This window comes from Rana temporaria, chromosome 10, assembly GCF_905171775.1.
Source record: "Rana temporaria chromosome 10, aRanTem1.1, whole genome shotgun sequence".
Classification (NCBI taxonomy): domain Eukaryota; kingdom Metazoa; phylum Chordata; class Amphibia; order Anura; family Ranidae; genus Rana; species Rana temporaria.
In genome coordinates, this window is record NC_053498.1 from 59182312 (window position 1) to 59254400 (window position 72089).

At 43.5% G+C, this 72089-nt stretch overlaps 1 protein-coding gene and 1 long non-coding RNA gene across 2 annotated transcripts; one reads left to right on the forward strand and one right to left on the reverse strand.

Moving 5' to 3' along the window:
• The first annotated feature begins 23220 nt into the window (after positions 1 to 23220).
• Positions 23221 to 45292, forward strand: LOC120915109 (apolipoprotein A-I-like). Its single transcript, XM_040325356.1, has 4 exons — positions 23221 to 23328; positions 26142 to 26205; positions 34957 to 35086; positions 44457 to 45292. The coding sequence occupies exons 2-4, from the start codon at positions 26166 to 26168 to the stop codon at positions 45037 to 45039; spliced, it is 753 nt and encodes a 250-aa protein (XP_040181290.1). The 5' UTR covers positions 23221 to 23328; positions 26142 to 26165; the 3' UTR covers positions 45040 to 45292.
• On the reverse strand, positions 24633 to 25002 carry LOC120915110. Its single transcript, XR_005743841.1, has 2 exons — positions 24901 to 25002; positions 24633 to 24813 (listed from the first exon to the last, which is right to left on the reverse strand). It is a non-coding gene; the product is annotated as an uncharacterized LOC120915110 (long non-coding RNA).
• Positions 45293 to 72089: the final 26797 nt, after the last annotated feature.

The window sequence follows — 72089 nt, forward strand, 5'->3', positions numbered from 1 at the left end:
GGGTTCAAGCATCTGGTCGTTGAAGTCGACCCCCCCCATAAACAAATTATAGTCCTGGATGCAAGTGGGCTTTCGGATGGTGGTGCCACGCCTTCTGCGGGTTTCAACGACGGTATCATTATGGATGGAAGATAGCATGTACACGTCTCTTCTGTCCTTCCACTTCACCGCCAGAACCGCATTGTTACGCAGACTTGCTGATTCTCCTCTTTTCAGCGTTGTGTTCACCAGGCTTTGAGGAAAGCCTTTCCTATTGTTTCTGACGGTGCCACAAGCCGGGGTCTGCTTCCGGTGCAGGTTGTGGAACAGGGGAAGAGAGGTGTAGAAATTATCTACGTATAGATGATAGCCTTTTTCCAATAGGGGGTTAATGAGTTCCCAAACAATTTTGCCACTTGATCCCAAGTAGTCTGGGCAATTAGGGGGATTGAGCTGGGTGTCCTTGCCTTCGTATACTCTGTAGGCATACAGGTATCCTGTGACTCGGTCACACAATTTGTAGACCTTCACGCCATAGCGGGCTCTTTTGCTGGGCATGAATTGTTTTATTTGGAGTCTGCCACTAAATTTAACAAGCGATTCATCCACACAGATGTGTTGGTCCGGGGTATATAATTGGGGGAATTTTTCTGAAAAATAATTCAGTAAGGGCCGAATTTTGAAAAGTCTGTCATGTTCTGGATGATTTCGGGGATGGCTCTGGGTATTGTCGTTGAAATGTAAGAATCTCATTATGGCAAAGTATCGGGATCTGGGCATTACGCTGGAGAAGATGGGCATGTGGTAGATCGGGTTTTTGGACCAAAAGGCACGGTAAGTGTTTTTTGGGTTGAGTCCCATACAAAATGTTAGGCCTAAAAAAATTTTAAACTCCTCCACCGTAAGGTCTCTCCACTGGAAGGGACGGGCATGGTATGACGTGGGATTATTTGCAATAAATTGCTGTGCAAATCGGTTGCACTGGGCCACAATTTCGGATAGCATGTCTTCTGTGAACATTAGATTGAAATAATCAATTCCTGGCTGGGCCGTGAAAGGGGGAATGTTGGCTTCTCCTGAAGTAGGAGGAAGCCACAAGGGGTTCTGAAGGGCATAGGGAAGGCTGGCATGGGTCCTGGAAGTTTGTTGCCGAGGCACTGCGGTGCTGGCGGATGGCCCTGCAGTGCTGGCGGATGGCCCTGCAGTGCTGGCGGATGGCCCTGCAGTGCTGGCGGATGGCACTGCGGTGCTGGTGGATGGCACTGCCTCCTCACTAGAACGCCTTCGTTTAGCCGGCCGGCTATCTTCCTCCTCTGAGTCACTCAGTGTTCCGCTACTGAGGGCGGGCTCATAATTGACGTCCAACTCAGAATTTGAATTTGAAAGGGACTCTGAAAGAGAGAGCTCCCCGTTGCTCTCGTCGGGGGCAGAAATGATTTGGAATGCCTCCTGAAGGGAATAGGACCTTTTGGACCTTTTGGACATGGTTGCTGATGCAACTGCACAGGTGTGTGCTAAGCCTTCACTGATGGGCACTGATGAGGTGGAGAAGATCGGCACTGATGAGGTGGAGCAGATGGGCACTGATTGGCGGAGCAGATGGGCACTGATGAGACGGCACAGATGTGCACTGATAATGCTGCACAGATGTGCACTTATAATGCTACACAGATGGGCACTGATTGGCACAGGTGGGCACTGAGGTGGCACTGATGTGGCGGCACAGGTGGGCACTGATGTGGCGGCACAGGTGGGCACTGATGTGGCGGAACAGGTGGGCACTGATTGGCAGCACAGGTAGGCACTGATAATGCTGCACAGATGTGCACTAATAATGCTGAACAGATGTGCACTGATAATGCTGCACAAATGGGCACTGATTGGCACAGGTGGGCACTGATGTGGCGGCACAGGTGGGCACTGATGTGGCGGCACAGGTGGGCACTGATGTGGCGGCACAGGTGGGCACTGATGTGGCGGCACAGATGTGCACTAATTGGCAGCACAGATGTGCACTGATTGGCGGCACAGGTAGGAACTGATTTGGCGGCACAGGTGGGCACTGATGTGGCGGCACAGGTGGGCACTGATGTGGCGGCACAGGTGGGCACTGATGTGGCGGCACAGGTGGGCACTGATGTGGCGGCACAGATGTGCACTGATTGGCGGCACAGGTAGGAACTGATTGGCGGCACAGGTAGAAACTGATTGGCGGCACAGGTGGGCACTGATGTGGCGGCACAGGTGGGCACTGTTGTGGCGGCACAGGTGGGCACTGATGTGGCGGCACAGGTGGGCACTGATGTGGCGGCACAGGTGGGCACTGATGTGGCGGCACAGGTAGGAACTGATTGGCGGCACAGGTGGGCACTGATGTGGCGGCACAGGTGGGCACTGATGTGGCGGCACAGGTGGGCACTGATGTGGCGGCACAGGTGGGCACTGATGTGGCGGCACAGGTGGGCACTGATGTGGCGGCACAGATGGGAACTGATTGGCGGCACAGGTGGGAACTGATTGGCGGCACAGGTAGCAACTGATTGGCGGCACAGGTAGCAACTGATTGGCGGCACAGGTGGGCACTGATTGGCACTGATGAGGTGGCAAAGGGATGGCACTGTATGTTCAACACGGATGGCACTGGGATGGCACTGGGATGGCACTGGGATGGGCACTGGGATGGGCACTGGGATGGCACTGGGATGGGCACTGGGATGGGCACTGGGATGGGCACTGTAAACGGGCACTTTTTTTCACAGTAATTGACAGTAATCAGACCTTCTCTCTCCTCACACGCGCTGTCTGTGTGAGGAGGGAGAGGCGGCAATGAGAGATGATCTCATATGTTTACATTTGAGATCATCTCTCATTGGCCACACAGATCGCATCGCAAACGGCCACTCTGATTGGCCGTTTGCGGCGATCTGTAATTGGCTGTGTCCAGGGGACACGGCCAACACAGAATTTCCCCGCAGCGCGCTCGGGAGCGCGCGCGGGGAACGAACAAACAGGAGGATGTCAAATGACGTCCTCTTGGATTTTGAGGTCCGCGCTGAAGCCGTCATTCGGCTATAGCGCGGGCCGGAAGAGGTTAAAAGACTGGTAAAGGAAAGTCTCAAACACTGAACGAATATTATCCAAAGTGCAATGTTGCAAGTGAGAAGTAAGGGAACATTCGTCCTAGTATCACAAGAGTGAAGACACCGGATAAGAGGGTTGTGACACCCCAGTTGAGGTCCAATATGCATAGGGTGCTATATACCTGCTGCTCATACCGCGCCTATTGTTTTTTGTGATCACCACCTGTGCATTCATCACTGGATGTTTTGTATTTTATCCATTTTTATCATTACATTTCTTTTGGTCATTGCTGATCTATGCTATGTGGAGGCCTTTTTTTCTTTTTCTTCAGTGGTTTATCCATGGCATCCATCTGTAATCCTTTTTCCCTGGAAGGGGAACTGCTGATGTGTGTGGATGCCATCAAATCTTCTGTGACTGGGAAGTGTGTGTCACCAGCTCAGCAATTACTGGAAGAAAGATTCATGCCAGCCCATGATGAACACCTGAGGAAGTTGTATATGTCGGATGAGCCGCTTTTGGCTTTGGGTAAAAGAAGCTAAATTTTAGAATATAGCAGAGTTAAAAATAGTCACGTACTGTACAATGTCCAAGGATTAAATAGCCCAAATAAGCGATATCAGATATTGCAGGAGGTGAAGAGACTGTCGGCTTATATAGTGTTTCTACAAGAAACCCTTTTAAAGGTAACTACTAAGTCCAGACTGAACTCAAAGGATTTCCCTATATGGATCCATAGCTATTTCCCTAATAAAAAATCAAAAGGGATTGCGATAGGGTTTGATAGGAACACACGGTTTACGTTGGAAGCTATAGAAATGGACCCTGAAGGGAGATATCTATTTGTCAAGGGCTTACTATTTAATATGAAATACACATTGGTTAATAGACATGTGCAATTTGTTTAGTTTCTAATTAGTTTTTTAATGAAAATTCGGAAATTCGTTAATTCTGAATTTTCGTATTAACAAATTTTTTATTTCCGAATTTTCGGGCTTCCGAAAATTTCGAATTTCCGAATATCCGAATTTTCGTATTTCCGAATTTTTCAATTTCCGAATTTTCGGACTTCCGAAATTTCGAAAATTCGGATTTTCAGAAATTCGATAATACGAAAATGTTTCGCTTTTTTTTAATCTTCAAATTTTAGAATTTTAGAAATTCCAAATTCTCAAAATTTTTCATTTTTCATTTTTTATTTTCGAATTTCGAATTATTTTTCAAATTTCGAATATTCGAATTTTCGAATATTCAAATTTTTCATTTTCGAATTTTCAAATTTTTCAATTATCGAATATTCGAATTTTCGAATATTCGAATTTTCGAATATTCGAATTTTCGAATTTTCGAATTTTCGAATATTCGAATTTTCGAATATTCGAATTTACGAATTTTTCATTTTCGATTTTCAAAATTTCGAATTTTAAAATTTTCGAATATATCGAATTTTTAAATTTTCGAATATATCGAATTTTTAAATTTTCGAATATATCGAATTTTTAAATTTTCGAAAATTCGAATTTTCGAAATTTTTCTTTTTTCGAATTTTCAAATTTCGAATATTCAAATTTTCGAATTTTTCAATTTCGAATTTTCGATTTTCGAAATTTCGAATTTTCAAATGTTTCATTTTCGAATTTTCAAATTTTTCATTTTCGAATTTTCGTATTTCCAAATTTCTGAAATTCGGATTTTCGGAAATTCGGAAATACGATTTTTTTTATTTATTTTTTATTTTCAAATTTTAGAAATTTAGAATTTTGAAATTTTCAAATTTCGAATATTCGAATTTTTTAGAAGTCTATGGGAGAAATCAAAAGTGTTATTATTAAAGGCTAATCTGCAAGTTTTGTCCTTAAAAGTGTTTGCCCCAGGGGACATGTATCAATGTTTTTATTTTTTTTAAAACGGCCGTTTTTTCGGGAGCAGTGAAATTAATAATAAGTGAAACAATAAAAGTGAAATATTCCTTTAAATTTCGTACCTAGGGGGGGTGTAATGTCAGCATGTGAAATAGCGCATTTTTCCCGCACTTAGAACTGCCCCTGCACAAAGTGACATTCAGAAGGAAAAAAAGCCATTTAAAATTCACACGTGGCTATAATGAATTGTCGGCTCTGATAATTCTGACAGGATTAATTCATAAAACAAAAAAAAACATGTGTAGGGGTTCCCCCAAATTAAATTACCAGGCCCTTCAGGTCTGATATGGATATTAAGGGGAACCCCGCCGTAAAAAAAAAAAAAAAAAGACGTGCGGTTCCCGGCAAATATCCATACCAGGCCCTTCAGGTCTGGTGTGGATTTTAAGGGGAACTCCACCCCAAATAAAAAAAAAAATGGCGTGGAGTCCCCCTAAAAATCCACACCAGACCCTTATCCGAGCACGTTAACCTGGCCGGCCGCAGAAAAGAGGGGGGGACAGAGTGCGCCCCCCCTCTCCTGAACCGCACCAGGCCACATGCCCTCAACATGGGGAGGATGTCCCCATGTTGATGGGGACAAGGGCCTCATCCCCACAACCCTTGCCCGGTGGTTGTGGGGGTCTGCGGGTGGGGGGCTTATCAGAATCTGGAAGACCCTTTAACAAAGGGGACCCCCAGATCCTGGCCCCCCCTATGTGAAACGGTAATGGGGTACATTGTACCTCTACCATTTCACCCCCAAAAAATGTCAAAAGTGTTAAAAATGACAGTAGCCGGTTTTTGACAAATCTTTTATTAAAATCTTCTTTTCTTCTTCCATTCGGGTTTCTTCCGCTGCTTCTTTCTTTGGTCTTCTCGTCCACATCTTGCCCGAGTCCGACGTGTTCTTCTATCTTCTCCGTCCGTCCTTCAGCCTTCTCGTCCACATCTTGCCCGCTGTCGTCTCCCATCTTCTTCTCCGTCCTTCCGCCAGCCTTCTCATCCACATCTTTTTCTTCCCCGGACCCAGCGCTTGAATTTGAATTGGCCGCCGTGTTCCGCTCCTGGGACCCGCCCCCCTCTGACGCCACAAGTAAACTCCTTAGAAGGTCATGTGCGTCAGAGGGGGGCGGGGTCACAGAGCGTCACATGACGGGGGAATTCAATTTCAAGCGCGCCGTCCGGAGAAGAAGCCGCAGCTTCCAATTGAAGTTCCCGCCGTGTCACACTCATGTGACCCCGCCCCCCTCTGACGCACATATGCCACACGCGGACTTTCAGATGAGTTAACCTGTGGCGTCAGAGGGGGGCGGGTCCCAGGAGCGGGAACACGGCGGGATCTACAATTTCAAGCGCAGCGCCCAGAAGATGAAGAAGATGCGGGATGAGAAGGTCGACGGACAGAGAAGAAGATGGGAGAAGACGGCAAGATGTGGACGAGAAGACCCAAGAAAGAATCAGAGGAAGAAACCCGAATGAAAGAAGAAGAAGGAACCGCGGAAAGAAGATTTTATTAAAGGAATTGTCAAAAACCGGCTACTGTAATTTTTCACACTTTTGTCACTTTTTTTTTGTAAAATGGTAGGGGTACAATGTACCCCATTACCATTTCACACGGGGGGGGCCAGGATCTGGGGGTCCCCTTGGTTAAAGGGGTCTTCCAGATTCTGATAAGCCCCCCGCCCGCAGACCCCCACAACCACCGGGCAAGGGTTGTGGGGATGAGGCCCTTGTCCCCATCAACATGGGGACATCCTCCCCATGTTGAGGGCATGTGGCCTGGTACGGTTCAGGAGAGGGGGGGGCCGCACTCTGTCCCCCCCTCTTTTCTGCGGCCGGCCAGGTTAACGTGCTCGGATAAGGGTCTGGTGTGGATTTTTAGGGGGACTCCACGCCATTTTTTTTTTAATTTGGGGTGGAGTTCCCCTTAAAATCCACACCAGACCTGAAGGGCCTGGTATGGATATTTGGGGGGACCCCACGCCATTTTTTTTGGGGTTTTTACGGCGGGGTTCCCCTTAATATCCATTCCAGACCTGAAGGGCCTGGTAATTTAATTTGGGGGGACCCCCATACATTTTTTTTTTTTTTTAGTTTTAATGAGCAATGACTGTATTCTTTATAGCCATGAGTACTTTAAACTTACTTTTTTTTCACTTCAGAAATTACATCTTGTACAGGGACAGTTCTAAGCACGGGAAACATGCGTGTAAACCCCCTCCCCCCTGTATGAAATTTAAAGGAATATTTCACTTTTATTATTTCACTTTAACCACTTCCATACCGCGCCTATTCTGGCACTTCTCTCCTTCATGTAAAAATTATATTTTGTTCCTGGGAAATTACTCAGGACCCCCAAACATTATATATAATTTTTAAGCAGACACCCTAGGGAATAAAGTGGCGGACATTTTTTATTTGATTTCCAACGGCATTTGCGCAATAATTATTCTAACGCCTTTTTTTTTGCCCAAAAAAAACACACGGTCCATGAATTTAAAAATAACCAAACAGTAAAGTTAGCCCAATTTTTATGGATAATGTGAAAGATGATGTTACACCGAGTAAATAGATACCGACTTGTCACACAATCATGGAATGGCGCCAAACTTCGGGACATAAAAATATCCATAGGCGATGCTTGTTTTTTTACAGGTGACCAGTTCAGAGTTACAGAGGAGGTCTAGGGCTAGAATTATTGCTCTCGCTCTAACGCATGCGTCAATACCTCACATGTGTGGTTTGAATGGTGTTTACATATGTGGGGACTTACATGCATATTCGCTTCTGAGTGCGAGCTTCTAGGGACAGGGACGTTTATTTTTTTGTGTTTTTTAGCTCATATTTTTCTTCTTTCACTTTTTTGTCACTTTTTTTTATTTCGGATCACTTTTCTTCCTATTACAAGGAATGTAAACATCCCTTGTAATAGGACTAGTGTTTTTCTCTCACTTCCTGTTTGGCTATGGGGCAGGAAGTGAAGGCAAATCTCCCCAATTGGACACAGATAATACAAAATAAACTAACAGGGCCTATAACCCTCCCTCACTCTATCCAAAATTAAAGAAAATAAAAAGTGTTGATTATAGTTCTAGTCAGGGGCGGACTGACTCCTCTTCCCCTCCCTCACCCAACACACCTCATACAAAACCCCCCCCCCTCCCCCTTCCTTTTTTTTAGGCACATCTTGCATCACTTCACCAGCCATCACCCATCCCCCCTTTTTTCCCTCACCCTTTTTTCCCTCCCCCATTCTTCCCCTCTTACTGCATTGTTATTCTGCATGTTCCTCCTTCCTTCAAACCCCCCCCCCCTGTTTTCCCCTCCCCCCTTTTTCCCCCCCTCCCCTCTCACTTAAATTCCAACCTCACTTCCTTTTAAGGTTAATCCAAATCTATCTCCCTTTCCTCTCCTCCCCCCTCCCCCCCTTTTTCTTGCCATTTAATTTTCCCCCCTTCCCCCCTCCTAATTTTTCTTTCCCCACCCCTCCCCGGTTCTAACTCACGCCTACCCTTAATTGTTTTATCCACTCCCTTTTAATACCCCTTAGGTTTGTCCGGTCCCCCTCCCCATTTCCCTTATCCTGCCCTCCCCTTCCATCCCTTTTTCCCCTTCCCCCCCCACCTCCGCCATCCGCTTTCCTTTTCCCTCCCCTCCCCTAATTCTCCCTTTCCCCTCTTTTCCCCCACTCAACCTTTTTCTGCACATTGTACTCGATATTCACCCCCCCTTTTCTTCTCCCTCTCTCCCCCCTTCCAACCCTTCCTCTTCTTCCCCCAACCCCCCCCCTTCACACCTTTCTCCCTCCTTTTCCCCCTTCCCCTCTCTCTACTTCCCGTCACTTACACACACTTCCCCTCACCCACTGGTGACCCACACCTCAATAATTAATGGATCATTCCCTGCATATTTTATTGACTTTACTCCTCACCCTAATAGAGCCCGTCTAAATAAAAAATCCCCCTCCATGCGCCAAAGAAGGCTTGAACCAGGCTCCGCGCTTGATCATATGACCAACCTGGGTGAGTGCTCTGCTCCATTACATAACGCGTTGTATTGATTTTTACACAATGTATACACATATTGTATATTTTGCTTGTTTATTTATATGTTTATGCATACTTTTTAGAAAATCTCCTCCTGAAGAAGCGGTAAATCACAGCGAAACCGGTCGAGGTCATCGATTCCTTACATTAAGACACAGTTTGTTTTTTGCTTTCTGATGTGCAATGTGGGGCTTGTTCTTAAACTGTCTTTGTATTGTACCTATTTTTTGTTAAATAAATATTGTTATCTTTTATCAGACCGTCTCCTATCAGTGCCGCGAAAAGTCCCTACCAAAATCCCTTCCCTTTTCCCTCGACCTAAATACTGACGTTCATTGGCCACAAGCAGCCAAATGTTGTCAAATAATTTTGGTCTCATTATTTTTCATATTAAATGGGATGTAGGCACCTTTTTACTTCTTGTACCCTTATTCTAAAAGAGGCGACACTCTCCTCGTGTTTCAACATTTGTGAGGTGTCTTCACCCTTTCTAATTCATTCACTTCCTGTCACATAGCCAAACAGGAAGTGAGGGTAAAACCTTACTAATATCTTTTCTTGGGGACACAGAGATCAATCTAAATAGTTTCCCATTATGTAAATTGCACTCTAGCATTTTGCTGTGTACACCCCAAATTATTAGGGATCTTGGACTTTGGGGTCCATTTACTAAAGGCAAATCCACTTTGCACTACAAGTGCAAAGCAAGGAAGAAAACAAAACAACTTTGCTTCTACAGGATTGGATGTTAAAACCATCAGTGCTTCCTCTCTGATTTTCAGCAACTATGCTTGTACTGCAGAGTGGCTTTGCCTTTACTAAACCCCAAACTAAATAATCATTTGGGGCAGGGATCCTCAAACTACGGCCCTCCAGCTGTTGTAGAACTACACATCCCATGAGGCCTTGTAATGCACTGACATTCACAGACATGACTAGGCATGATGGGAATTGTAGTTCCTGAACAACTGGAGGGCCGTAGTTTGAAGACCCATGATTTGGGGTGTACACAGCAGTGCTGGAGTGCAATTTGCTTAATGGGGACACTAGTTAGATTGACCTGTGTCCCCAAGAAAAGACACTGGTAGGGTTTTAACCTCACTTCCTGTTCAGCTGTGTGACAGGAAGTGAAGCCAATTTTAAGAAAAGGGACACAAAGCTCAACCCAAAAAAAAGACACAAAGCAGGGGTTCTAACACTCACTTGGCTTCCCTCAAACACCCACAATTAGAATAGGATTGCCTTGCGCTAGATTTAAGCACAGTGCTGTAAATCAGCTTGTCAAGCCTGTCCACCAATAGCAACCCCCCCCCCACAGGCCATGTTTGCAGGTTTTACTTCATCTTGCACATGTGTAAAAGACAGTCTGGACAGCAATTCTTGATAAGAGAAATCCACAAAACATGTCCTGTCGGGGGTACTTGAGGGCTGAGGACCACTGCAGAAAAAAGAAAATACTTACCAGTTTGTCTTTAATTTCCTCGAGATTAAACATGGCAAACATTTCATGCCTACACACCAGGAAAGAAGCTTAGACAAAAATCACACATAATTTGTTAGGCCCAAACCTATTTCAGCTGCAGCTGTCAAAATATAGCATGAAAAAGTAACAAAAAACAAACTTCCAAATTTTAAAGTAATTTTTATTGGTCAACAAAACAAGGAAAGCAAAAAAAGACAAACAAACACACAAACAAAAATACATTTCAAAAATCAAAATAAACATAGTTTTAACCTCACAACATCTTGACAAATTTTTCATAAAATAAGGCCGCATAGACAAATACATCAAAGTGAACATCATTTAAAAATAAACAAAAACCATTGGCAAAATAAAAAAAACATGCAACAAACCACATTTGTGTTTAGCAACAGCATTTCTGCCAGCCTGCCCCTTCTGAGGGCAGCTGAGGAATGATCGATTCATGCTTTTTATAACAGTGCTAGTAATGAAGCAATTGAAATCACATGAACAAATTGCAGTCTCTAGTTTGGGTGAGCTTGTAATTGCGCACACCTGGTATTAACCCAAACCACGCTCTATGAGCATCAAAGTGATTTTCACCTTTTAAAAAGAAAGGATAATTTTTTTCTAAGTGTCTGAGCAGACTCAGTTCATCACACATGTAGGAACAAAGCTGCAATGGCATGAGAGCTTTTTTTTTTTTCCCCCTGATCTGATGCTTTCCAGCCTGAAGGGGAGGTGTTAAAGACAGAAGTGAACACGCACATTTAATAATCTATTTGTGGGAAAAAAAAGGTTGCCAATTTTGTTTGGGAGCCACGTCGCACGACTGCGCAATTGTCAGTTAAAGCGACGCCGTGCCGAATCACAAAAACTGGCCCGGTCATTGACCAGCAATATGGTCCGGGCTCAAGTGGTTAAAAATTCACAAAACACTAAAGTTAGCCCAATTTTTGGTGATAATGTGAAAGATGATGTTACACCGAGTAAATAGATACCTTACATGTCACGCTTTACTATTGAAAACACTCCTGCAATGGGGCCAAAATTCAGTACTTGAAATTCCCCATAGGCGACCTTTTTTTTTCTTCAGGTTACCAGTTTATAGTTACAAAGAAGGTCTAGTGCTAAAAGTATTGCTCTCGCTCTAACGCTTGCGTCAATACCTCACATGTGTGGTTTGAACGATGTTTATATATGTGGGCGGGACTTGCGTAAGTCCCGCCCACATATGTAAACAACGTTCCCCCCCAAGATGCAGACCAAGCCCTTATCCCAGGCACGCAGTCTGGCCGGACAGGAATGGGGGCGGGGACGAGCGAGCGCCCCCCCCCTCTTGCCCTATATAAGTCGATGCCCGCCGCTGACACGGCATGTCAGCGCGGAACCTCGTCGTGTCAACATCCAATGGAAGAGAAGGGAGAGGACAGCGCAGACAAGCCCTGTGCTCCCGGAGGAGACAGGCAGAAGAAGGAAGAGAGAAGAAAGAAGATGGAAGAAAGCCCTGGCTCCGCAGGGGAGCCAGGCAGAAGAGGGAGCAGAGAAAAGACCGGGGAGTTGGCGCACCCCCGGCAGAAGACCAGGAAGACCGGAACCCTGGCGGAAGGCACCGGAAAGACCGGGGGATAGGCGCCATCCCCCGGCAGAAGTCGCCGAAGTCCGGATGGCCCCCCCTAATGTAAAAGAGCTTAAATGGGGTGGGGGCCCCCGGCGGAAGGCTCCGGAGAGGACCGAGGGATGGCGCCCTCCCCCGGCAGAAATCACCGAAGCCCAGGGTCCCGGCAGAAGATCGGGAGAGAAGAAACCCCCCCTTGTGAAAGAGCTAAAGAAGAAAGGGGGGGCTCCGGAGCTGATTAATAAAATATTTTATTCTGTGTGGTGTTTTATTTAACTTTACATTTCCCCCAGGTGAATGGGTAGAGGTACGATGTACCCCATACTCATTCACATAGGGTGGGGGGCCGGCATCTGGGGGCCCCCTTATTAAAGGGAGCTCGCAGATTCCGATTAGCCCCGCCCGCATACCCCGACAACCAATGGCAAGGGTTGTCGGGAAGAGGCTCTTGTCCCTATCGACATGGGGGCAAGAGTGCTGTGGGGTGGGGGGACAGTGCCCCCCTCCCCCACAGCAGACACTCCCCCATGTTGAGGGCATGCGGTCTGGTACGGCTCAGGAGGGGGGGGGCGCTCGCTCGTCCCCACCCCCATTCCTGTCCGGGCCAGACTGCGTGCTTGGGATGAGGGCTTGGTTTGGATCTGGGGGGGAACCCCGCGCCGAAACGGCGCGGGTTTACCCCTCACGTTCCGGACCAAGCCTAAGAGCCTAATGTAGCCCTGGAGGGGGACCCGCGCCGATTTCAAGTTTGAAATTTGGCGCGGAGTTCCCCTTCATGGCTGAAAACAGCTCGAAAATTCCCGTGCGCCGCGTCACGCAGCGCAATCACGGGTACGCCGCTTGGTATTTACCAAGATTCTCACGGCGTACTGACAAGGCGCACGGGAATCCCTGACTTTTCTCTCTACGCATGCCCAGTATGCAAATGAACCTCCCGAGGTTCAGGCGCACTGTGCAAGCGTACGGGGATCTGTTTTCAAAAAACACTTTCACTTTCAATTCGGCCCGCCAAACACATTCAAACACATGTCACTTCACTTCCCCTGCATCCCCCCACCTCCCCCCCTAATAAACTCCCGCCCAAACCCCCGCAATTTACATTTCAATGTGCCGTGCGCCAGGTCTATCAGGTGCACAATGCACCCTCTCCTGGGCGCACGGAGCACATTAGTAACTAGGGAAATACACTGCACTAGCAGCGTATTTCTTTAGTAAATGACCAAACGGCTGCTACTCCTGCTTTTACTCCATGAGTCATGGAGTAAAGGCTTGGTAAATCAGCTCCTAAATGTCTATTATAGAAGAACTTTGAGTAAATAAAATGTATTAAAAATTCAGGTAAGAGTCCAGAGAGCATTGAGTGGTAGTCGTGAAGATTTTCTGTAGAAGACACTGTTTTGACACCACCTTCATCACAGCCACTTCAGCACTTTATTTATTTGTTTACATAAGATATTGTGGACGTTATTTCAGCACTTTACTTATCAGAGTTTTTTTGGACTATTTGTTGCTCATTTGCACAGTTTTTGATATTTTGTTCATTTTGCACAGTATGATATATTGCTTATTTTGCACATTATGATATATTGCTAATTTTGCACAGTAGAGCTCTGATATTAACACAACTATACAATATCAATGCTGTTTAACCTGTCTAGCGGTATTCCCGAGTCTGGCTTGGGGTGAATTTTACATACCAAAAGCGGTAACCCCTAGACCGACTTGGGATCGCATTGCAGGATACAGGGGAAGTTACTTACCTTGTCCCTGGATCCTGCGATGTGTCCCCATTGTGTGTGCGAGCTGTCATCTCACTCGATTCACACACTGGTGACTGCCGAGTACCGTCAAGCTACTTTCCTGAGCGGTGCGACGCACGGGGCGGAGTTCGGTGCCAAATTCAAAAAAGTCAAAACACAGTATAGATACAGTATTCCTGCAATCTGTAAGATTACAGTACTGTATCAAATAATTACACGATCCCTTTGTCCCTAGTGGTCTGTCCAGTGTCCTGCATGCAGTTTTATATTATAAAAACTGTTATTTCTGCCTGGAAACTGGAGATTGTCCATAGCAACCAAAAAGTGATTGTTTATGTCAAAAGTGGTGTTAGACCAGTTAGAAAACAGCGATAATAAATTAGAATCACTTGCAGAATTGAGCGATAGTGATTTGTGGGGAAATTCATCAATCAAACACTAAAAGTAATGACAGCGACAATTCTGCAACTGAGCAAATTTCAGTGTTTTTGATTTGATTACATTAATAAATAATTTTTATTATAATTACATCATTATTTGTTATAATTATTTATAGTTATTTATTATATTATCATTTATGATTTTATGTTTCAAACTTTATCATATCTGGGATGTCTACTAGACTCTTGATTGGACAGATTTGAGTGAGTTATTTCTAAAAATTACATACCTACAATATAAAACGCCAAATTTCCATGCAAAATTATCGTACCGCTTTCAGCACCAAAAATCTGAAAGAATCATTCCGCCAGGGAGGTTAAGCATCATTTTGCCTGCGGCCTTGGCACAAAAAAAAAGGCACCCAGTTTTTAGAAGGATTTAACTTCTACAAAATGGGTCTTCTAACTCCATGAGAGGCTGAACATGGAGGGGTAGGTTCGGCGGGGGGGATGCAGCAAACTAATTATTTACCAACTGCAATCAACATGTGGCAAAAAAAAAAAACATCTTAGTTGGGGAGGGGCTGTCTTTTATTCAGCTTGGAACATGTGGTCATGTGCTAATGGGTGGATGGGGTAGGAAAAATAGATTGTGATCAAAATAGTTCGTGAGTGATAAAGTCCAACTCCAGGTGGATCCAATGGTGCTCTTCTCCAAAAATCCCACACTGTGCAAAATCTTCATCCAGTGACAATTCAATTTGCTCACCTTAGTTACATGACCTCTAGGATAATGTGAGGTCAATACATCTTGTTTCCCTTACAGGGGTTATTAATATGTTATGGTTTCCTCCCTTAATCATCCAATGAATTTAGCTGGCATCTGGACAATACACTGTCACTCTGAGACAGCTTAGAACTTTGAGATATTAATGCAGATTTATTATCGGTTCAAATGCTGTGCTGTAGCTCTCTCAGTCCAGTCAAAGGTTGTAAGTCTTCTCAGGATGAAGGATGAAAGTCCATGACACATTGTGGTGTTGCCACATACCTTAAAAAGATGTTTTGTTTCTAAAGTTCTACAAATCATTTTTATTGTCATCTTTGACACTTGGACTATGGTTGTACTCATTCATGGTTTTAAGTCCATAATGCAGGGCCGTCTTTAATATGGTTTGGGCCCAGGGCAAACATTTTTTTTGGGCCCCCCTCCAGCTTATTTTGGGCCTGACTGGTTCACATGTATGTTTTGGCGGTCCTCATTTGTGCAGGTACAGCAGCCCATTCATTTGAATAGGCCGCCATGCCTTTGTTTCCTGCAGAAAAAAGGTGCATTCAGCATTTTAAAAATACAGTTGCCTTGAAATCCATTCTGCTTTTGCACCATGCTACTTACCTGCAGTTCTTGCACACACAAACGCACTGTGTTTTTAAAAGCGTGACCTAAACGTCTAGAAATGCAGCAAGTTTGACAGTGCGGGAACTGCAGATAAGTCACAGCAGACAGCAGAATGGACAGACAGTGCTGTATTTCAGTGCTTGATGGGCATAGGCGTGCCGTGTGCGCAGCCTATTACATGAGGCATGCGCTTTTCTTTGCAGGAAACGCAGGCATGGCGGCCCATTCAAATGAATGGGCTGCTGTGCCTGCGCAAATGTGGGCCGCCAAAACACATACATGAACCAGCCCGGCCCAAAATAAGCCCATCAAGCAGTTAAATACAGACAGTAATGTCATGTGCTCTGAGGCTTTACTCAGCCTGGACTGCAGGTCTGGTCTGTGATTTAAAGAGTTCCTCTATTTTACACATGGCATGGCATGGGTCCCATGGTGCTAAAGCAGAATGGACAGACGGTGCCTTGACCCCATGCCATGCCATGTGTAAAATAGAGGAACTTTTTAAAACACTGACCAGACCTGCAGTGAATCATCAAATATTATAAAGACTTTGGGCACACTCTACAGAAAACTTCAATTTACAATATAGATTAGCAAACAGTGACATAATACCTTGAGGAGCAGGACATGAAGAAGTCAGCCTCGGGAAGAGCAAACTGGGGATGTTATAAAATCACATTCTAATTCACTTTTATATACAAGCAGCACCCAGTGGCAGGAAGGGAGAAGTGCACGTCTAAAGGGAAGCCAGGGGTGCTGTACATTTTAAAACACTGGGAAGGGAAGCAGTACTGTCACTGGCTGCGTGCCGCTGATGATTTTCAGCCTGATTTGTGGGCAGCACAGGGGCTTAACGGGAGGCAGGGCCGCCATCAGGAATTATGGGGCCACTTACACAGCTTCAGGCATGGGCCCCCTGGAGCAGAGAACCGGGATGGGGGGTGCTGCCGCCTGAAATTGAGAAGCAGGGGGGGGGCTGCCGCGAATTTAGAAGCGGGGGGCCCTTTACAAAAAAAGAAATAAAGAAAAATATATATAAAAAAGGGGTGTAGCCATCCGGGGCCCTGGGGACCTCTGGGCCCTTTAATAAAAAGAAAAAAAGAAATAAAAAATATATATAAAAAATATATTTTAAAAGGGGGTTGCCATCTGGGGCCCTGGGGACCTCTGGGCCCTTTAATATTTTGTTTTTAATAAAAATAAATTACAAAAAAAGGGGGTTGCCATCCGGGACCTCTGGGCCCTTTAATAAAAAATATATATAAAGAAACATTTATAAAAAAAAAAGGGGGGGTTGCCATCCAGGGCCCTGGGGACCTCTGGGCCCTTAAATAAAAAAATAAAATAAAAAATATATAAACAAAAACAAAAAAATAAACATTTATAAAAAAGATAAAGGGTGTTTGCCACATGGGGCCCTGGGGACCTCTGAGCCCTTTAATAAAAATAATATTATAGTCCTATAATAATAATAATAATAATAAACATATATATATATATATATATATATATATATATATATATATATATATATATATATATATAGATTTTTTTTTTATAAAAAAAGGGGGGTTGTCATCCGGGGCCCTGGGGAACTATGGGCCCCTGGGGACCCCCAGACCTCTAAAAAAAAAATGGCCCTTTAATAAAAAATAAAATAAAAATTTATTAAATTGTCCCTTTAATAAAAATATATAATTTTTTTTAATTAAAAAAAAAAAACAAAAAAAAAGGGGGGGGTTGCCATCTGGGGCCCTGGGGTCCTCCGGGCCCCTGGGGGCCTCCGGACCCCTAAAAAAAAAAAAAAAAAAAAAAAATTTTTTTTTTTTTTTTTTTTTTTAGGGGGTTGCTTTGGGCCCCCAACAGTCACAGGGCCCAGGGCACCTGCCCCATTTGCCCTGCGGTAAAGACGGCCCTGCCATAATGTTTCACCACTCCCTGCAAACAATATATGTTTCTTATTTTTCATCAGTGACTGATCTGCCTAGACAACATGTTGCTGGGATATTTACCAAAATAATTGCAATGACTACAAATGCTCTTACATAACAAACTTTCTCCCTATAACATCATGTGTCCAGGTGGTTCCTTTGGGTGATGTTTGTAGTAAGCATCTTCAGGGAAAAAACAGGCAGTGAGGATTCATGGAATTCAGGAAGCCAGTATTACCAATGCTGCATCCGCGTGGCGTAGGTTTCGAAGGCGCAGGCCGGCGTAGGTGGAAGTGGGCTTGCCCCATGCAAACCCATGCAAATGAGGCGTGACCCCATGCAAATGATGGTTTGAGAGCCAGACAAGTACGTTTAACGAACTGCGCATGCGTCGTGGACGCATCCCCGTGCTCATGCTCACAACCACATCGGAACAACTGCCTAACATACGCCGGATCACTGTCTACGCCATAAACGTAACCTACGCCCATCCAGACACACGTCCAACGTAAAATACGCCGGCTCGGCCGGCATGTGTTCCCTGATGCAGACCTTTACATGTCTGCTGCTGAGTTACACCTCCTTTATGGGGCTTAACTTTACGCCGGACGTACAACTTACTCGCACCTCTCGTAGCCTGCGTCGGGCGCGCGCAGGTTCGTGAATCGCCGTATTTTCCTCTTTTGCATATTTGAATGGCTAATCAATGGCAGCGCCACCATGCGTCCAGCGTAAATGTGCACCCACCCTACGCTGGCGTAGGCAAGTTACGTTGGCGGGATGAAGCCTGTTTTTAGGCGTATCTGACTTTGTGGGTCCGGCGCACAGATACGACAGCGCACATTTGCACTTACGTCGGCGTAACTTGATATACGTCGGTGTAAGTGCTTTGTGAATCCAGGCCAAAGTGTTTTAGTTGATGTTACCTCTGTACAGCAGCAAGAAAAAAGGTACATTTTTCCAAACCCCCCCCAAATAAGATACCATAGCAATACCTGGTAAATTGCTAATGAGTCAAAGAGTTAATAAAGAACATAACGTGGCTGTAGAGACCAAGAGCTAAGTTGGCTAAATTCGCCAGTAAGATAATAGTGCCACAGGTTTGGGTAATTTAACCCAACTCCCATACGTATTCTAGGTAAAATAGAAAATTGTATCCTGGGTCCTCTTGAAAACAATAAGAATTTAGTCATTTTTTTTTTAAACTGAGTAAAGTGCTTTTGTTACTTGCTCTGGAAGGGCTCTGAATAGAAAAAGTGGTTTGGGAAGAATTACCATCTTTACAGCCATAGGCCTACAAAGCCATGAAATATGGTATCAGGACCACTCTTCCATCAGCCCACTGATATTAGAATATAATATATTTTGATCGTAATACAATACCTAATTGGGCAAGTGTCCCAATTGTCCAAAAATAACATTTTATTGCAAAAGAGACGTTTTAATAACAACTTTTAACCACTTTGAATAACAGAAATTGCAAAAAAAAAAACAAAAAAAAAAACGGCATGTCTAGTTTGTTTAATGCGTAATATTTTTTGTATAATATAGATTGTTCCAAATATTTTCACTGCTCACTGTTAACTATTTAAAATCACATTTGGTCCAGGTACCATTTAAAATGGCACTGGGACAATGGCTATTGGCTCAAGTGACATTTTAAAATTACACCTGGAATTAGTGGTTTTGGAAGGCATGTGCATGGGTCCAGGATAGATCCACTAGCTGTCAGCTGACATCTAGCATTAATGTATATGTAACAACCCATTCAGTTTAACATACAAATGAAAGGCAACATATTTGTGTGTGTATATTCAGTGTGTGTGTGAGTATATATATATATATATATATATATATATATATTATATGTCATTATAAATACATTGTCCCCCCCCCTTTTTTATAAGTGCTCACATACCCTCAGCTATATAAAGAGCTCCGAGAGCTGGGGGAGGAGAAACAGAAGCACACTGGTCTTCCCAGTGAATGACTATGTAGGGATATGTGACAGCATAAGTCTGATCATTGGAGGAAACTGACCATGACGTGCTCTCATGCCTAGCGTAGTCTGTTTTTAAAGGGCAAGAAGAGGGACTGACAGGAACACCAGGTATTTCACACAAAGGAAGCAATACAAAGAGAACAGGGTACTTTTTCATTCAAGTATATGGTACAGTAGGTACATACAGAATCAGGTATATGAAATGTTGGGTTTACATATTCTTAAAGCCCAGGAGCTGAATCTAACAGCTCCTGAGCATTTGATCTTATTATAAAGAGCTCTATAAGAGCACTTGCAGCAATACATTGCAAACATAATGCTTCCACATTATGCTTACATTGGGAGTGTAGTGATTTCATAAGTGACATCACAGGTCCTCCTAGAACAGAATCTGGGACAGAGTTGTTGCAGCAGTAGATCACTGCTATACTGATCTATTTCTGACTGATTGTATGATCTATTGCTGGGGGCTTAAGAAAGTTGGGGTTGGTTTAAGACTCCACTGATAGAAAAAAGTGTAATATATATATATAATGGGGGTGGGGGTGGGGCGTCAGCCTGTCAGTGCTCAGACCATACGCTGATATATATCTATAGATATATATCTATAGATATAGATATATATCTATAGATATATTTCAGCGTATGGTCTGAGCACTGACAGGCTGATCCCCCACCCCTTCAATCTCTGCCATATTTCCCAACCATGGCGAGGCCAACCATGGTGAGGCCAACCATGGCGAGGCCTGTTCTGAGTGGAACCTGTCCTGTTAAACTGCCATCTTTATGTAGAGCAACAATTCTTTTTTTCAGACCCTCAGAGAGTTCTTTGCCATGAGGTGCAATGTTGAACTTCCAGTGACCGGTATGGGAGAGTGAGAGCAATAACACCACATTTAACACACCTGCCCATTCACACCTGAGACCTTGTAACACTAACAAGTCACATGACACCAGGGAGGGAAAATGGCTAATTGGGCCCATTTTGGACATTTTCACTTAGGGGTGTACAGTAAAACCTTGGTTTGAGAGTAACTTGGTTTGAGAGCGTTTTGCAAGACAAGCTACATTTTTTAATACATTTTGACTTAATATACATGTGATGTCTTGATATATAAGTAGCGTCATGTCACAACTGAGTATAAAAGAGAAGAGAGGCGTCTCTAAGTGTAGCAATATAGTTACATTTAATGAAGGTACAACATTTAGAAACTCACATGGTTGATGATTAAAACAGGCACATCTAAGTATGCAGGCATCCAGGGTGAAGCTGTCCACATAGACCATCCTCTGCACCACCATTGATGCCGTCCCTTCCATGAGCAGTTCAAGCCTCGATTTCAGAATGCTCTACTGCAGGGTAGTCATGATTGTAGACTGACAGCGGTGAGAGCCAGTGGTGAGATACTGTGCTTGTTTGGGCCTTGTCAACCCACCTGGATCTTACCCCAATTCTGTAATATATGTTACGTTCTTTCTAAAGTAAAATGCAAACATTTACTTTCAGCATTTCCTTATTTTACATAAAAAGTACAAATTGCATAAATGTTGCATTTGGAAAAATGCAGGAAAATGTATTTCTTTTCTAACAATTTTTTTTTTTCAAAAACACCTAGGGCAGTGATGGCGAACGCGTGGCACGCGTGCCGCTCCCGGCACGGCAAGCCGTTTCGGTGGGCACGCCACACGCCATGAAAAATTGATAAACACACACTAAAATCAATTCGTCCCCACCGCACCGCAAACTACAACTCGCTGATCCAATCAAAGAAGCTGTCTCATCCACACCGCATCCACCATCAAACAAATCAGCGGTGATGTGACTGGGAGCACACGCGGCTGGAATCAGAGGAGCCTTTCGGCGGGAATGAGCTGCTGGAGCAAGGTCAGACACTGGGAGACAGGAGTTAATGTGGTTATCTTGTTAGTCCTAAGCCTGCCCCACTCTCAGATATCAGGTGCTAGCTCAAACAATCAATTGTGCAAAAAGAACAGCCTCATTGGTGTCATTGGGAAATATTGTGCCCCATCATTGGTGTTATGCAGCCTCATTGTTGGTTTCATTAGGAAACCTTGTGCCCCATCATTGTTGTCATCATTGTGCCTCATTATTGGTGTCCTTAGGGAACATTGTGCCTCATTATTGGTGTCATTGGGAAACATTGTGCCCCATTTTTTGTCATCATTGGTGTCATTGTGCCTCATTATTGGTTTCATTAGGAAACCTTGTGCCCCATCATTGTTGTCATCATTGGTGTCATTGTGCCTCATTATTGGTGTCCTTAGGTAACATTGTGCCTCATTATTGGTGTCATTGTGCCTCATTATTGGTGTCATTGCATGTGTCAAGTAGGTGAGTGTAATGGTCAGGTAGGTGAGTGTAATGGTCAGGTAAGTGAGTGTAATGGTCAGGTAGGTGAGTGTAATGGTCAGGTAGGTGAGTGTAATGGTCAGGTAAGTGAGTGTAATGGTCAGATAAGTGAGTGTAATGGTCAGGTAGGTGAGTGTAATGGTCAGGTAGGTGAGTGTAATGGTCAGGTAAGTGAGTGTAATGGTCAGATAAGTGAGTGTAATGGTCAGGTAGGTGAGTGTAATGGTCAGGTAGGTGAGTGTAATGGTCAGGTAGGTGAGTGTAATGGTCAGGTAAGTGAGTGTAATGGTCAGGTAAGTGAGTGTAATGGTCAGATAAGTGAGTGTAATGGTCAGGTAGGTGAGTGTAATGGTCAGGTAGGTGAGTGTAATGGTCAGGTAAGTGAGTGTAATGGTCAGGTAGGTGAGTGTAATGGTCAGGTAGGTGAGTGTAATGGTCAGGTAGGTGAGTGTAATGGTCAGGTAGGTGAGTGTAATGGTCAGGTAGGTGAGTGTAATAGTCAGGTAGGTGAGTGTAATGGTCAGGTAGGTGAGTGTAATGGTCAGATAAGTGAGTGTAATGGTCAGGTAGGTGAGTGTAATGGTCAGGTAAGTGAGTGTAATGGTCAGGTAAGTGAGTGTAATGGTCAGGTAGGTGAGTGTAATGGTCAGGTAGGTGAGTGTAATGGTCAGGTAAGTGAGTGTAATGGTCAGGTAAGTGAGTGTAATGGTCAGGTAAGTGAGTGTAATGGTCAGGTAAGTGAGTGTAATGGTCAGTGTATGTTGCACAATGCATTCTGAGCACAATGCATTCCTGATCCCTGCAGTCTGAGCGAATCTGGCAGAATCGTACATTTCTAGTCCCTTAGGGCTCATTTAGATCAGTCCCATCCTCTGTACAGAGACGCTGGCAGGTTTAATTCTGTGTTGGCACTTTGCACGAAATAAATTGCTCTTGTGTCGCGGTTTGGGCACTCGGGCTCAAAAAGGTTCGCCATCACTGACCTAGGGCATACAAATATGTATATGAACATTTAAGCCTTATCTGTCTAATTAAAGCCCTATATTTCCCCAAAAGGCTATTTATAATTATATGTTAGGGTAGACTACAAACACTAAGGTATAGGAAGAGGAACAGGGACATCTCCAAAAAGAAAAGTCTGAAACTCTGGAAGATTAAGCAAGAAAAAGATTCTGGGATTCAATTAGGTAAAACAACATAGTTGGCACAATTGCAAATACCAGGTGGAACAGATTTTACAAAGGTCACTCATCTATACTCATGATCTTTGTATAACACATGTCCATGTTATCTGGTTGGTGTTGTGCCCATCAAAGGGAGGTTGTAATGATACTGTATATATAGCAGCTGGAGAATCAACCCAGTGCACAGAGGGACCTGAAACTTTAATGAAATGTAAGTAATTGAAATATGTGTATGCATTTTTGTCTTTTTAATTAGCTTTAATGGGTTCATTATGTATATTATTATTAAAGACGGCAGTGTCAGTTCATATTTTTCATGAATGGAAAGAGAACATTTGACTTACAGGAAACATTTTTGAGAAAATATGTAGTCTACCATTGCTGACCTCTGTGTGTTGTAACCCTGTGATGCTGACCCAATACACAATAATACAACATTTCCTGAGTCGCTGACCCAAAACATGACTTGAGATATAGAGTTTACTCTTCTTGCATGCATGTTCCATGTCCCTGACTCAAAGTATTCAAAGTATTTCCCCTATAATTTTCTCACACAGGTTTGCTTTAAAGTGATATACTTTAATTGGAAAAATAGAGACATTTAAAATAGAATTTGGAGTTAGTTAAAAATGTTTTAAAGTGTGTTAAAATGTATGAAGAGACAATATTTTTTTTAGTATTAAATAGAGTAGGAAAGCGATAAGCTTGTATTAGATAATTTTTTCCTGCTGTCTGTGCATTTTTTCAGAATTTTTCTTTCACTTTCTTCCCTGGAGATGCAACAGGAAGTTAAAGGAAATGTCCCATAGTGAGAGCACTGGAACAAGTATCTGCTTTTTTTTTTAAATACTTACTCTCACCTATTGTTCTTGTGAGAATTCTAAAGTTTTGAATTTCTTGTCACATTCTATCTTGGTGACAATGTTCATCAGTACAAATAGAAGGGGGCGAATTTCCCTAAAGTAAAACATCAAAGACGGGATCTAACACTTCAACACTCAATGCAAAACTTTAAAAAAATTTGCCTTTACATCCATTTTAATCCGCTGCTATATATTAGGTATAACTTTATATAGGTAGGTATGGCATTATTTATTTCTATATAATTTTCCCCCATTGTTTTGGAAAATATAATTTGCTAAACATATAACATACATTTCAGAAAGTAGCATTCATAGGTAAGTTAGGCATTTCAGTAAAGAATTTTTAGACTGATAAAAGAAAACTTAAAGGAAACAAGAAAAGTACAAACACACTATATATGTTTTAAATTCATAAAGAGTAGAGTAAAAAAATAAGATAAATAAACACCTTAATTAAACACACCATTGTAGAAAGAAAAGTAAGAGCCTCTGGGTAAGGTATGTAAATACAAGCATTGGAAGTACCATCATCCTGAGAACATATGAAATGTTTTGGGTCTAAGGTCCCCAGACCAAAGAACCAAGGGGGGAGGAATGGGCCAGTTAGGACTATCGCGGTACAGGTACATAAATGAACAAATGAGGATAAGTATTTAAAACAAAAAATAAATTTTATTCAAAACATAAACAGACAAGGTCACACAATTAAAATAATGATAACCTATGACAACGCCATACTGAAGGTCCCCCGATAAGGAGAAAAACACGATGGGTTGAGGGTTATGGCAGTCTCAACTAGTTTTGCGGAAAAATCCGCTTCCTCAGGAGAAAATCTAAAAATTATTAAACAATCAATTAATAATTAAAATCCAAAAACAGAACATCATTTAAATGGGGAAATATCGGGCTGAGCTGCTCACCTAGACAGGTCCCGCCAAGATGAAAAGAGCGGGCGTAACCCTGCACGGTCCCGTGCGGTAGCCAGGGGAGACACAAGGAAGGAATGTCCTGCTAGTCTAATGTGTATGATATAAAGTTATATAAGTTAACAACTACTGAGCTGGCCTGAAGCAAAGGGGGGTGTGTGAACACGCGTGGAAAAAGGTATATGGAAATTTGAAGGTGAGGTTGTGAGTGCAGTGAAGGAGAAAGGGGGAGGGGGGAGGGTAAGAAAAGAGGAGAGGGGGGAGGGGGGGGAAGAAGGGGAGGGGTGAGGGGGGGCAAGGAAAGATGGGGAAGAGGGAAATAGGGACTGGGGGGAAGAAAAAAGGGGGAGGGAAAAAAAGGAAAAGAGTTGGGAAAGAGAGGGCGGCAAGGGAGGGGGGAAAAAGGAGGGGGTCTTGGCGGGACCTGTCTAGGTGAGCAGCTCAGCCCGATATTTCCCCATTTAAATGATGTTCTGTTTTTGGATTTGAATTATTAATTGATTGTTTAATAATTTTTAGATTTTCTCCTGAGGAAGCGGATTTTTCCGCGAAACTAGTTGAGACTGCCATAACCCTCAACCCATCGTGTTTTTCTCCTTATAGGGGGACCTTCAGTATGGCGTTGTCATAGGTTATCATTATTTTAATTGTGTGACCTTGTCTGTTTATGTTTTGAATAAAATTTATTTTTTGTTTTAAATACTTATCCTCATTTGTTCATTTATGTACCTGTACCGCGATAGTCCTAACTGGCCCATTCCTCCCCCCTTGGTTCTTTGGTCTGGGGACCTTAGACCCAAAACATTGTAGGAAGAACAAGGATATGTGAAGATGGGTATCTGATTGTAATCAATCGGGGATTATTTATTGACTTAGTCCAGCCATACACGGTGCAATTTTTTTCTTGCAACCCGTGGTTCACACGATTCCCCCATCAACACAGACAGTGCTGACAGGGGAATCAGCAATTGTTCCTCCCGGAAGAAGACAGTGATTATCGCTAGTGGCTATAGCAGCCGCTTGAGATAATTGTTGTACCCAAGTTGATCTAAATTAAGCTAAGTAAATGTTTAGTTGCTATAGCTTACTACACTTTATAAAGTGTTGTTATTAACATTGCTATGTGTGGTTAGGGATTGAATTACAAGAAATTACTGAATTGAAAGATGAACAATTACATATGTTTTAAAGTAATATATCTTTAAAGCCAAGTAAACTTGTCCCTCTTGTTGCAGATTGATTGAAGTTCTGGTGCAATCATGAAGGTGCTGCTTCTTGGTCTGGCACTGCTCTTCACAGGTACAGTGACTCATTTGTGTATATTTTTATGAATTATATTCTGAATAAATTATTCTGAGCTTTGTTTACCATTACATTTTATAGTAAATAGGCCACAAAGTTGCTATGCCCCCTGGGGTAACACCTGTTGAAATTCGCAAAATGCTTGTGAAAAAATCAAACCTCTACCCTGCTTAATTAATTTCCACCCACCTTTGCCAATATATAATGTCTAAGCTGGAATTAAAAAGCGTGGAATACCTGCTGTGCATCAATTTACCCAAACCATCTTAGTTTCACCTGGCTTTGGGCAGTGCCCAGGTGGAGACAGCAAGGCGTGTACACTCATGCCCTTGCAGGCTGCCAGAAGCATGTGCCGAAACCCAGGTATGGCATTAAGGCAGCACTCTCTGTAATGAGCAACACTTCTCCACACAGACAGTGGTTCAGCTCTGTCAATTTGAATATACTGTACACTATGAATACCAGTTCCTCCATACACTTCTCCCTACATGCAGCATTTCTGAGCCGGTGCCACGTGATGTGCACTGGACTCCACCAGCCCAGTTATCTGTTACGTCATTCCAGTGACACTGATGAGTACGGTACATTTAACTTGAATCCCAGGAAGCTTGACTTTGTACATAACCTGGGCTTGCTATTACCCAGAGGTCTCACTCATTAGTCATAAGCCCTGGTGGGCTGGGTGAAATGCATGCAAGGAGTGTGGCTTAGAAGGAGCTCCAGGCTGTTGCTGTTCACATTCTTCTGCATCTGTTGAACCAGTGGTGTGGGATGTCTCTCATCCCTTCATAATTCACTGCTTTATGGATCAAGCGCAAGACAGCCTGCACTCTTACACCGCTGTGAGACATCGGATTCTTTACACGCATTGCTCTGAGCAGCACTATAATAGGTTACACGGTTGTAAAGTGAACCATTGCTAGGTGTGCAATATAGGCCATTGGAATCCCCTATTGCAAAATGCTGGAGGATCACTAGAGCTGAAGTGACCCCAAACACAATTTTACTATGGGGTCCTTTGATTTGGAGTGCCCCTCATCTGCCACAAATTACTTTGTTCATTGATTTCTTTTTAGAGTTCATGAATGAAAACAAATAAGTTCTGACTTTTCTTCTAATGTAGTGATAGTTACAATTTCTTCTGAAATATTTCATGAACTGACTAAATACATTTCTCAGTATCATACAAAATGTTTGGTTTCCATATAAAAGCCTGCTGTCTAGGATGCTTTAAAGTTGAACCCAGACAACTTGTTTCTAGTTTTCATTGCTACCTGTTATCCAGTTTGAGAGATTCACAAATAGAATCTAAAATTGTTACAGGTGTCACCTGAACAGTAGTAGAGGAAAATAACCCAATGGAGACACCTGATCTGTTGACAGCTGTCAAAGATGTGATTTCCTTGCACTTTTCTGAGACAATAAGGTTGATTTACTAATGGCAAACAAACTGTGCACTGTGCAGTTGCTCCAGAGCTTAGTAAATGAAACAAGGCTTCACTTTGCAAAAAGTACCCAATCACATGCAAGGAAAAATAAAAATTCATTTTTTTTTCTTACACATGATTGAATGGTGGAAGTCAGCAGAGCTGTTGCTCATTTACTAAGCTCTGGAACAACTGCTCTGTAGTGAAGTTATGTATAGTGGAGTCCGGTTAGATAATTGATATTTAAGTATTAGTATGATGACTATAAGTTATGTTCCGCAGCAATACCCAAGTTCTCCAGAGAGTGCATTTTATTAGGCTTCCAACACAGAACAAAGTCCAAATTCCACAGATGATACAAATCCACAGAGTAAATATGACAACGAAAAGTAGATTTAAGCAGGCCATACACGGTCGAATTTCGAACAAATTTTCTTTTCAAAATCAGAAAGTTCGTTTTTTTTGTGATCCGATGATGCCACCATTGATTTTCGAAATTCGGCCGACAAAATATTCATGTTGCCGGGAATATTCGTTTCTCTCTGGAAATATTCTTTTCTCTCCGGGAATATTCTTTTCTTGCACATGCACATTTTTTTTCTATTACATTTCTCGCACGATTCTCCCATCATTGATCAGAAAATCGTTTGTTTTTCAAAAAATGTCCAACATGTCGGATTTCTCAAATTTGTTTGCCGCACGAAAATCGGCTGTTGCCGCAGCCCACTAACGGTGCGTATTTCGTACGAAAACTCTTTGATACGATTTTCGAAATAAAATTCTTTCGAAATTTGAACCGCGTATGGTCGCCTTTAGAGTCCCATCTTTTCCTAGATCATAGAGAATATTCTGAGAGTCTCCTAGATCAATTCTAGACCTATGCCATATTCATAGAGAATATTCTGAGAGTCTCTTAGATCAATTCTAGACCTATGCCATATTCATAGAGAATATTCTTAGAATGATTAGACTGGTCTCCAGAATTATATTGCCTATCCACTGAATAGCTGAGCAATTTGATTGGCCATCTTTGATCCACATCCTGTCTTTTAGAGTGACAGATAATGACCCCAGCTGGAGACATGCCCTAATTTGCATTCTAACAGGTCTCCCTTGAAATGTGTAATTAGATTACAGATACCAAATGTGGCCTGAGCACATCAGAGTCATTACCTGTCCCCTTTGATATATGTAGTAAATCTTGTTTGGCCTCTAACCCCTTTTGATATGTGCAATTAGATTACAGATACTAAATGTGGCCTGAGTACAGGTTTGATGTGTAAAATAGACTTATCCTGGATCTTTGCATATTCACAATTGACAAGCGTCTTTTGATATGTGCAATTATTTTAACAGGTACCAAATGTCAACTGAAATCTGGCGTGGTCAATTTTGGACTTATAATATAATATCCCACATAAATCGGCCAACATATTACAACATGCTCTTGCAGAGTGCAACTGTCCTTTGCAAAGTGCACATTGGGGTGGATTTACTAAAGGCAAGTAGGCAGTGCAGTTGCATTCTGCAAGAGGCAGTTGCTCCAGCGATTTGTAAATGAGCAGAAGCTCTGCTGACTTCCATCATCCAATCATGTGCAAGCAAAAATGCTGTTCTTTTTATTTCCTTGCACGTGATTGGGTATTCTTTGCAGATTTGAACCTTACTTAATTTACTAAGCTCTGGAGCATCTGCACTTGCAGAGTCCAATTGCACTTTGCAAAGTGCACAGTCTTTTTGCCTTTAGTAAATCAGCCCCTGTGTATTTGTCTTTAGTAAATCAACCCCAATGCATCTCCAGGACTCTCCCCAGTAAGGATACAGACAGAAAAAAAAACCTGACAGGGTTTTAACCTTTTTCAACTAAACCCAAAATTGGAAAAAAATGTCATGTATCTGTATAAAATATCTTCATAACAAGTAAAGTATTTGTCTATAGTTCGCAAACGTGGTGCTGCTTACTTTTTCAGAGTCTGTTATATTACAGGCTTCTCAAACAGGGCAGCTGGGGTCCCTAATAGCTGACACTTGTATTCTACGTTGTGGGATATCTGCTTTCCCCCCCTACTAGCTGTCTAATAAATAAGCACCGTATATTTGACAATCCTAGCTGTGTCACCCCCACACCAAAGCATCTGGAGTTCCTGTGGTGACATGGCAACTTAAAAGCCTTCAGAGCAGGTGATTAAAAGATTTTAAATAAGACAAAATGTAATAACATTGGGGAAAAGTTAAACTTATAAACACTTTTTTAAGAAAAAGTAACCGTGCTAGAGATCAAACATAAATTAAATAAAACAAAAAGCAGCAGTTTTAAGTGAGATACACAGAATAACAAATAAAAAATTAAAATAAAAAAGCCATCCAGCCTGTGTTTCTGGGTTTTCATTATTGATCATCATTGCAAGCTAAAGGCCTTGGCTGGGCTTTAGCCACATGCCCTTTGTGGTTGCCATCCAGTAAGCAGGTCTTTCTTAAGGTGGTGGGGCACATTTTCTTTGTTTGAAGTCACTGTGGTGCCATTGAGAAGAGAATTTACTTCTCTAACATGGATCATTAACATGCCATTCTCTGCATTGATTGGGACTTATAAAACACTGTCCGTTAATTCTAAAGAGAAATTCTAGATTCTGCATTATATGATTGTGGCACAAAGCCTTTTTGTTTTGCCCAGTTTTACCAATTTCTTAAAAAAGGTATTTCAAAATAAAAATTTTCAAGCTTCTCCATGGATCCCCTGGATATCAGGCGTGGCCCCCGCCTTCCCACTATCCAAGGGCATCAAGGACTCTGCTATATAATGTATTATATTGAACTTGCTTTTTCTATGCCTTATGGAATACAATAGCCCAATAAATGTCTTAGTGAGTTTTGCTACTGCAATATCTACGGTATATATTCTTAATGTGTTTACTATGCTATTATTAAGTTACATATTTGTTAAGTGTTAGGCCAAGGTTGGAGAAGTTCCCAGTTTTTCCTGAGGACTCTTAATTAAAATTCTGCATTGTTTTATTGATCTTGTACCAAACATAAGCAGGTAAACATAATTAGAGTGTACTGTATATACAGCCAAAACATTTTTATCTCTTTTGGATACAGTAGGGAAGAAGTAGAACCTGTCAGCTTTATATTGCTGTCTGTGTAGATTCACCTTTTCTATTGTCATAAAGATAAAAAATGATGGGAAATCCAACATTTTATGCCACGTACACACGATCGTTTTTCGGCATGGAAATTTTTTCCAACTTTATCATTATAAAAGATATTGCCCACACACCATCGTTTTTGAAAAATGATGAACAAAGCGCGGTGACGTACAACACGTACGACGGCACTCTAAAGGGGAAGTTCTATTCGCCTTTGGGCTGCTTTTAGCTGATTCCTTGATAGTAAAAGACCATTCGTGCTTTTTTGTCTGTTACAGCGTGATGAATGTGCTTACTCCATTATTAATGGTAGTTTTACCAGAACGAGCGCTCCCATCTCATAACTTGCTTCTGGGCATGCGCGGGTTTAAAACGTCGTTTTTGCCCACAAACGATCATTTTTAACAACATGAAAAGCGATGTGTAGCCCACACACGATAATTTTAAATGGCGTTTTTAAAAACAACCGACCCCCAGGTTGAGAACCACTGATCTAGAGGAAGGGAGAAGAGGTCTTCTCAGCTAAGCTGAGCTATATGCAGGTGGATTTAAGGAAACAAATGCTACATGAATCATCTGCCCATACCCAAGATGGCTGAAATGCTAGGGAGGTCTTTTTTAAAGTGATTTATCAACAAAATAAAGCATAGAGACATGGGTGGATGGGTGCATTTACTTTGAATATTAAAAGATTATTTTAATACTGTTTTCAGTTTGTAGTGCTCAGATACAATTTTGGCTTTAACCACTAGGGGCCCGCGATATAGTCGAATGACGGCTACAGTGCGGACCCCAGTTGCTGCGAGGACGTCAATAGACATCCTCCCCTTTGCGCGCACCCTGCGCGCCCCCTGTAGGGCGCGCGCTGTGATCACCGAGTCACTGAGACTCGGGTGATTGCGGATCCGAGTAAGGGACCGGTCCCGGACCCTTACCACGTGATCAGCTGTCAGCCAATGACAGCTGATTACGTAATCAAAACAAAGCTCGGTAATCGTTTTTTTTTCTCCTCACGTTGACAGCGTGAGGAGAAAAAAAGCCGATCACCGGCTGCCAAATGAGGGACATCGGTCCCCAGTGGAAGAGGCAATTCTGCCTCATTAGTGGACACAAGTACCGCCTGCCAATGCCCCCTACCAATGCCACCTGCCAGTGCCCACAGTGCCCACCAGTGCCACCTGTCAGTGCCAATCAGTACCACCTATCAATGCCCATCACTGCCACCTATCAATGCCCACCAGTGGTGCCAGTCAGTGCCTCATCAGTGCCACATAGCAGTGCTGCCTATCAATGTCATCTACCAGTGCTGATCAGTGCCCATCATTGCCACACATGAATGCCCATCACTGCCACCTATCAGTGCCCATCACTGCCACCTATCACTGCCAATTTTCAGTGCCACCTATCAATGCTCTTCAGTGCCACCCATCAGTGCCACCTCTCAGTGTCACCCCTCAGTGCCCACCAATGCCAATTCTCAGTGACCACCAGTGCCGCCTCTCAGTGCTGCCTATCGGTGCCCACCAGTGCCGTCTTATCGGTGCCCATCAGTGCAGCCTCATTAGCGTACATCAATGAAGGAGAAAAATTACCTGTTTGCTAAATTTTATAACAAAATATAAAACGGTTTTGTATTTTTTTATTTGGTCTTTTTTATAACGAAAAATAAATCCTTAGAGGTGATCAAACACCACCAAAAGAAAGCTCATGGTCAGAGTTCATAGCACCGTGTAAGCTTTGGATGAGCTTTCACAGTTGGCTTATTTTGCTCCCAGCAACTGAAAAGAGAAAGGCCTCGTACACACGACCGTTTTCCTCAACAGAATCCATCAAGAAACTTGGTGGCAGAGCTTTTTTGCTGAGGAAAACGGCCGTGTGTATGTTTTTCGTCGAGAAAACTGTCGTGGAACTCTCAATTTCCTCGTCGTGTTTCTCGTCGGGCTGGTTTATGACGAGAAACACGTTTGTGTGTATGCTTAGAAACCGCGCATTCTCAGAATAAAGTATGAGATGGGAGCGTGCCTTCGGTAAAAGTACAGTTTTTAATGGAGATAGCACATTTGTCACGCTGTAACAGACTGAAAAGCGCAAATTGTCTCTCACCAAACTTTTACTTAACACGCAGTAACATGAGATTAGCAAAAGCAGCCCCAAGGGTGGCGCCAGTGGAATCAAACTTCCCCTTTATAGTGCCGTTGTACGTGATGTACGTTACCGCGTTTGAGAACGACGAGATTTTGTCTTGACAGTGTGTACGCAAAGAAAGCTTGTCAAGATTCTCGACAAGCCTAACAAGGAACTCGTCGAGGAAAACGATGTTTCATTTATGACGAATTCCTCGGTCGTGTGTACGAGGCCATAAACAGGAGTGAAGGGAAAATTTGTATATGACTATTTGGGCCATCTAACAGTACGATGCAAAAATATTAATTTTGAAGGAAAGTAGCACTGAAATGCAGTGATTATACTTTCATTTGCAAACTATAGTTAGATGGGAGAAACATATAGAAGAAATATTATTGTATTAAAAGGTAATTTCACTTGAAACAGATATTTCGAATAGTGAAAGACACTGACGGGCTGATGTATTTAAAGCCCAATTGAATTTTCATTTTAAATTAGCTAAATGCATTTCAGGTACATCAAAACAAAAGGTGTGCACTGTTTACAAGTTGGAGCAGTAAAATAGGTGGTTGAGTTGTGTTTTTATTATCCCCTAACAAGGCAAAAGGCAGCCAGATGGTGGTGTACCAATACAAAAAATGAAACCCCCATCATGTTTGACAGACAGTACTGCCCCCAAACACAACCCATTCAAGTGAAGGGGACTGCACTGAAACCACCCTGCAACCACATGCAATGCAGACGGTTGCGGTGTGTGGTGTGGGCTTTATGGGGGTTAAAACAGGTAATGATTAGGTGACATATTGCCTCCTTACTGCTTGTCAAATGCCTCTGGAATCTAATGTGGATTGCTTTTCAGAGGGCCCTGTTTGTAAAAGTAGCCTTATGCCGCGTACACACGATCAGGCTTTTGCCCGGCAAAATCACATCGGAATTCCGACGGAATTCCATCGGAAAAAGTAGAACATGTTCTATATCTAAACTCAGATGAAATTCATAAGAATTTCCGATGAAAAAACTCAGATGGGGCTACACACGTTCGTAAAATCCGATAAATCCGAAAAAATTGTGTGTACACGGCATTGCAGTGTGTTTTTTTTAGAAAGTAACCAAAGCAGAAAAGCTTGTCCCCTGCCAGCATGATGAAGTGTGGGAACTTTGCGCTTTGTGGAGAGTTCTCCAGTTAGCAGGGGGCATGGGCTTTGGTGGTTGCAGACATGGGGGCATGTCAGACATCTACAGTGAGACCACTGCTTCCCCACAATAAGCACAATCCCATTCTGCAATTACTACTATTCAGACTGTATTCTGAAAAAAACAGAAGAAACCATTGAGCACATTTTGTTTTCATGTACCTGAAATATATTTAGCTAATTTTAAACTGAAAGTTCAATTGGGCGATAAATAAGCCAGTGGTCATTATAACCCACTAATATAATAAAATCTCTCTACATGCCTCTGCTTTAGGTGGCTTTTAGCCCCCCGGTCACACCTATGCGACCTGTCGGAGTCGCACTGATTTTGAAAGTAGTTCCTGCACTACTTTTTGCAAGTTTAGGTGCGACTTGCATAGACATCTGTGCACCAAGTCACGGATGTCTTCCGAGTAGCACCTGAAGTAGTACTACTTTGAAATTTTGCTACTTCAAGTGAAGTAGCATGATTTCAGCTTCGTAATCGGTGTGACCAGGGGGGCTTAATATAATAATATTTCTCTATATGCCTCTGCTTTAGGTGAAATTACTCATAATATATTAATATTTCTCTATATACCTGTGACAGTTATCATTCACAGCATGCAATGAATATAACTATTGTAGGAAAAAGGTTAATCAATGAGTTTAGTCCTGCTTTAATTCTGGTGGACATAAAACACAGCTGCAAAAATGTTCTCACTAGAGTTAAAATATTACATACCAGATTTATCTCACAAGCGTCCTTTCAAAATTGAAAAAAAAACAAGGTTTTTATAGGAATGTTTATTGTGCATAATATGTAAAAATCCATTGTTTTATACAGGCACTTACAATATCTTCTTGGTTTTTCAGGGGCACATGGAAAACATTTCTGGCAACAGGATAAACCACATGAATCCAACCTATGGAGCATTATAGAAAATGGTATTGCAATTGCAGCAGATACATTAAAAAATCTGGAACATTCAGAGATAGCAGAAAAGTAAGAAATTGCAAACATATATGTATTACAGACATTGATGTTTGATATTGCATAGTAAAAAATAATATCGTTTTTCCAAAAGCAAAATTACCCTTTGCAAAAAAGACCTAAATTATACTGTATATGAAATTGGAGTTCATGCACTATTTTACATTGGTTATGCAGGTAAGTGTTTATGTATTCTTCTTCACAATTACCTCGAGAAGGTCATGTTTTACCTTATAGCCTAGTACAAAAAAGATTACCCCTGAGTGGACTTTTAAGGCACTAGTAATATTCATAGGTGAATATACAAAAGTTAGGCCTCGTACACACGACCGAGAATCTCGTCAGGAAAAACCTGCTGTTTTCCCTGATGAGATTTTTGGTAAGAAACTCTTGCTGCCCGAGTGTACAGACTTTCTTTCTCTTGAAAGGAAAGATGGTTTTTGCCGAGAAAACCGGTCGTGTGTACGAGGCTTTAGAGTAGAAAAAGATTTTATTCATAATTAAACCTAATTAAACAAAATATATATATATATACATATAAAGATGAAGTATTGATTTATCTGAACAATGTAGGCAACGTGCTGAAGGGTATATGAAGAACCTCCTTACCTTCAATGCGTTTCGGGGTACATTTGAATCCTTCTTCAGGGGTGCATACTAAGGAGAAGTTCATATAATATTCAAGAACAGGGTAATTTTCAATATTTCATCATTGTAGCATTAAAAAATGTAGGTAAATAGCACAGAGATCTCTTCTCAAAGTAATAACTTGTGGAATCAGGCAACTGACGGGCGATCACTGCTGAGCCTTTCAGTAGTGATAGTTCCTCCAATGAAGTTCAGGCCTCCCCTGAGTGTACCAGCCTCGTGCTGGGTGCTCTCCAGACAAGTACTTCATTTGACGGCTTCCTCCCTCTAGGATAGCACAGGACCACTTTAGCAATACAGTCAAAGGCTATTGGGCCTGCTCAGCAGGGCACGACTCCAGACCAACGTGGTCCCGGAGCCAGGAAACTCTGAACACGCACCCCTGGCCAGGAGGGCCACACACAGGAGTGGTGGAACGACTGCCAAGGGCGGATGGCGACGACCTCGAACACGTGACATCTGTCCCTTAAATACCCCTCCCCAGCATGCACAGCGAGGCGATTAACCCTCACTGATTGGCCGCTGAGAAAGAATACCCAATACACCTGAATCTGACCGCTGCCACCCTTGGCCTGGGGTGGAACTGACAACCCAGACATCAATAGTGGTCACCTGCAGTACAGCCACGGCTGGAACAGATGCCCAAATTTGAAAACAAAACAGGTCAGATGTAACTAATCCTCTGACTAACCCCTAAATTTAAAGCAGGGCCAGCAAAGAAAAATAGCTGCCTGCTACAGGTGGGTACACTCAAATAGGTGAAGGAAAGCCACTGAGTGTTAGCCACTGAGTGTTAGGTAGATACAGTAAAACCTTGGTTTGCAAGCATAATTTGTTCCAGAAACATGCTTGTAATACTAATGCACTTGTATATCAAAGCATTTTTTTTTACAGGGTATACAATAGAAGAGAGGCACCTCTAAGTGTAGCAATAAGTTGCTAAATGTTGTACCTTCATTAAATGTAACCATATTGCTACACTAAGAGGCTCCTCTCTTCTTTTTTATACTCAGTTGTGACATGACGCTACTCTTATATCAAGACATCGCTTGTATATCAAGGCAACATTTATTAAAACATTTTGCTTGTCTTGCAAAACGCTCTCAAACCAAGTTACTCTCAAACCAAGGTTTCACTGTACTTATACAGCAACTCAAGTTTGTAGAAATAGAAAGAGCCAGCCGCAGATTTCAACATCCAGCAGGTGTGTGCTCACTTCTACAAACTTGAGTCGCTGTATAAGTATCTACCAACACTCAGTGGCTTTCATTTGCCTATTTGAGTGTACCCACCATATTCAGGGCTTTCCTGCTTTTTGCCCCAGTATATCCCCTTGGTCTTTTTGCTGCCCTGGAATGGGAGGAGTAATTTTCCTCTGGGAAGATAGTCACTCCATCAAATCTCGCTTGTAGATTTTTTGATCTCGACTGATGCCCATAGGCCTTGAAACGGTGGCCCCACTGGTCCAGCTCTCTGTGCTATTTGCCTACATTTTTTAATGCTACAATGGTGAAATATTGAAAATCACCCTGTTCTTGAATATCATATGAACTTCTCCTTAGTATGCATCCCTGAAGAAGGAGTCAAATGTACCCCGAAAAGCATTGGATGTAAGGAGGTTCTTCATATACCCTTCAGCACAGTGATATTTGCCTACATTGTTCAGATACATCAATACTTCATCTTTATTAATATATATGTATATATATATATATATATATATATATATATATATATATATATATATATTAATTATATTTAATCTTTTTCTACTCTAAATCTTGTATAATCACCTATGAATATTACTAGTGTCTTAAAAGTCTGCTCAGAGAAAATCTCCTGCTTCTTTTCTTCCACTGGCATTGGGAAGGTTCTAAATATTGCAGAGAATAGAGGAAAACTTATTAGCATTCTGTGAGCCCAGGGCAGCTTTATCATGTACCCCCAGTGGTGGGTCCTTGACAATCTGGGCTCACAGGCAGTGGGTTGAATAGCACTGGGCTGTTTTCAACATGGAAGAGGACCACTGTTGGTCAACTGGAGCAATGTAATTGAATAGAACAGCAATAGAGAGGGGATGAGTAATGCAGAAAAATCATTTTTTTTCTTTTAATAAATGCTGGGCAAATAATTTTAACCACTTAAGGAACAGAATGATTTGACATTTTAATGACTAGGCCATTTTTTGTGATATGGCACTGCGTCACTTTAACTGACTATTGCACGGTCGTACGACGTTGTACCAAAACAACGTCTATGTGCATTTTTCCCCCCAAAAAAAGAGCTTTCTTTTGGTGGTATTTAATCTCTTCATTTGTTTTTTTTGTTGCGCTATAAACAATAAAATAGCGACAATTTTGAAAAAATAAATACAATTTTTACCCTTTGCTATAATAAATATGTCCAAAAAAATTTAAAAAATAAATGTCTTTATCAGTTTGGGCCAATATGTATTCTTCTATATATTTTTGGTAAAATAAATCGCAATAAGCGTATATTGATTGGTTTGAGCAAAAGTTATAACGTCTACAAAATAGGCGATAGATTTATGGCATTTATTTATTTATTTTTTACTAGTAATGGTGGCGATCTGCAATTTTTAGTGGGACTGCAACATTGCCGTGGACAGATCGGACACTTTTGACACCATTGACATTCATATAGCGATCAGTGCTATAAAAATGCACTGATTACTGTGTAAATGTTACTGTCAGGGAAGGGGTTAACACTAGGGGCGATCAAGGGGTTAAATGTGTTCCCTGGAAGGTGTTTCTAACTGTGGGGGGGTGGGACTGACTGGAGGAGAGAGATCATTGTTTCTGATCACTAGGAACAGCAAATTTGTCCCTTCTACCCTGTCAGAACGTTCTGTATCTCTGTGGAGCGATCGCGGGTGGCCGGCAGACATTTGAAATTTGAAGACTTTAAAGGGGCAGTCAACCCAGAAAAAAAAAAAAAGACAAACAAAACATTATCTTTTTGCCATACTTGGGTGTTCCCATACACATGGATTTATTCCTACTCCTTTTGTTGCATTATTCATATTATAAAACGAATCCAGATGGGAGAGTTTATAGTAGGTATTCGGGACTGGTAACTTAAAATCTTGCTACTGAAATCTCTTTAAAATATAAATAAACTCTGCTGTCCGCTATCTTAAAAACTATTTTAAAAACCAAAATTAAGGGGCAAATCCACAAAAGAGATACTCCGGCGTAAGCCGTCGTATCTCTGGTTCTAACTTTGGAACTGATCCTCAGAAGCAGTTTTCCTAAGTTAGGCAGAAGATCCGACATCTGTAAGGGACTTACACTGCCGGATCTTAGGATGCAGTACCGCATCCGCCACTGGGGGCATTTCGAGTCGAAATGCCTCTGTTAGTATGCAAATTAGCACTTAGGGCGATCCTCAAAGCTTTTGTACCTAGTTTTTACGCCGTAAGTGTTAGTTTGCCTGGTGTAAAACTAGGGCTGCTTTTACAAAGTGTAAAGTTAGTCACACCTTGTAAAGGCCCATTCAAGCGACGGCATTTGGTATGCATTCCCGAGGGAGAACTCCATGCCAATTTTCAATGAAAAAAACGGCATGGGTTCCCCCTCAGGAGCATACCAGGCCCTTAGGTCTGGTATGGGTTGTAAGGAGACCCCCCTCCGCCGCAAAATTGACGTAGGGGGTCCCCCTACAATCCATACCAGACCCGTATCCAAAGCACGCTACCCGGCCGGCCAGGAATGGGAGTGGGGACGAGCGAGCGTCCCCCCCCCCTCCTGAGCCGTGCCAGGCCGCATGCCCTCAACATGGGGGGGTTGGGTGCTCTGGGGCAGGGGGGCGCACTGCGGGCCCCCCCACCCCAGAGCACCCTGTCCCCATGTTGATGAGGACAGGACCTCTTCCCGACAACCCTTGCCATTGGTTGTCGGGGTCTGCGGGCGGAGGCTTATCGGAATCTGGGAGTCCCCTCAAATAAGGGGGCCCCCAGATACCGGCCCCCACCCTAAGTGAATGGATATGGGGTACATCGTACCCCTATCCATTCACCTGTAGGCAAAAAGTAAAATGTAGTAAACACACAACACAAGGCTTTTTAAAATATTTTATTATTCTGCTCCGGATGCCCCCCCGTCTTCGTTATTAGCTCTATTTCCAGGGGGGGCTTCTTCTTCCGCTCTCCGGGGGTCTTCTCCGCTCTCCGGGGGGGCTTCTCCGGACTCCGGGGGGCTTCTTCCATCTTCTCCCCTCTTCCGCTCTTGACTCGGCGAACCCCGGTTCTCCGGTGCCTTCTTCTTCAGCGCTGGCTGCCTGCTATGTTTGTGTGTTAGCTCGATTTCAAACAGGCAGCCGGCGCGGTCTTCTGTGACGTCAGGGTCTTCTGGTCTTCTGTTCTTCCTATGTTGCCTCGTCGCCGGTTGTCGCTGTAATGATGGAAGCGCGCCTTGCATCACATTTATATAGGCATCACCGTCCCATCATGCTCCGGTAGGTACCCACGTGGTGGGTGCACGTGGGTAGGCACCCACCACGTGGGTACCTACCGGAGCATGATGGGACGGCGATGCCTATATAAATGTGATGCAAGGCGCGCTTCCATCATTACAGCGACAACCGGCGACGAGGCAACATAGGAAGAACAGAAGACCAGAAGACCCTGACGTCACAGAAGACCGCGCCGGCTGCCTGTTTGAAATCGAGCTAACACACAAACATAGCAGGCAGCCAGCGCTGAAGAAGAAGGCACCGGAGAGCTGCAGAAGAACCGGGGTTCGCCGAGTCAAGAGCGGAAGAGGGGAGAAGATGGAAGAAGCCCCCCGGAGTCCGGAGAAGCCCCCCCCGGAGAGCGGAACACCCCCGGAGAGCGGAGAAGACCCCCGGAGAGTGGAAGAAGAAGCCCCCCCTGGTAATTGAGCTAATAACGAAGACAGGGGGGGCGTCCGGAGCAGAATAATAAAATATTTTAAAAAGCCTTGTGTTGTGTGTTTATTAACTTTTACTTTTTGCCTACAGGTGAATGGATAGGGGTACGATGTACCCCATATCCATTCACTTAGGGTGGGGGGCCGGTATCTGGGGGCCCCCTTATTTGAGGGGACTCCCAGATTCCGATAAGCCTCCGCCCGCATACCCCGACAACCAATGGCAAGGGTTGTCGGGAAGAGGTCCTGTCCTCATCAACATGGGGACAGGGTGCTCTGGGGTGGGGGGGCCCGCAGTGCGCCCCCCTGCCCCAGAGCACCCAACCCCCCCATGTTGAGGGCATGCGGCCTGGCACGGCTCAGGAGGGGGGGGGGGCGCTCGCTCGTCCCCACTCCCTTCCTGGCTGGCCGGGTAGCGTGCTTTGGATACGGGTCTGGTATGGATTGTAGGGGGACCCCCTACGTCAATTTTGCGGCGGAGGGGGGTCTCCTTACAACCCATACCAGACCTAAGGGCCTGGTATGCTCCTGAGGGGGAACCCATGCCGTTTTTTTCATTGAAAATTGGCATGGAGTTCTCCCTCAGGAATGCATGCCGAGCGACGCTGTCATTTTTTTTTAAAATTATTTGTTTTCCCGGCGCGTCTTTTTTTCACCCGTCGTAACTTTAGTGTCCCGTCGCAATCCACAAAGCCGCCCGGCGTCAATTACGTTCGCGCGATGCACGTCGGGAAAATGACGTCACGCGCATGCGCAGTACGGCCGGCGCGGGAGCGCGCCTCATTTAAATTGTAAACGCCCCCCGGAGAGGAGGAACGCCTTACGACGGCGGCACTTAACTTACACTGCTTGAAATTTTTACGTAAGTGCTTTGAGGATCAGGCACTTAGGTAAAAACTTTAAGTCAGTGTAACTTAACTGCTGAAAGTTAAGTTACGCCGCCTGGCTGAGGATTTGGCCCATATTTTTTATCTAAAATGACTTAATTTGTGTAATTTAGTAAAAAAATGTTTTTGCTGTTTAAAGAGGAACATATGAAGATCTGGCCTACTGGGATACTTGATATCCAAAGCTGAGAAACATCAAGATAGATCTGTGGTCTTCAAGCACTGCCCACTGCAGGATTTTCTTTTCCCTTGAAAGACTTTTATTGAGATTTATATTCATTATTTTCTACCTGGCTGTAGGTAAAATGTATAATGTAAGCAGTAGAAACAAATCTCACCCAAAGCTCTACTGCTGTATTGGAATTCTGGAGGCAGGAGATATGTGCTTTGGCTAGGGCGTTCACTTTCCACAGCATAAATCCATAATGATGGTAGCCGGCGACTCGGATGCTTCTTAGTAAAAATTCTTCATTGGTTACATAACTGCAGATAGAGAATCCAAAGTGCTAACGTGTTTCGGCTTACAAAGCCTATGGCATAGGCGTTGTAAGCTGAAACATGTTAGCACTTTGGTTTCTGTATCTGCACTTATGTAACCAATAAAGAATTTATATCAAGAAGCATCCGAGTTGCTACCATCATTATGTATTTATAATGTAAGCAGTCACTGAAAATAAAGGTTGAGCAACACTGATTTGCATATCATCCACCAAACACGACGTTATAATTAATTGTTTGATGTAATTATCAATTAAATGAGATATTTTTTTATCTAAAGGGGGGTATGGAACTGGATTTCTGAATGCTGTTAGAATAAATTATTAAAGCGTATTAATAAACTATTGGCAAAAAAAATTTTTTTTTCATTTTGAATAGAGCAAGGGAGGGTTATAACCCCTGTCATATTTTTATTTTTTTGTCATCTGTGTCCCATTGTGGATATTTACCTTTACTTCCTATCCCATATTCCCAAACAAAGTTAAAGAAAATTCCTGCAAATTAAGGGAATTCCTTGGGGACCCCCAGGTCCCAAGACTAGTGTCCCCATTGGAAGATTTCCCCATGATTACTTTTCTGGAGATAACACAAAAAAAATATATTTTACAGCAACTCACAAAAGTGAATACACCCCTCACATTTTTGAGAGAGACAGTGGAGAGACAGCAGAGAGTACAGAGAGAGAGAGAGAGAGAGAGAGAGGGGGGGAGAGAGCAGGGAGTACAGAGGGAGACAGAGGAGAGACAGCATAGAGAAAGAGAGGAAAGAGACAGAAGCGAGTACAGAGAAAAAGGAGAGAGCAGGGAGTACAGAGAGAGACAGAGGAGAGACAGCATAGAGAAAGAGAGGAAAGAGACAGCAGAGAGTACAGAGAGAAAGGAGAGAGCAGGGAGTACAGAGAGAGAGACAGAGGAGAGACAGCATAGAGAAAGATAAGAAAGAGACAGAAGTGAGTACAGAGAGAGAAAGGAGAGAGCAGGAAGTACAGAGAGAGACAGAGGAGAGACAGCATAGTGAAAGAGAGGAAAGAGACAGAAGAGAGTCCAGAGAGAGAAAGGAGAGAGCAGGGAGTACAGAGAGAGACAAAGAAGAGACAACATAGGGAAAGAGACAGAAGAGAGTACAGAGAGAAATAGGAGATAGCAGGGAGTACAGAGAAAGACAGAGGAGAGACAGCGTAGAGAAAGAGAGGAAAGAGACAGAAGAGAGTACAGAGAGAGAAAGGAGAGAGAAGGGAGTACAGAGAGAGACAGAGGTGAGACAGCATACAGAAAGAGAATAAAGAGACAGCAGAGAGTACAGAGAGAGAAAGCAGAGAGAAGGGAGTATAGAGAAAGACCGAGGAGAGACAACATAGAGAAAGAGAAAAAAGAGACAGCAGAGAGTACAGAGAGAGAAAGCAGAGAGCAGGGAGTACAGAGGAGAGACAACAGAGAGTACAGAGCTAGAGGAGAGACATCACAGAGAAAGAGAGGAGAGAGACAGCAGACAGTACATATCACACAGAGAGAGGAGAAACAGCAGGATGGATTTGTGAGAGGTACACACCATGTAATTTAGGTCATAAATGTCATGTTAACTTTATCTACTAACTAAACTATGCAAAAGAATTATGTTTTGAGGATCTGGGTCTACAACTACTTTAAGAAGGTTGAGAATTAATTCATTTCTGGTGTATTTAAAACTGGACCTTTTTCTGCATATGACTGATGAAAACCTATTGGTTGGTTGCATGTTTATGTATTTACACTTAAGGTGGTAATGAATATATTGGGATCGCCGTACTATATTAAAATATCTATCTACAGTAAAACCTTGGACTGCGTGCATAATTCATTCCGGAAGCATGATTGTAATCCAAAGCACTTGTATATCAAAGCGAATTTGCCCATAAGAGATGATAGAAACTTAGATGATTCGTTCCACAACCATTTATTCATAGGTCCTTCAGTTTATAATCCATATAAAAAGATTACAGCAATGTGCTAAAATGTCCACCCACAAATGGAAGCCTCCTCAAGGGGATTAGAAGCAAAATCCAGCAAGAAGTGAGTGTAGCAATAAGTTGCTAAACGTTGTACCTTCAATAAATGTAACCATATTGCTGCACTTAGAGGCGTCTCTCTTCTCTTTTATACTCAGTTGTGACATGACGCTGCTCTTATATCAAGACATCGCTTGTATATCAAGTCAAAAGTTATTAAAAAATGTTGCTTGTCTTGCAAAACGCTTGCAAAACCGAGTTACTCTCAAACCAAGGTTTTACTGTATCTCTATATACATATATATGTATGTGGGTTGTTGGTAGTCACATATTTAGTGCAAGCTAGTTAATTGTTTATATAATTTTTTTGCAGTACATGACCAATATTATATATCTATATACATATATTTTTTTGCAAAATTCCAATGTAAATTGTTTCATTTTTCTTTGAACAGATTTAAGCTTTCCGAGAAGTTGGAAGCTGCAAAAAATAATGCAGAACAGTCAAAGAAGGTGCTTGATGACTATTTTCATGAAGTCTGGAAGGATTATGATGAAAAGTTGCATAAGAATTTCCCAGTCTTGATGAAAAACGTTTACCCTCTTATGAAGAAATTTGATGATAATGTAGAAGAAGTGGTCATAAAATCTGTAAAGCAGCTTGTGCCAGTTACATCTGAATTTGTATCTGGGTTAAAGGAAGAGATGAACAAGTTTTGGGTCGGTGTTGGAGACATGGCTGGAAAAGCCAGGGATGAAATTCGGGCCGAATTTGACACTTTACGTACCAAAGTCCACCCTTATGCTGAAGAGGTCAAAGGAGAATATGAGAAGTACAAAGAGAACATGAAGACTAATTGGGAAGGCAAAGCCAAACATATGAAGGACGAGGTGGAAAAAGATCTCGAAGAACTAGGGGAAAAACTTAAACCTTATTTTGAAGAGATTAAAAAACAAGTGGTCCCACACGCTGAGGATATGCAGAAGCATGTAGAAATTCTAATGAAAGCAATTCATGAATATTTTGATGAATATTGATGATAAAAACTAAACACAGTTTCAAATGTTGAAACCTGAAATCTTTCAACTGTAGGTCTTTCTGATCCACTAAATGATGTATCTGGAGCCACAGCTCTTTCTTAACCATTGATTATAAAATAAAAATGCATCTTATCTATTGATATTTATAGATATCTACTGTATCTATATGTTTGACAGTTTCGTTGCACTTTCATATTTTATTGTAATGTCATATAGTCCCATATTAAATCCTCAACACTGGAAACCAAAATGTGTCTTTTCCATAAATGTACTTTTTGGGCCAGATCCACGAAGAAGTTACGACGGCGTATCTATTGATACGCCGCGTAACTTCTAGTTTGCTCCGGCGTATCTTTGTTTTGTATCCACAAAACAAGATACGCCTGAAGCTGGGCTAGATCCGACTGGCGTAAGTCTTAGTACGCTGTCGGATCTAAGGTGCATATTTACGCTGGCCGCTAGGTGGTGCTTCCGTCGATTTCCGTGTCGAGTATGCAAATGAGCTAGATACGGCGATCCACGAACGTACGTCCGTCCGGCGCATTTTTTTACGTCGTTTCCGTAAGGCTTTTTTCGGCGTATAGTTACTCCTGCTATATGAGGCGTATCCTATGTTAAGTATGGACATCGTTCCCGCGTTGAATTTTGAAAATTTGACGTCGTTTGCGTAAGTCGTTCGCGAATAGGGCTTTGCGTAGAATTACGTTCACGTCGAAAGCATTGGCTTGTTGTGGGTTCATTTCGAGCATGCGCACTGGGATACCCCCACGGACGGCGCATGCGCCGTTCAGAAAAAACGTAATTTACGTCGGGTCAAGTAAAATTAATATAAAACACACCCACATCTTTATCATTTGAATTCCGCGCCCTTACGCCAGCAGATTTACGTTACGCCGCTGTAACTTTAGAGGCAAGTGCTTTGTGAATACAGCACTTGCCTCTCAAAGTTGCGGCGGCATAGCGTTACTACGATACGCTAGGCCGGACTAAAATTACGATGTGCTACGTGGATCTGGCCCTTTGTTTTTAGATATGATCCAAAGACAAATCAAATTCTTGAAAGACTGTATATTAATTTTGTCTCCAATACACATGAAACATGAAAAGTTCCATAAGCAAGCCTGGCGGAAGGGCATAATGATTGGTATTTCCAGAAATGTGAGCCAATGGCAGTGGGAAATAAATGTCACATGGCAGAAAGGAAAATAATGACTGTTAAGACAAACGAAACATGAAATATAGTTTGATGAATTGAGCCTATAGGCTTCTGTGCAGGCTGGTTCATAAGGGGGATTTACTAAAATTGGAGCAGACAGAGACTACAGCAGGTGTGCATAGCAATCAATCAACTTTTCTTTTCAGTGTGTTCAGTTAGGGCCCTTTCACACGGGGCGGATCAGTAATGATCCGCCTCCCTGTGTCCATCAGGTCAGCGGGGATCCTCCGTAAAATCCCAGCTGAGCCGTCGGCTGACAGGGCGGTCCCTGCACACTGTGCAGGGACCGCCCTGTCTTTTCTCCGCTCTCCCCTATGGGGGGGTCGGATGAACACGGACCGTGTGTCCGTGTTCATCCGATCCGCAGACGGAAGAAAAAATAGGGTTTTTTTCCGTCCGCAAAATCGGATCTTTGCGGAGGCGGGTGATTATCCGCTGACACCCGCAATCACATAGGGACCAATGTATGTCCCGTTTTCATCCGCAAACGGATGGATGAAAATGCGGACATACAATCCTCACATGTGAAAGGGGCCTTAAGCTTTGAAAAAGAGAGACAGAAGCTGATTGGTTGCCATAAACACCTGATCCAGATTCTGGCTGTTCCTTTTGAAAAGTTAACATTGAGCTTTTGGTGTTTTTTTTGGCAAAGCCCCTGAACTCAACTCAATAAAAGCCTATGAGGTTGATTTACTTAAGGCAGATAGACTGTGCACTTTGCAAGTGCAGTTGCTCCAGAGCTTAGTAAATTAGATAAAGCTTAATTTTGCAAAGAATTATTTTTGCTTGCATGCGATTGGTTTATGGAATTCAGCAGAGCTTTTGCTCATTTACTAAGCTCTGGAGCAATTGTTTTTGCAGTATTTGCCTTTAGCAAATCAACCCTTATGTGTCCATGTACACAAAAGCTTATATCAGAGTTTAGGAGCAGCAGATATTAGGGGCAGTTACAAGTCCCTCTCCTGAATGCAGAAGATGTGTGTTCAGGAGAGGAACGTTTTTGAAAAAAATATTGTGGTTTTGCATTTTTCTGCTGCCAGGAGAGTTATGTTTAGGGGTGGCCAGTGTAAATGTAGCCTAAGTGCTGGTTCACACCAGTGCGGGGTGCAAGATCACATGTGATTCGCACCGCACTGCAGTGCAAATCACATGCATTGTCCGTGCAATGCAATTTTATCCATACAGATAGTATGGCTGAATTTGCATCGTATACGGTTCAAACTCGCACTCTTTTCTTGGTCCGCACCAGAATCAGATCGCATGGGTGTGAACACCCATGCGATCCGATTCAAGTCCAAACTGTCAGTTCGCAGTGAGATACGTGAAAATGGGGGTGTCATTAACATTGTATTGACACTCCCCACAATTCTCATATAGCAGTATGAACTGCTCTGCGAATCTGGTGCGATGTGGAAACCTATAGTGGATTCGCAGTGTTCCTGCATCGCACAAGTGTGAACCGACCCTAAATGCTGGTTCTCGTGACAAGAAAATCAGCATTAAAAACTCACCTAAGCTGCAGCATTTACTGTAGCAGCATTTGGTGTTTGGGAGTTTATTTATTTAATTGGTTAGAATTTTTATTTACACTGGCCTTTGAAATGAAAAGATGCTGAAGTGCTAAGCGTTTAGAAGTATTTGGTGTTTTTTATGCCCAAAAGCTCCTCTCCTGAACACGGTTCTTCTGCATTCCTCTAAACTCTGCTGCTCGTAAACTCTGGTTAAATGAGTTGTAAAGAAAAACATCTTTTGCCTAAAATTAATGTCTGCAAGGTAGACAGACAGAATAGTGTAATGATTTTGTTAAAAAACTAGTAAATACCTATTAAATTCCTTCATCTATATCACCTCCGACGGTCTAGTTTCTGTTCTCTCATTCACTTCCTGGTTTGCATCGCTTGTTCATGTAAGAACTACATTTCCCAGTATGAATTGCGGCACCCCCAGTAATTCACACCTCCTTGAAGTCTCTAACACGTAGAGAGCATCCTGCCGCACAGATGTAGTTCCCAGGAGGGGGTGAGCATGTTACTGCCCACCGCAGTAAAGCCTCCCATCACGGTGGTCAGTAAAATCAGACAAGCAGGAAGTGAACAGAACAGAGAAGAAATAGAGCAACTTCTGAGCAAAAAACGAACGATGAGGAAGTGAAAAGAGGAATGTCTGCAGGTAAAGGATGCTTATTATGAAAAAAAAAAATCCTTTACAACCCCTTTAATGCCTATGGGGGTTATTTAGGCAAGTAGGCTGTGCACGTTCCAAAGTGCAGTTGCATTCTGCAAGAGGCAGTTGCTCCAGCGATTTGTAAATGAGCAGAAGCTCTGCTGACTTCTGTCATCCAATCATGTGCAAGCAAAAATGCTGTTCTTTTAATTTCCTTTCACGTGGGGTGTCACCCCCACACCATCAAAGCATCTGGAGTTCCTGTGGTGACATGGAAACTTAAAAGCCTTCAGAGCAGGTGATTAAAAGATTTTAAATAAGACAACATGTAATAACATTGGGGAAAAAGTGATACTTATAAACACTTTTTTAAGCAAAAGTAACCATGCTAGAGATCAAACATGAATTAAATAAAACAAAAAGCAGCAGTTTGAAGTGAGATACACAGAATAACAGATAAAAAAATAAAAATAAAAAAGAGAAGCTGCGCTACAAAGTCCCAATCAATGATCCATGTTAGAGAAGTCAGTCATCTTCTCAATGGCACCACAATGACTTCAAACAAAAAAATGAGCCCCACCACCTTAAGAAAGACCTGCTTACCTGATGGCAAGCACAAAGGGCATGTGACTATAGCCCAGCCCAGGCTGGGTAACTGCAGCCATCCAGCCTGTGTTTCTGGGTTTTCAGTATTGATCATCATTGCAAGCTAAAGGCTTTGACTGGGCTATAGCCACATGCCCTTTGTGGTTGCCATCCAGTAAGCAGGTCTTTCTTAAGGTGGTGGGGCACATTTTTTTGTTTGAAGTCATTGTGGTGCCATTGAGAAGAGGATTGACTTATCTAACATGGATCATTAACATGCCATTCTCTGCATTGATTGGGACTTATAAAACACTGTCCGTTAATTCTAACGAGAAATTCAAGATTCTGCATTATATGATTGTGGCACAAAGCCTTTTTGCTTTGCCCAATTTTACCAATGTCTTAAAAAAGGTATTTCAAAATAAATACTATTTCTAAAGCTTCTCCATGGATCCCCTGGATATCAGGCGTGGCCCCCGCCTTCCCACTATCCAAGGGCATCAAGGACTCTGCTATATAATGTATTATATTGAACTTGCCTTTTCTATGCCTTATGGAATACAATAGCCCAATAAATGTCTTAGTGAGTTTTGCTACTGCAATATCTATATATTCTTAATGTGTTTACTATGCTATTATTAAGTTACATATTTGTTAAGTGTTAGGCCAAGGTTGGAGAAGTTCCCAGTTTTTCCTGAGGACTCTTAATTAAAATTCTGCATTGCTTTATTGATCTTGTACCAAACATAAGCAGGTAAACATAATTAAAGTGTACTTTCAGGTACTTCACCCACCTCCCTCTCTGTCACGCTCCTCATTTGAGACACATTGCATTTGTCTCTTCTCCCCAGTTTCTCTAAGGATAGCTGTAATCTACCGGCCCGAGGTCCAGTATCCTCCTTTCTTGACGAATTCTCTGCCTGGCTACCCTACTTTCTCTCTTCTGAAATCCCCACAATCATTCTTGGTGACTTCAACATCCCTACTAATACTAACACTCCTTCAACTTCCAAACTTCTCAGTCTAACCTCCTCCTTTGACCTGAAGCAATGAATACATGCTTCTACTCACTCTGAAGGCAATACCCTTGACCTTGTCTTTTGCCACCTATGCACTCCATGCAACCTCTCCAACTATCCTTACCCCCTCTCTGATCACTACCTTATTAATTTCACTCTCTCCCTCTCCTCCGCCTCCTCTCCCTCCAAATGCCTAACGGTTACTCCACCATATCAACCCTTCTCTTCTATACTCTGCGACTGACCACCTCTATGACAAAATCACACCCCTGTCACGCCCCCGCCCGCAGACTCCCACAACCACCAGGCAAGGGTTGTGGGGATGAGGCCCTTGTCCCCATCAACATGGGGACATCCTCCCCATGTTGAGGACATGTGGCCTGGTACAGTTCAGGAGGGGGGTGCTCTCTCGTCCCCCCTATTTTCCTGCGGCCTGCCAGGTTGCGTGCTCGGATAAAGGGTCTGGTATGGATTTCTTTATCGTACATCACGGGACACAGAGCGGCATAGTCATTACTATATGGGTTATATGGGGTACCTTCAGGTGATGGACACTGGCAATCTCAAACAGGAAGTTCCCTCCCTATATAATCCCCTCCCATAGTGGGAGTACCTCAGTTTTTTCGCCAGTGTCTTAGGTGTTGGTCACGAATTAGCTTTGCCTCCACGTCCTTGGGACCAAGGCAGGCTAACCGGATCTGTCCAAAGTGCCTCAGAGCCGAAGTGGACTGTACCCGGGCCCCAAGTCGTGGGGTTTTGCCTATAATGCCTCTCCTTGGAGGGCTGGACCCTGGGCCCAGGACTTTGGCCTTTCTAAAGGTCAAAAGTACCTGCTGCCAGGGTGCTGTATAGGTCCAGGGCAGTAGGTGTTCCTTCCAGGACCCCAGTACCTGAAGGTCTAGTACGCTACCCAAGGAGAAGGGGGAAGATTGGACCGCTTGCTATGCAATTGTCCTGCGGCATGGAGCAGGTAAGGGGGGGCCTGCGGGACTTGGTTCGACGGCAGGCACCCCGGGGGAGATACTGAGGGGGCTAGCCTGGGTATGCTCTGCATTGGCTAAAACTTCCACTATGTCTGTTTAAGACAGAATGGTCTTATTTTTTCCCCAGTAGCCGGTCCCCCTGATTGTGTTGTATTTTGTGCTGCTGCAACTCTGCATGGTGGGAAAGGTGCTAGAAGGGCAGCCTAACCCATGACAAAAGGTCTGTAAGGCCTAAATTGTCTTACCTGGCCAGGGTCTTTTCCACCGCATAACTAGTGTCCCTCATCCCAGGAGGAATGGAGCCTCCAGCGTTTGACATGCTTCCCCCCCAGCACGCGTGGTTATGCGCGCACGCGCGTGGTTGTGCGCATGGTATGCGCATTGGGCAGGAGGCGGCGGGGAACGTCAACGGCGTCAGGAGAAAGGGGCGTTCCCTCCTCACTGTTATCTTCAGCTCAGATGAAGGGCTGGAGGAAGGACACAGAGCGGTGGTGCTCCTAGGGTGACACCTGGAGGCGTAAGAGAGAACTGCGGGTCCGGAGCTAGCTCCCCAAAGACCTTTATACTTTAAAGCCTAGTCTCTTGCGGCAGCTGGCAAGCAGCACAATCCTTTGGGAACAGTTTCTAAAAAAAAAAGTAACTGCCTTCCCAGTAGCTTAGGGGCATTAGGTACAACCTATTTACCCTAGCCATATTATTTTTTTTACTCCTTAATGCAACAGTGGGTTGTTGTTTTGCGGGGTACCTCGGTATTGTATCATGGCTCCCAAAGGCTCAGGAACTAAAGGTGCAAAAAATGCTAAAAAACAGAAGGGTTCCCCCTCTGATTCTGAGGATCTTATTCAGGCTACGCCAGTTCTATCCTCACCTAATAAGCCAGAGGAGGTCGCCTTGGATGAGCCATTGGGTATGTTTGGTGCTTTGGCTGGCCCTAACCATCCCAACCCTGTGTTTGTCACAGAGGATATGCTAGCTACCTCTCTGAGTGGGCTGGAACAAAGATTGACAAATTTAATTGCAAATTATTTTCCAGGCAAAAAACGGACTAGATCCCCATCGCCTAAACTCATATCCTCGGATGCTGAGATTCTCTCCCCTGAGGAATACGAATCTCAGGAGGATCAGGTGGAACAGAACCTGGAGGGTTCAGATATTGAGGAGTCCACCATAGAAGAACCATTTTCAGCCTCCCAGGCGGAGAGTCTGTGGATCCAGTTTTTAACAGACATGGTCTGTTCGGCATTTAAACTGCCTTTACTAGGGCCTCAAGTCCCTGCGGTGTCTTCTTTGGGCTCCTTAAAGGCGCCACTAAGTAATGCGCTGTTTCCGGTTCATCCTCTTTTAGAGGATCTGATCTTTCAGGATTGGGTACGGCCTGACAGAATATTCATACCTCCTAAGAGGTTTTCTGTCCTCTACCCTATGTAAGAAAAATTTTCAAAGAAATGGGCGCTCCCGGCTGTGGACGCAGCCATCTCCTGCGTGAATAAATCCTTGACTTGCCCGGTAGAGAACATACAAATGTTCAAAGACCCGGTCGATAAATGGTTAGAAACTCTTTTAAAAGCTTTCTTTACTACGGCAGGAGCGGTGGTGCAGCCAGCAGTAGCTGCTATTGGCGTTTGTCAAGCGTTAAAAGATCAGACAAAGCAGATGTGAAAGGACATTCCGGCTCAGCAGGCACGAGAATAAGCCGACCTCCCAGAGCCCTGTGCTTTGCGGTGGATGCTATAAAAGATTCCATCCAGCAGGCTTCCCGTTTGTCACTGTTCTTGGTACACATGCGAAGGCTCTTGTGGCTAAAGAATTGGTCGGCCGAGACTCCATGTAAAAAACTCTTAGCGGACTTCTCCTTTCACGGAGGAAGACTTTTTGGAGAGGATCTGGATAAATACATACAGACGATATCAAGTGGCAAGAGTACTCTTTTGCCGGTCAAAAAGAGATCTCGAGGCCCTACGTTTAAGCGGCAGCTGTCTCCAGCCCCAGGGCCCTCAGCCTCCAGGCAGTATCGACGGCCTCCTGCACGATCAAACTTTGGTAATAAGTCGCAAGGACAGGCCTCAGGTGGCAAGAGACTATGGTCTCCCAAGCCAGCAAAACCAGCCCCCAAATCAGCTTTATGAAGGGGAAGGCTTTGATTCTTTGCAGAAGTTTGGGAAGCCAATGTCCCCGACAAATGGGTCTTTTCCTTGGTAGCCACAGGCTACAAAATAGAATTTCTGGAGTTTCCCCTTCCTCATTTTCAGGAATCAAGAGTTCCAGAAGATCCGGTAAAGAAGGCGTCTCTGCTGGCAACTTTGGATCGCCTTCTATGCCAGGGGGTAATCATAGAGGTGCCAGCCCAGGACTGCGGGCTAGGCTTTTACTCCAACCTATTTATCATACCAAAGCCCAACGGCGATGTCAGACCGATCCTGGATCTAAAGGGTCTGAATTCTTACCTAAGGGTTCGCTCCTTTTGGATGGAATCCGTACGATCGGCAGCCGCTGCCTTGCAGCAGGACGATTATCTAGCCTCTATAGACATAAAGGATGCATACCTACATGTACCAATTTTTCAGGGGCATCAAAAATTCTTGCACTTTGCAATCGCAGGACGCCACTACCAATTTGTAGCTCTCCCCTTCGGGTTAGCAACAGCCCCCCGGGTGTTTACGACGGTCCTGGCTCCCATCTTAGCCAACCTAAGGACCCAAGGAGTTTCGATCCTAGCTTACTTGGACGACCTCCTTATCATAGAGCACTCTGCTTCCGGCCTAAATCGAGCAGTAGCCCTTACAGTTTAGTACCTTGAGGTATTCGGCTGGGTTCTACAAGAAATCGGCCTTGCAACCCACAAAGCGGTTGGAATACCTCGGCATGCTGCTAGACACGGAACAGCAGAGAGTGTTCCTACCTTTAGCAAAGGTCAAGGGTATCAGAGAGTTAATCCAGTTGGTTTGGGGCAAAAAAGAACCAACCATTCGCTTATGTATGCGATTACTGGGCAAGCTGGTAGCCACTTTCGAGGCAGTACCTTATGCTCAGGTTCACAAGCGAGTACTACAGGCAGCCATTCTGTCAGCTTGGAGCAAAAAGCCACAAGCCCTGGATCTTCCTTTGACCCTCTCGTCAAAAGTCCGTCAAAGTCTCTACTGGTGGCTAAACCCTCAGAATCTACTGAAGGGAAAATCTTTCAGTCCCATCATCTGGAAGATAGTGAAAACAGATGCCAGCCTAAAGGGCTGGGGAGCGGTCTTGGACGGGCACACTCAGCAGGGGACTTGGGCAGAATCAGAGAGACTACTGCCCATCAATGTCTTGGAGATCAGAGCTGAGGGTTAGGGGTTTGGGACTATGAGGAGTGGGATTAATGTTAGGAGTTTCAGGTAGGGAGACCGCCGCTCCAGGTGAGCACAGGCAGGTAATCAATGTCCACTCAGGAATCACACGGGTGCTGGCAATGCATAGAATTAAGCAGGTGGGAGAATGGATGGACAGCCGCACTCCAAAAAGTCTTGTTGAAAAAAGACGTGCTCTTTATTGTAAAAAGGAAAAAATGCACAGCACACAACAGCATACAGTGGGATAGACAGCTGACGCGTTTCGCATTAACAGCTAATGCTTAGTCATAGCTCAGATGTCTATCCCACTGTATGCTGTTGTGTGCTGTGCATTTTTTCCTTTTTACAATAAAGAGCACGTCTTTTTTCATCAAGACTTTTTGGAGTGCGGCTGTCCATCCATTCTCCCATCTGCTTAGGAGTTTCAGGCAATGAGGAGTGGAATTAGGGTTAGGGGTTTCAGGCAATGAGGAGTGGGATTAGGGTTAGGGGCTTGGGACTATTTTTTTTCTTGCGATGTTCATCTGAGTGTAAATTCTGAACTTATCAGGGTGCACTCTCAGGTCATGATAGAACAACACAAATTGTCCCCTCTCTGAGTGCATTTGTTGGATGGGATGAATACAAAAGCGACATTGCGGTCTCTGTTGTTGGAGAATATGTTCCCAAACATATAGCACAAACATCAACAGCAGCTCATAATACTCCATCTTTTCCCTGTTCTATTTATTCTCTGACAAAAAAAACAGGAAGTGCACAGGATGTGATGCAAGGGGATGGGGTTGTTTGCTGATGCCAACGCTTCAAAAGCACTTTAAAAGCGCTATTAAAATGCACGGGCTTTAGTGCTATTTTTAGCGCTAACGTGGAAAAAAAGCGGTAACACTGCACTAATATCGCTCATCGTTTTTATTGCGGTTTTGCAACGCCTCAGTGTGAAAGGGGCCTAAGGTAGAACATTACCTTTGGTTAGTTTTGATTAGTTTTGACCACAGAGAAATGGAAGACGGCGGCCACACATATAATCAAAACGGTGAGGTGAGAGGAAAACCAAAAAAAATAAAGATGGAGGGGATTGATTGGGGAAGAGAGGATATGTGGCGCACAATCCAATAGAGTAAACAAAATAAGCTGAGGTATATAAAAGTCTAATAAGGAAGTCCAATAATACTAATAATGTCCATGAAAGTCCTTTCTTCAGATCTGAAGAAACAGCTGACGCTGTGAAACGCGTAATCCCATTGGCTGGCCTGGACCTCCACGTCACTTCCGGTGCGACGACGGGACGCTGCGCTCCACGGTGAAGCGAACGGCGCATCCTCTGTGGCTCTCCGGTGTTCTTGTCCCCGGACACCGATTACCATCAGCTTGCTGCAGTTTGTACTTTGGATGCCCGCAAGTCGAGACCACCGTATGACTCCAGGCACGCATCTCATCGTTGATCATCTGCATCTCCCCATCCCGGTCTTTTGCCTACCATCTACCTTTGTTTGTGAGTAGGCATTTTATATGTATACCTATTTTATTTGTTTCATCCATTAAATTTGGGCTTACTGCACTCAGATTGGCGCATCTTGTCCCTTTCTTTTTGAGGGATTGATTGGGGGAAGCTGAAGGGTCTCTAATTCTTTGGGTGAACGTGTGATCAGCTATATTGCTAGAAATGATGTTAGAAGTTAGTCTGTGAAATCTTGACTGTTTTGAAGGAGGCTTCCCACAGTATTGCGATATGTTTCAGAGAGTGTGAATTGAGTCCAATCTGTCCAGATCGTCGCATATTTGGAAGGGGAATCATGAACTATTGAAATAAGTTCTCCCATTTCTGCAATTTTAATAATTTGTTTATACCAGTCATGAATGGATTTTACCATTAAAATATATCTGCTGGTCCTGCAATGAATATCCTTGTTCTGGTTCATCATTTATAGGGTGACAACACAGGCAATCTGACACTAGCTAACGCTGGATGGGGGGGTACACTAGCTAACTATCTGACATTAATACAGTGATCAGTGCTGCTAACCCTATACATTGTCACTGTACTTGACATTGGCTGGGAAGTGGTTAACTGTGTGCCTAACAAAGTGTAATGTGTGTAATATGTGCTGCCTTTACTAAGTGATCTTGTTGTTTTTTTCCCTGCTTTAATAAAGGACTTTGTCAAAAACCTGAGTGCTGGTTTTATTTATTTGACACTTTTTTGGGTGAATGGGTAGGGGTACAATGTACCCCATACTCATTCACATAGGGTGGGGGGCTGGGATCTGGGGGCCCCTTGTTAAAGGGGGCTTCCAGATTTCGATAAGCCCCCCCCCACGCAGACCCTGACAATTACTGCTCAGAATTGAGAGGCATGGGGTGGCATGTCAGCATGGAGACAAGGTGCTTTGCGGTGGGGGGTGCTCCAAAGCACCCACCTCCCCATGTTGCTGGCATGTGCCCTGGTATGATCAAAAGGGGGAGAAAGGCTCTCACCCGTCCCCCCTTTCCTGATCTGTCAAGCTGCGTGCTCGGATAAGGGTCTGGTATGGATTTTGGAGGGGGACCCTCTGACTTCAATGATATTCAATAAGCTGAAGGACCAAAGTAGTGCAAGAACCTTTTTCACCCGCGGTCAGACTCACGGAGCTCGCAGCACGCGAGCATCCACAATGCCGCTTCTTTAAGGGGACGTATATATACGTCCATCTGCCTGTCCGTGCCATTCTGCCGACATACATCGTCATGCGATGGTCGGCAAGCAGTTAAAGAGGGTAGAAAATGTGAAGGATAATTTCACCTTTCAGAGAATGCTATACATTACACCCATAATTCGGGTGTAACATGTAACATGCTCCAGATCTGCCTCCCTGTGACAGCAGGCGGTGATCTCCTCCCTGCACTCACTGTCACATTTATAAACATTGCAGCTGTGCGAAGCTTCAACCACACAGCCGTGTCATTCATTGCAACTGATGGCTTTAAAGCTACTTACACACTGAGGCGCTTTGCAGGCACTATAGCGCTAAAAATAGCGCCTGCAAAGTGCCCTGAAAGAGCCTCATCTCTCACTCCAGTGTGAAAGCCGGCAGGACGCTCAAAAATGTCCTGGCAGCCGCATCTTTGAGGCACTGTAGGAGCGGTGTATACACCGCTCTTAAAGTGCCCCTGCCCATTGAAATCAATAGCACCGCAAAAACGACAGTAAAGCACCGCTAAAAATACCGCCGATGGGGCAACGCCCCAGTGTGAAAGTAGTCTTAGTTATTAACGAAATTGCTAGGGCACTGATGAGTATCATTCACAAGCCCTACAGCTTGTAAACAGGGCAGTACCTCTTTTCTATTATTGAAAAGGTTACACATGCAACCAAATGAATATATTAGCAGTACATTGTAATCACTTGAGTCTGGCATACACAAATATGTTTAAATTGACTGTTAAGAGAGTCACATTCAATTAAGTATTCTGGTATATATTTTGTGTTTAATTTTCCTTGCACATGACAGGTTATTTAAACTATAGCTTCACCATTTTTATTAAAGCGGGGGTTCACCCTATAAACAAGAAAAAATTTTTTTTTTTTCTTCTAGCATAAAATCAGGCATTGTAGCGCGAGCTACAGTATGCCTGTCTCGAATTTTTTATCCCTGTACTCACTGTGTAATCGTACATAGACGATTCCGACTGCCCACGGGGAATGGGCGTTCCAATCCAGACGGAAGGTGATTGACGGCCGGCTATGGCGCGTCACGCTTCTCCGGAAATAGCCGAAATAGGCTTGGCTCTTCACGGCGCCTGCGCATAGCCTGTGCGCTGGCGCCGCGAAGAGCCGAGACCTACTCCGGCTGTCTTCGGGGAGCGTGACGTGCCAGAGCCGGCCGTCAATCATCCTCCCTCTCCATAGGCACGCCCATTCCCCGCGGGAGTCGGAATCTATAATGTACCAGTACACTGTGAGTACGGGGATAAAAAATTTGAGACAGGCAAACTGTAGCTCGCGCTACAATGCCTGATTTTATGGTACAATGTTGACACTGAGGGTGAACTACCGCTTTAAGGTAATTAGGTATAAAATTACTTATTATTAGTGATGTCACATTAGCAAAATGCCCCTTTTATATATTATTCTGCTATATGTAATAAGATAATCATTTATTATTTATCTATTTACTGTGAATTAATGGTTTGCTCAGGGCAAAGATGGAAAACTGAGCCCCCTCCCTTGTAAAGAGAGTCAGTGTCATATTTATTTTAATACTAGTAGTGACTTAGGCATGGTTAACACTAGAACCACTTGTCAGGCGACTTAAAGGGTCACTAAAGGAATTTTTTTTTTAGCTAAATAGCTTCCTTTACCTTACTGCAGTCCTGGTTTCATGTCCTCATTGTTCGTTTTTGCTTTGATGTTACTGTAATTCCTCTCTGTTCTGGACACTTCCTGGTTGTCTGTTTCCTGATCACCACAGTACTGGGAGATTTCTCACTGTGATGACTAATCAAGGAGGTGTGATTACTGTGTGTCAGCACCAATCCAGTTTCGTTTTACAAACCTGATCTGCCCTCTATTGGCTCTCTGTACATCAGAGAACCAGGAAACAACAGCAAAAACGAAACTAAACTGCAGGTACATTATATGATTGTTTTTTATCTATTTTTAATCATTTTTAAAAGGAATCAGTTAACTATTATGTCTCTATACCCTGTAAACAGTAATTTCAGCTAAAAAAATATTTTCGTTTAGTGACCCTTTAAGCCTCGTACACACGATCGGATATCTGATGGAATCTAATCCGATGGATTTTTTCATTGGATATCCGATGAAGCTGTCTTTCATCAGTCTTGCCTACACACCATCAGTCAAAAATCCAACCGTGTCCAAACGCGGTGACGTAAAACACTACGATGTGCTGAGAAAAATTAAGTTCAATGCTTCCGAGCATGCGTCGACTTGATTCTGAGAATGCGTGGATTTTTGACCCATGGACTTCCACACAGACGTCGTTATTTTCTATCGTTTTTTTATTCATAGGAAAAATTTAAAACATGTTCTGCTAGGGCACCGATGGAAAACAAACTGATGGGGCCCACACACAATCGTTTTTTTTTCCGATAAAAACAGTCCATCAGTCTGTTTTCATCGGACAAACCGATCGTGTGTACACGGCTTTAGTCGTCTGACAAGTCACGCTCCATTCAGTGCAACGGAACCATTCTAATCGGATCGCTCTGACTTAGAAGACGGCACTACTTGTGGGCAACTTCAAAGCAGCTTGCATTGACTTCTACTAAAGAAGTTGTTTGCAAGCTGTGCTGAAGTCGTGCTGTGTGTGGTGGCTTCAAAGTCGGGTGACACTGGCTGGGAAGGGGTTAACAAGGGGCAACCAATGGCTTAACCACGTGTCTAACAATGTGTAATGTGTTCTGCTTTTTACTACTGATTGATTTGTTTATTTTCTATGCTTTGCATGAAAAAAAAAAACAATCGTTCCCTCTGTCCAGAGCCCTATGTTGATTGTCAACATAGAGCTCTTGCTGTGATTGGACACAGCCGATCAGCAGGTCTCAATCATAAATCATTGGCTGGGATTTTCTGACAGACTGTGTAAAATCACAGGGGAGTAGGCAGGAGGAACTTGTGCCCCAAACAGGCAGTGATGTGTTGGTCCATCCAGGTGCCTGTAGCGGGTTGGTAAGTGGTTAATTTCCAATATTATTTGTAATATTCAGCAGGAAAGGGGGTTAATGTACTGTCACTGATGCATTGACCACTGGCAGTTACCCATTTGTGCTGCATTGGTGGCACCAGTGGGTTAATGAACCCACTGGTGTCATTAACAGGGGCCGACTGACCATTCGGGCACTCGGGCACTGCCCGAGGGCCCCATGCCACTAGGGGGCCCCATCAGGATTGTTTCAGTAAAACCAGGGACAGTATGTAAAAATCTTTGTTTTTAAAAAAATACCAAGATTATAGCTGCCCCGCCTCTCCAGTACCTTTTCAGTGTGTGTATGTGTATTCTGTGTGTATGTATTCTGTGTGTGTATACTGTGTGTGTATATTGTGTGTCTGTGTGTGTATACTGTGTATGTATACTGTATGAGTGTGTGTGTGTGTATACTGTGTGGCCCCATAATCTATTGCCTGGGGGCCCCATAATCTCTTATTGCCCGGGGGCCCCATAATCTCCTATTGCCCGGGGCCCCATGAGTTGTCAGTCTGCCCCTGGTAACTAATTATGTCTTTTGTTGCCCTTTCATTTTCATGATTAGCCTTAGAACCTTAGGCCCAGATTCTTAAAGGACTTACGACGGTGCAGCGCCATGTACGCCGTTGTAAGTACTAATCCGACCCGTCGTATCTATGCGTCTGATTCTTAGACTCAGTTACGCATAGATATCCATTAGATCCGGCGTAAGTCTCTTAGGCCTAGTACACACGAGAGGATTTATCCGCGGAAACGGTCCGGAGGTCCGTTTCCACGGATTAATCCTCTGGCGGATTTTGATCTCATGGTTGTACTAACCATGAGATCAAAATTCCCGCGGAATTCCGTCCGCGGTGACGCGTCGCGCCGTCGCCGCGATGATGACACGGCGACGTGCGCGACGATGACGCGGCGACGTGCGCGACGCTGTGATATAAGGACTTCCACGCATGCGTTGAATCATTACGACGCATGCGGGGGATGGATTCGGACGGATTGATCCGGTGAGTCTGTACAGACCAGCGGATCAATCCGTTGGACTGGATTCCAGCGGATCGATTTCTTAGCATGTTAAGAGATTTTGATCCGCTGGAAATCCATCCCCGGGGGAAAAAATCTGTGGAAAAATATCCGCTGGATTGTACACACCAGGGGATCTATCCGCTGAAACCGGTCCGCGGATCAATTCCAGCGGATCGATCCTCTCGTGTGTACGGGGCCTTATGCCGTCGGATCTAAACTGCATTTTTTTTTCACAGCTAGGTGGCACTTCCGTCGAATTCCGCGTTGAGTATGCAAATTAGCTAGATACGCGAATTCCCGAACGTACACGCGGCCGACGCAGTAAAGTTACGATGTTTACGTTAGGCTTTTCCCGGCGTATAGTTGCCCCTGCTATATGAGGCGCAGCCAATGTTAAGTATGGCTGTCGTTCCCGTGTCGAAATTTGAAAAAGTTACGTCGTTTGCGTAAGTCGTCCGTGAATGGGGCTGGACGTCATTTACGTTCACGTCGAAACCAATGACGTCCTTGCGGCGTACTTTGGAGCAATGCACACTGGGAAATTCCACGGACGGCGCATGCGCCGTTCGGGAAAAATGTCAATCTTGTTGGGTCACAGTAGTTTAACATAAAACACGCCCCCCCTTCCACATTTGAATTAGGCGGGCTTACGCCGGCCGATTTACGCTACGCCGCTGCAACTTACGGAGCAAGTGCTTTGAGAATACAGCACTTGCCCGTGTAAGTTAAGGCGGCGTAAAGTAAATGAGATACGTTACGCCCGCACAATTTTACGCGGCTGTACGTGAATCTGCCCCTTAGTGTCACATGAGGGGGGTTTAGTACAGACTCAGTTTAAAGCAACTCTTGCCAATTTATGTAACTTCCAGATACAGTATGTGGTGAATATACAGAATATACTATATATATGTGTATAGTCTTTAAACATTTTTTTACATTTTTAAATACAGATATAAAGGTATATGGTAAATTGACAGGACATAAGGCCCCTAGATTCCAGAACTCTTTCAAATCTAATGATAAGATTTAGAAGTATAACTTATCAAGCAGAGTTTATTGCTAGTAATAAGAAAGACATTTGGTCAGCAATACGAAATCCAGTCAGGACCTTGACCAGAGTGTGTGACTCTGGGCTATGTGGCAAAGCTTAGATAAGTGTCATATAATGTCATAAATCAGTTTTTGTGATAGCACAGGGTGCTTAGTAGTCGGCTGGTAGGAATGCATAAACCTGTTTACCTGCCACATCACTAAATTCTTGTATTGGTGATATCAGTCAGACATTTTTAACGACTGTCTTCAGCTGACCTTGGTTGACTAAGTATCTTCGAAACATACCAGCTATTGAGATGTAGCAATAACTTGACTATATTTAGAAGTATATATTGTGGCAACAGCAATGATATTGTTTATTCTCTAATATTCAATTTGCATGCCTTAAAAAAATCTTAAAATTACTAATCTGTTTCAGTGCTTTGTGTAAGCATTTTGCCCTTGTCCTATACTAATTGTCAAAGCTTGTGAACATTACATGACTTATGTTATACGGCACCAGCCAGATACAAATATTTCTTTCTATCAACTTGTCTCTCGGACACTATTTTCCTACAATTGAAGCTGCATTGCACTCATGGCAAGATTTATGTTCATCTCTGGTCACTTTTTCCATATGAACCACCCTGTCGGTCCTACTTTCTCCCTCCTTATACATCTTTTTGGAACCATGGTGCACCAGGAGTATTAGATCAGTATGATTGCGCCATGGCACCCAGACTTCGTGTGTTATAAAGTCAATTAAATAAAGTAAACCTCAGGGGTTAAAAGGAAGGAAAGTCAATAATATTCTCCAGGGGTTCCACGATCCTAATATATGGAATGATGAATTCCACCCTGATGGTCCACACTTTAATAGAACTCAACTGCCAGAGTCGTGAGCAGCTTACCAGATCATTGACTTAAAACGACAGTCGACTGTGACCCAGCCGCGGCCTTAAAGGAGAGGAGGGGGGGGGAAACAACCACTTCCTAAATGTAACACTCGCTCCCCAGAGATTAACAGAGACACAGAATATGTGAGAGAGGGTCCACCGTGATTCACAGCACACTATGTGTGAGATCCCACCACCGGTATTAGAAGCAGCTTACCAGAACTCCAATCTCAAACAACAGTCGGCTGTGACCCAGCCGCGGCCTTTGGGGAGATTCCACTCCCTGGTAGGAATCGCCACTTGCACCCTCGATAGTTAGCAAAGTCGTCACCGCACAAAAAAGAAAACGGCAGACATAGCGTAACTCCGTGGTTTAAGATATTTATTAAAAACAGTATAAAGGGGTTACTCACATGATATGGTAATCAAAGGAGCATTTAAAATTGCCGGCCGGCATGTATACAGAGCGGAGCCCTTCCTCCAAATGTAATGACGTCACCGCACGTCCTCCCAGACGCGTTTCGTCATTCGACGTTGTCAATGGGATAGGGCGTTGCGGTGTGTCATCCTATTAATAGGCTCAGACCCCACCATGAGGTGTGAGCGAATATGCAGCAGACGCCATCTTGGTCGTGGGCAAACATGCCTATAACCGAATAACATCTAACTGAACCCAGCTTAACAGAGTGAACATATGTATAAGCAATGTTATAATAAGAAAAATAAACGAGCAGTTTATTACGAACGGGCACTAACGTATCAAACTGCAAAAAGGCAATAACATTTAAATTACAAGCGCTCACTGAAACACAGTGGCGATACCTATAACAGCATGTAAGAGCAAGATGCCACCTAGTGATAGCTTCACGGCGGTACACCAAAATTCAAACAAAGAAAAAAAGAGTAAAAAGGGATCCCTTAGGGGAATCATCGTGTGCATTAGTCCATGTTTAAGGCTCACAAGGGGACTGATAGCTGCCAATCTCCGGAGCCACCATGAAAAAAAATTCTATATGTGTATTAGTGAACAAATTCGTGTAATTATTAATTATATACAAAAAGATTATATTATATATGAAAAACTTATGGGAACAACTATAGTTCCTTTACTCATATAGGTGACAGTGTTAGTGTAAATAATATTGAATATTTAAAACCATGTTGTTATGAATGCAGAATAAACTGCATATAACCAAAATTGGACATATAAACATTAGTGGACAATGTGTCCATGTGAGAAAAAAGGGGGGGAAGAAGGGAGGAAAAAAAGGGGGGGGGAGCTGGTTGATGGGTGGTGCGACACCACCACCCAAAAGACAGCTAAAAAGTTGCAACCAAAGCACTATAGCCTAATTGTAGTGATAAAGATTAAAATGAACCCTATATTCATGTGTAATCAAACCACCTCTAGACTCTATACTGATCCCATGGGGTCTAAACTAGGAAATATAAACAGGCGTCTGCTGCAAATCTCCCACAGCCCACCGTAGGTTTTTACAACTCAAACAATAAAAGGTCGGCCATATACATGGATCAGGAAATATACAAGAGATATACAATAAATCAATGCCTGGAATACAGAAAACCTAAGAAGGGGATATATACTAAGCATTGTTAATAAATGCATTAACGTCTGTCTCTATGTTCAGGCCGTAGGGGGCGTATGTTTTTAGCCGGTATATCCAGCTCATTTCCATCTTTGAGATGGACCTGACTAGATGGCTCCCCCTCCAATGGGGTTTAAATTTATCTATTCCAAGAAATAGCGTATTTGCTGGATTTTTCCCGTGTTTAAGCAGGTAATGCTTCGAAACAGAATGGTTTCTGAAGCCACTTAATATGTTGGTTATGTGCTCGTTAAGCCGGATTTGAAGACTCCGCTTAGTGCGGCCCACATATTGTAGGCCACAAGGGCACTGCAATAAATAGACAACCCCTGTGGAGGCACAGGTAATGCATTGTTTAATAGTGTGCTCCTGACCTGTAGCTGTAGAGTTAAAGGTGGTAGTACGTCTCTGTGAGCAGGAATTAAGAGTACATACTCTGCATTTCCTGCATTTATAATAGCCCGTGAGTTGTTCAAAAAATCCCATACCTCCCATGGGGGGATTAAGGACATTGGGGGAAAGTTGGGACCTTAAAGGTTGGGCCCCTCTAAAAATAACTCTGGGTTTAGCTGGAAGAACTTCCTTTAATACATTGTCATTAAGCGCCAAATGCCAGTGCTTGCTAATGAGGTGTTTAATACTTTTGTGTTGAACTGAAAAATTAGTGATGAAAGGTACGTCCTTGGGAAAAACATCACCTTGTACAGGGACCTTATCAGCCAAAAGATTTTCCCTATTGGTATTTAGAACACCTTCTCTGACCTCCAATAATGATTCCAGGGGATAACCCTTTTCTAGGAATCTGTTCGTCAGGACCTCAGCTTGGTTTAAAAAATCACCAGTATGACTAAAATTTCTCCTAAGTCTGAGGTACTGACTCTTTGGTACCCCAGCTATCCAAGGTTTATAATGGCAACTGTCGGTAGGTATAAACAAATTCCTATCTGTCTCTTTAAAATAGGTAGATGTTATAAACATATCACCCTCTATTTTAATGGATAGGTCAAGATAGTGTATTTCGGACTGGCTCGCCTCGAACTTGAGCAGTATACCTCTATCGTTCTGGTTTAGGGAGGCCATGAAGGACAGTAGGTCTACATGCTCACCAGCCCATAGGAGGAGGATGTCATCGATGTACCTTGCCCAAAGGGCAATCTGGGGTACATTGTTACCCAAGATGACATCCTCCTCCCACTTGGCCATGAATAGGTTATCCAAGCTGGGGGCATATTTGGCCCCCATGGCTACACCCGTATCCTGCCTGTAGAACTTCCCCTCGAACCAAAAGTAGTTCGAGGCCGCTGCAAACTTTAAGAGGGACATAATGAAATGGACCTGTTTCTCCTGTAAGTCCGAATTACGTTCCAGATAATATTGTACCGCCTCAAACCCCAAATGATGGGGAATGATGGTGTACAAGGATGTCACGTCGATCGTGACCATCCACATATCTTTGGTTGGAGAGAGATTAGAAAGCAGGTTAATAATGTGTTTAGAATCCCTTATGTAGGAAGGGATCTGTTTTACCAAAGGCTGTAAATAAAAATCAATATATCTGCCCACCCGGGACGTGATGGAATCTATCCCACTCACAATGGGGCGTCCCGGGGGGCAGATGGGGTCCTTATGTAATTTGGGTAAATAATAAATGGTTGGTGTCCGCGGGGCCTTGGGTATCAGATGTAGTCTCTCCTTAGGAGTCAGAATACCATCATACAGACCTCTATCCGTCAGCAGTCTAAGGTTTTTAATATACAAGGCTCGAGGATCACTAGGTAATTCAGTATAAGTGTTAGTGTCATCCACTATATTATGAAGTTCCCGTAGGTAGTCGGCCTTGTCTAAGACTACAATGCCACCGCCTTTATCGGCCGGCCTTATGACAAGATTTTTATTCTTACACAAGGTATCCAGGCCCTCTTGCAAAGATTTACTTAATCTAGCCTTTTTTACCTCCATAGTGTCAAGGTCTCTAATAAGCACGTCCCTAAAAACTTTCAAGGATGGTGCCAGGGACCCTGGAGGGTTAAAAAGAGATGCGTTGGCTAACCCAGAATGAACATATTGGCTAATCGCTGTATTATTGGTTTGTGAAATACCCATCATATACATTTTAATATTTAATTTTCTCACAAATTTATGGATATCCATGAATGTATGGAATTTGTCAAGATTAGTGGGGGGGACAAACTTGAGACCTTTGTCAAGGATCGATTTCTCAGAGTCACTCAAGACCGCGGAACTCAAGTTAAAAATCCCCCTCCCTGCTACGTTCTTGCTCGCTTTAATTGCTCTGCTCCTCCTACCCCCTCTAGTTCCTCTTCTCTTTCTCCTTGTCTCTTTAATCCTTGGGTGGGTTTGTTTATTTTAAAGAGACAGATAGGAATTTGTTTATACCTACCGACAGTTGCCATTATAAACCTTGGATAGCTGGAGTACCAAAGAGTCAGTACCTCAGACTTAGGAGAAATTGTAGTCATACTGGTGATTTTTTAAACCAAGCTGAGGTCCTGACGAACAGATTCCTAGAAAAGGGTTATCCCCTGGAATCATTATTGGAGGTCAGAGAAGGTGTTCTAAATACCAATAGGGAAAATCTTTTGGCTGATAAGGTCCCTGTACAAGGTGATGTTTTTCCCAAGGACGTACCTTTCATCACTAATTTTTCAGTTCAACACAAAAGTATTAAACACCTCATTAGCAAGCACTGGCATTTGGCGCTTAATGACAATGTATTAAAGGAAGTTCTTCCAGCTAAACCCAGAGTTATTTTTAGAGGGGCCCAACCTTTAAGGTCCCAACTTGCCCCCAATGTCCTTAATCCCCCCATGGGAGGTATGGGATTTTTTGAACAACTCACGGGCTATTATAAATGCAGGAAATGCAGAGTATGTACTCTTAATTCCTGCTCACAGAGACGTACTACCACCTTTAACTCTACAGCTACAGGTCAGGAGCACACTATTAAACAATGCATTACCTGTGCCTCCACAGGGGTTGTCTATTTATTGCAGTGCCCTTGTGGCCTACAATATGTGGGCCACACTAAGCGGAGTCTTCAAATCCGGCTTAACGAGCACATAACCAACATATTAAGTGGCTTCAGAAACCATTCTGTTTCGAAGCATTACCTGCTTAAACATGGGAAAAATCCAGCAAATATGCTATTTCTTGGAATAGATAAATTTAAACCCCATTGGAGGGGGAGCCATCTAGTCAGGTCCATCTCAAAGATGGAAATGAGCTGGATATACCGGCTAAAAACATACGCCCCCTACGGCCTGAACATAGAGACAGACGTTAATGCATTTATTAACAATGCTTAGTATATATCCCCTTCTTAGGTTTTCTGTATTCCAGGCATTGATTTATTGTATATCTCTTGTATATTTCCTGATCCATGTATATGGCCGACCTTTTATTGTTTGAGTTGTGAAACCTACGGTGGGCTGTGGGAGATTTGCAGCAGACGCCTGTTTATATTTCCTAGTTTAGACCCCATGGGATCAGTATAGAGTCTAGAGGTGGTTTGATTACACATGAATATAGGGTTCATTTTAATCTTTATCACTACAATTAGGCTATAGTGCTTTGGTTGCAACTTTTTAGCTGTCTTTTGGGTGGTGGTGTCGCACCACCCATCAACCCGCTCCCCCCCCCTTTTTTCCCCCCTTCTTCCCCCCCTTTTTTCTCACATGGACACATTGTCCACTAATGTTTATATGTCCAATTTTGGTTATATGCAGTTTATTCTGCATTCATAACAACATGGTTTTAAATATTCAATATTATTTACACTAACACTGTCACCTATATGAGTAAAGGAACTATAGTTGTTCCCATAAGTTTTTCATATATAATATAATCTTTTTGTATATAATTAATAATTACACTAATTTGTTCACTAATACACATATAGAATTTTTTTCCATGGTGGCTCCGGAGATTGGCAGCTATCAGTCCCCTTGTGAGCCTTAAACATGGACTAATGCACACGATGATTCCCCTAAGGGATCCCTTTTTACTCTTTTTTTCTTTGTTTGAATTTTGGTGTACCGCCGTGAAGCTATCACTAGGTGGCATCTTGCTCTTACATGCTGTTATAGGTATCGCCACTGTGTTTCAGTGAGCGCTTGTAATTTAAATGTTATTGCCTTTTTGCAGTTTGATAAGTTAGTGCCCGTTCGTAATAAACTGCTCGTTTATTTTTCTTATTATAACACTGCTTATACATATGTTCACTCTGTTAAGCTGGGTTCAGTTAGATGTTATTCGGTTATGGGCATGTTTGCCCACGACCAAGATGGCGTCTGCTGCATATTCGCTCACACCTCATGGTGGGGTCTGAGCCTATTAATAGGATGACACACCGCAACGCCCTATCCCATTGACAACGTCGAATGACGAAACACGTCTGGGAGGACGTGCGGTGACGTCATTACGTTTGGAGGAAGGGCTCCGCTCTGTATACATGCCGGCCGGCAATTTTAAATGCTCCTTTGATTACCATATCATGTGAGTAACCCCTTTATACTGTTTTTAATAAATATCTTAAACCACGGAGTTACGCTATGTCTGCCGTTTTTTTTTTTGTGCGGTGACAACTTTGCTAACTATCGAGGGTGCAAGTGGCGATTCCTACCAGGGAGTGGAATCTCCCCAAAGGCCGCGGCTGGGTCACAGCCGACTGTTGTTTGAGATTGGAGTTCTGGTAAGCTGCTTCTAATACCGGTGGTGGGATCTCACACATAGTGTGCTGTGAATCACGGTGGACCCTCTCTCACATATTCTGTGTCTCTGTTAATCTCTGGGGAGCGAGTGTTACATCTAGGAAGTGGTTGTTTTCCCCCCCCCTCCTCTCCTTAAAGGCCGCGGCTGGGTCACAGTCGACTGTCGTTTTAAGTCAATGATCTGGTAAGCTGCTCACGACTCTGGCAGTTGAGTTCTATTAAAGTGTGGACCATCAGGGTGGAATTCATCATTCCATATATTAGGATCGTGGAACCCCTGGAGAATATTATTGACTTTCCTTCCTTTTAACCCCTGAGGTTTACTTTATTTAATTGACTTTATAACACACGAAGTCTGGGTGCCATGGCGCAGTTCTAACCCCCCTTTTTTTCTTTGTTCTTATATTTGTGCTCCGGCACTAGAACTGCTGCCTTCCCAATTTTTACATATATATATTTCCTTTGATATATATTTTTTGTGATATATTAATTTATGTACATTAATTATTTAGCTGGATAAGCGCAATTTTTTATTATCATACAGATCAGTATGATTCTTTGTGACAAAAAAAAAAAGATCAGTAGATGATTTTTTTTGAGGACCATACTGTATATCGAAAGCTTTTCCTAGTCTGCAACCCAAATATCATTTAACTAGTTGTAGCACCCTGATGTTTAGGCAGGGATGCTAGTAAATTTACCTGCCAGGTATACTTGCCATGGCCAATTGTTAGGAGATCAATTGATTCCACCCTAATTCTGGAATTGCTGCACTTCTCTCTTCTGTCACTAGATGGCCGGGTACCTGGTGCCATTAGATAAGACAAGGGCATTGCAAGGACAGATTAGGAATAGCTGGGGTATCTCAGCCAATAGGAAGGGATCTTCTTAGGTCTCTTGGCCTGCTAGGAGAGCCTATGGGCTAGATTCAGGTAGCTGCGCGCAATATTACGGCGGCGTATCGTATTTACGCTGCGCCGCCGTAAGTTAGTGAGGCAAGTTCTGTATTCACAAAGCACTTGCCTCCTAACTTATGGCGGCGTATCGTAAATGGGGCCGGCGTAAGCGCGCCTAATTCAAATGATGATGAGGGGGGGCGTGTTTTATTTAAATTAATGTTGACCCCTCGTATTTTAAGTTTTTTATGAACGGCGCATGCGCCGTTCGTGAAAGAATCCCAGTGCGCATGCTCGAAATTCCGCCGCAAATCGTCATTGCTTTCGACGTGAACGTAAATTATGTCCAGCCCTATTCGCGAACGACTTACGCAAACTATGTAAAAAATTCAAATTTCGAAGCGGGGACGACGTCCATACTTAACATTGGCTGTGCCTCCTAATAGCAGGAAGAACCTTATGCCGAAAAAGTCTAACGTAAACAACGTAAAAAAATTGCGCCGGGCGTACGTACGTTTGTGAATCGGCGTATCTAGGTCATTTGCATATTCTAGGCCAAAAACAACGGAAGCGCCCCTAGCGGCCAGCGTAAAAATGCACACAATTATACGCCGCCGTATTCAAGTTACGTCGGCGGAGGAAGCCTATTTTTTCTACGTATCTGCCTTGGAGAATCGGCGTAAAGATACGACGGCGCAGATTTGAAATTACGGCGGCGTATCTGGAGATACGCCGCCGTATCTTCTTGCTGAATCTAGCCCTATGTATTTGAATGAGGTCGGGTGATTGGGGTTCTGTGCCACCTGGATGGCTGTCTGTGTGGATGTGTGTTGTGCTGCCCCTGGGCTGCTAGACCACAGCCTGAGGCCTATCCAGGATACATCTGGGTGCTAGGCTGTCTGAGGGTCTATCCAGAAGTAGGAGAGCAGCTTAGGGTTCAGACTGCGGCTTACAGTCCAGCCAGAAGTGATGGTTTTGCCAGCCAGAGAACCTGTCGTGGTCGGAGGTAGAAGGGAAGCTGTCGCCATCATCCACCTTATTACCGGGGACCACTGTGAGTAGCTGACGCAAGTACCAGAGCGGTATTCTCACCAAATGGGGACGGTGAAGAATTGGGAAACTTCAGCAGGAGGCAAGCCAGGAACCCAGCCAGAGAAGCCTTGTGTGTCAAGCTAGGGACCGAGTAGGCCAGTGGGGTGACGCTTGAGAAGTATCTTGGATGCCAAGCTAGGCACCCAGCAAGGACAGGGGGGTGATTCTTGAGGAAGATACTTAGTGAGAAGATTGGAAGAGCTTAGAAGATCCAATGGCAGTGGATCTGCAAGTCTAGTGAGAGAGACTGGAAGCCCAGTTGAGTGAAGATCTTCAATAGGAGATTGTAGAGGAAGTGAAAGAGTTCATTGTGACCTTTGTTAGAAACTATTCAAGATTGTTGCCATACGAGACAGCGTGTCTACACATGCAGATGTGGTGTCTGGCTGGGTGCCTTTCCCTGCATGGCTGTCTACCTATAGAAGTCTTGGAGTCTGACAATAAACATTGCAACTACTAAAGGCTGTCCTGGCCCTAAACACTCTCTCCCACACTTCTGTTTAAGAGAAATCTCTTTGCATTCAAGAAGTGTCTGCGCCCATGAATTTACCTTGCCTCACACCCACCATGCCACGTAACCCACTCTACATAGAAGGATGACAGCTATCCCTAACTCTGGAGGTTCTCATTAGACCAAAGAAGACCCGGGACTTGGCTACATAGTAATTAGGGCTTGCACCTTTTCTTCAAGCCAAATCTGAACCTTTTAGCCTTGTGGGACACCTTTGGGTGCCCCAAGGAGAGTAGTAATGCGGTGTGCATAGCGTGCTACAGAAAACAGTGGGTGTGGCC

Coding starts and splice junctions, on each gene's coding strand:
- LOC120915109 (XM_040325356.1), top strand. CDS start 26,166: ATGAAGGTGCTGCTTCTTGGTCTGGCACTGCTCTTCACAG. Junction 26,206..34,956: donor TCTGGCACTGCTCTTCACAG/GTACAGTGACTC, acceptor TTGGTTTTTCAG/GGGCACATGGAAAACATTTC. Junction 35,087..44,456: donor CATTCAGAGATAGCAGAAAA/GTAAGAAATTGC, acceptor TTCTTTGAACAG/ATTTAAGCTTTCCGAGAAGT.